This window comes from Saccopteryx leptura, chromosome 5 (genome assembly GCF_036850995.1).
Source record: "Saccopteryx leptura isolate mSacLep1 chromosome 5, mSacLep1_pri_phased_curated, whole genome shotgun sequence".
NCBI lineage: Eukaryota > Metazoa > Chordata > Mammalia > Chiroptera > Emballonuridae > Saccopteryx > Saccopteryx leptura.
The window spans coordinates 164,829,194-164,886,589 of NC_089507.1; the positions used below are offsets into that span (position 1 = coordinate 164,829,194).

General features: G+C 51.5%; 1 protein-coding gene across 4 annotated transcripts; it reads right to left on the reverse strand.

The window, feature by feature from the left end:
* Positions 1-11,072: 11,072 nt before the first annotated feature.
* CACNG5 (calcium voltage-gated channel auxiliary subunit gamma 5) lies at positions 11,073-57,113 on the reverse strand. Of its 4 annotated transcripts, XM_066386518.1 has the most exons (8): positions 56,969-57,113; positions 30,065-30,319; positions 28,626-28,712; positions 27,544-27,684; positions 21,705-21,850; positions 19,261-21,430; positions 16,200-17,137; positions 11,073-13,605 (listed from the first exon to the last, which is right to left on the reverse strand). In XM_066386518.1, the coding sequence occupies exons 2-6, from the start codon at positions 30,258-30,260 to the stop codon at positions 21,173-21,175; spliced, it is 828 nt and encodes a 275-aa protein (XP_066242615.1). In that variant the 5' UTR covers positions 30,261-30,319; positions 56,969-57,113; the 3' UTR covers positions 11,073-13,605; positions 16,200-17,137; positions 19,261-21,172. The 4 variants fall into 4 exon arrangements, with proteins under 4 accessions (XP_066242615.1, XP_066242616.1, XP_066242614.1 ...); XM_066386519.1 differs by lacking the exon at positions 16,200-17,137 and having other exon boundaries at positions 11,073-12,426; XM_066386517.1 differs by lacking the exon at positions 16,200-17,137.
* Positions 57,114-57,396: the final 283 nt, after the last annotated feature.

Sequence of the window (57,396 nt, forward strand, 5' to 3'; positions counted from 1 at the left end):
TTAACAATGAGAAATATCTTCCAACTGGCTATGTGGATCTATTGGGACATAGAGCTGTCCATCAAGGAGATAAGAAGAATATGACCAGCCTCTGCCCTGATGTGCATGTAATGCAGCCAATTAAATATTTTTAGGCAAAATAGCAATCATAGTATTTTTGATCGAATAAAAGGACAAAGAGAATTCACTTCAACACTTGAGTTGGAATATGTACAAGACAAAGTTCTTACCTGTCCTGGCAAAGTCACTATTCTCTGTCCCCAGCCTTGGGTCAACCAAGCCCACGTTCTCTGGGGCATGTGGCATGTACTCCTCACCCACAGCAGTGAGCAGGACCCACTCACTGGGGCCAGACGGGGTGAAGGGGAGATGGGCACTGGACCCCAAGTCACTGGACCCCAGGTCACTGGAGGGAAGCTCTTTAGTCCCATGAACCCAAGGGACTAAAATTTACTTGACCTAAAATTCTGGAGCCACAAACCCTGAGGTTACAAAGAGATGATTGAAACTTAAAAAGAAGATGGAGTGGTGAGCTCCTGGAATGTAGGTATTATTTTCACAAATGACCTGAAGCAGAGGCTCCCAATGGCTGGAACACAGACCTTGAAGGGACAGTGACTGATGCTAGGGTCTCAAAGTCCACATGGAAGACAGCTCTGCCCACAGAGTCAATACCGTGACTCATGCGTATACAGTCTTGCTGTTTTTCAAAATAGTGTCAATGCTGTTATGATAAACTAACTACACATTTATTCCAAAGCGCTGCAGAATTCCTAGTCACTTCGGGTGGGTTTTGCATGTTTTCAGTCAGCAGGTGCTACCCACACACCGTGAGGGCAATGGGCTCAGTGAAAATGCGGCCGCACCTTCCGTGTCTAGGAAGTCCCGGTCCAAAAGCTGTAGGAACTGAGCTCCTCCCGGACTGCTCTTGCTCTCTCCCCCACTGAGACCTCAAGGCCACTGTCCTTTTAGATCCTGTGTTTCCAGGACAGAGTTGGGCAGACAGAGGCGCAGATAGCATTGGGGAGACGTGGAGATCTCGTTGTCCAGGCTGCCAGCACGCGGAGTTCTGCTGTCTCCCGTGGAGGGCCCAGGGAAGCTAGGAAAGGGTTCCTCCTGGTCCCGTGGTGTCCCCATGCTCAGAAAGGAGCCCTGAGGTGGACACACTGCCTGGCCTGGCTTCCTTCAGCCTTCGGAGTGTCAGCTTCAGCCCCACAAGCCTGGAGCCAGGTCTGCTCTTCACGTTCTTGCTCCCAATCAGGCCTGGTGTCGGCTTCTGGAAATGTAGGGCCTTGGCCAGGAACGGGAACTGGCAAGTGCTTGATTGGGAACAGCTGACTCCGTCCCCATCCAGTGAATTACAGCCACCTGCTCTTACTTCCCATCCTGCGCTCGGACACTGCCTCGCCTGCCATCCTGTCTCAAGTGCCTGAGTGGATCAGAAAAATGCCTGTTTCTGCAGACCAATCAGGAATGAGTCCATAGGCCCTGGCTGGTTGGCTCAGTGTTAGAGCATCAGTCTGGCGTGTGGGAATCCCAGGTTCGATTCCCAGTCAGGGCACACAGGAGAAGCACCCATCTGCTTCTCCACTCCTCCCCCTCTTGCAACTCTCTCTCTCTTCCCCTCCTGCAGCCATGGCTTGAATGGAGCAAGTTGGCCCTGGGTGCTGAGGATAGACCTCTGCCTCAGATGCTAAGAATAGCTTGGTTGCGGAGCAATGGAGCAATGCCCTAGATCAGTGGTTCTCAACCTGTGGGTCGTGACCCCCACCGGGGTTGCAACCCACAGGTTGAGAACCGCTGCCCTAGATGGGCAGAGTATTGCCCCCTAGTGGGCTTTCCCAGTGTATCCTGGTTGGGGTGTATTTGGGAATCTGTCTCTCTGCCTCCCCTCCTTTCACTGAATAAAAAACCCCCAAAAAACAAAGGAGAGCATGAAGTAAAATTTAAAAGACAACTGCATTGAAAATATTCAAAATTTACATTTGCCTGACCAGGCAGTGGCACAGTGGATAGAGCGTCGAACTGGGATGCAGAGGACCCAGGTTTGAGACCCCAAGGTTGCCAGCTTGAGCGTGGGCTCATCTGGCTGGAGCAAAAAGCTCACCAGCTTAGACCCAAGGTTGCTGGCTTGAGCAAGGGGTTACTCAGTCTGCTGAAGGCCCACGTTCAAGGTACATATGTGAAAGCAATCAATGAACAACTAAGGTGTCGCAATGCGCAACGAAAAACTAATGATTGATGCTTCTCATCTCTCCGTTCCTGTCTGTCTGTTCCTGTCTATCCTTCTCTCTGACTGTCTCTCTGTTTCTGTTAAAAAAAAAAAATAAATAAATAAAAATAAATTTACATTTGTTTGAAAACCTAAAACTGGTCTAAAAAAATAAAGTTTATTAATTAAAAAATAAAACATTTTAAAATGCAAAAGATTATATTAGTATGATAGTTTTTCCTTTATTTCCCCCTTCACTGCTAAATCATAATGCAGGAGCCTTACTTAAGAGTACTCAAAGAATCCTACATATCATTCAAATATGTTTTAAAGCAGCTTTTAATAAGTGAAACAGATTCATGTTAAAGGAGAATGTCACACTTGATGAATGACACTAGCCTCCTCAGGTACAGTGAAATAGCAAGTCAGGAGACCTAGTTTCTGGTACAGGTCCACATCTTTTTTTAAAAATTGATTTGAGAGAGAGAAAGAGAAACATCGATTTGTTGTTCCACTTATTTATGCATTCATTGGTTGACTCTTTTTTTTTTTTTTTTTTGTATTTTTCTGAAGCTAGAAACGGGGAGAGACAGTCAGACTCCTGCATGCGCCCGACCGGGATCCACCTGGCACGCCCACCAGGGGGGCAACGCTCTGCCCACCAGGGGGCGATGCTCTGTCCCTCCGGGGCGTCGCTCTGTCGTGACCAGAGCCACTCTAGCGCCTGGGGCAGAGGCCAAGGAGCCGTCCCCAGCGCCCGGGCCATCTTTGCTCCAATGGAGCCTTAGCTGCGGGAGGGGAAGAGAGAGACAGAGAGGAAGGAGAGGGGGAGGGGTGGAGAAGCCAATGGGTGCTTCTCCTGTGTGCCCTGGCCGGGAATCGAACCCGGGACTTCTGCACGCCAGGCCGACGCTCTACCACTGAGCCAACCGGCCAGGGCCTTGGTTGACTCTTATATGTGCCCTGACCAGGGATTGAATTTGCAACCTTAGTGTATGGGGATGATGCTCTAACCCACTGAATTACTCGGCCAAGGATACATTTTGTGTGATCTTGCTCATGTCAGTTAACCTCTCAGGCCTGTGTCTGGTGGCAGGAGTTTGGTTTATGGTCACCAGGACCACGTCCAGTGTTTGTTATCAAGATTCCGTGCCCAGACAAGCAATACACATCATCATGTGTAGGCCCCAGGGCAGTGCACCCTAGAACTTCCGGAGGAGCCAGGAAGCTTCAAATAACATCCGATCTCCTGTGAGAAAATTGTCCTGTGTCATTCCTTCCTTTTGACCAGAGGAAGTCTTATCTCTACTCCTCTGTCTCTGATGTCTGCGTCACATGTGCTAATCGCCCCTTTAACAGAGTTTGGCCTGTGCTCCAGAACTCTCAGGAGACAGCACTAACTACCTGGAAGTCCAGGATGCGATTTGATGCTCCACAGATTCATCTTGATGATAATTTTCTGCTTCTTTTGTGCATGACATTGGATTCCCATTTACTCTACGGGATTGGAAAAGATTTTTGTTTTAAGTGGAATGTATTTAAGCGAACAAGTAAGTTGGTATACAGAAGAAAAGTTAATGTTACAAGTGGTACCTAGATGTGGAAAAAACCATGGCATGCATGCACACACGGATGAGGATGAAGTTTGGAAATTTTTATTTATTAATATATTTTTCCCTGGTACAGGTGGATGTTGAAGGTGCTGTCTCCTGGCTTCAGGCTCTATTTATGCAGTTTCTGGATCTGGCCACTAGATGGGGCTTCTCCCTTTGTGTCTGAGCAGGCAGCCTTGACAATGGCTCTGCACCACGTTTTTGGCTCAGAGAGTTATGCCACCATTTTCTGAACTTAATCCAAATCTTTAATATTAATAGATTCTACAAATGTTCTCCACCATTCAGTTCTCAATTCAAAAGTCACCTCCTCAGAGAGGTTCCCCCATCCCCTTCCCGCTGATCCTATTTTATCTTTGTCATTACACCTGAACCTACCTGTCTTAGGTGAGTGCTAAGCTGGTTATTGGGTTCTGTCCTGAGCCCCGCCTGGTAGATGGTAAATTCCTCAAGGACAGGGCCTCTAGTTAGAACAGTCTCTGGCACGTAGTAGGTACTCAATAAATATCATTCAATGACTAAGTGACCCTTCGGTAAAAAAAAAACTTAGTTCATAGGGCCAGGCAATCATGGGAGGATGACAGGTGTGAGAGTCAGACAAACAGGACTTCAAATGCCAGCTTCCATCTGCGGCCAGGTGGTCTGGGCAAGTACCATGGCTTCTCCAAGTCTCCGCCGTCTCATGTATGCAACGGAGACGTGTGCAGTGTTGGTCAGGTCATTCTGAAGGTGAAGTGGGAGACAACTTACGTCAGGTGATGGACCCAGAGCAGTCACATGAGTGGTTCCTGCCCTTTCCCAGGAGAGTAATTCAGAATAAACACACAAAGTACACTAAGTTCTTAACATTTTCTCTGCTAAGTTCTCTGCAGTATGTTCAGAAATAATGAACTTAGAACACCTGGTAGAAACAGACGCAGGCCCTTGGGAACCGGTCTATCTGGCTTGGGTGGAAATTTTGACTTGAGTATTTTTACGGAAAATGGTTCTATAAAAACGCTTTTCTGTTTCTCTCAAAAAATAACAAGCAATGTGCATAATCCTTATAACCTGGACTTCCAACCCCAACCTCCACCTCTTCCATCCCTCTTCCCTCCTGCCTGCTGTCCTGGGCTCCTCTCAGGCTCTCAAACCCCCCGCAGAGCCTTTGCAGATGCTAGTTCCAGCCTGAAAACAATGGCTTGAGGCCTTGCCCAGGGGAACTCTAATTCATCTGTGCTGGGCTGAAATGCCACTTCCTCTGGGAATCCTTCCCTGATCACAGACCCTACTGGATCAGCTGTGTCCTTTAGGCTTCAGTGTTCAAACTTGTATTTACTTCCTCAATGTCTAGCTTTCCCATTCTTTGTTGACTGAGAACTTGTTAGTGGACAATATCTGAGAGTTAAAGAGGGTTAGTTTTTACTACAGTCAGAGTGACGGCACCAAGATGGTTGCATCAGAACAGTGGTATGACTATGCTCTGCCAGAACCTTCCAGAACCCGCCAGAACCTGCATCTGTGTGCTAGGCATTTCCATGCCAACTAGCTGGGGCCTGGTGAGGAGCACTCGCTCCCTCAATGAACACCCTCCGAGTTAATTACAGATGTGCCTCTCTTAACGGCAGAAAGCTTGTTTCAAAGTTATAGTTTGCAGATTCATAGAGCTGGATCCTGGCTGTTGAGAAATTCATTCTCAAAGACAGAAAGCCCACAGGAAGTGGACCGTGCATGCTCAGATCCAAGGTAGGGATGCAAAATGTGGGAAAGCCTGAGGCACTTACCCTACTCCCAGCCTCCTGTCCAACAGCAGGCTCAACCCCTGGAGCTGGGCTGGGCCCTCCAGGCCTCTCCCTCCCTCACGGCCTCCTTCTCTCTGCAGGTCGGAGTCTGTCAGGGCCCGTGAGAACTTCTGCAGGTAATGGCTGGATTCTCCACATTGTTTTTCTTCCCGGCTGGAGATGGCGGCATTTCAGAGCACTCTGCAATGTTCTGCGGCCAAAGAAGTGTCTTGGAAATGTTTGCAGCTTAATTACCTGCCTCCTGACGGCAGCGTCCTCCCCGCGGGACAAACCAGCTCTGCCTCCTGAAGCTGGCATTCGTGTGTGTGTGTGTGTGTGTGTGTGTGTGTGTGTGTGTGTGTTGCAGCTATCTTTTCTATTTTTTTGCTAAAATTTTTCTGTCTTTTCCAGCAAATGTGTTTGAACAGTGGTAAGATTTTGTCTCTTTCTTTTAAAGAAACTAATTTTAATCACCTTTGGGCTGCTATTCCAACCAAGCTCCAGAGTGGTGGCCCCGGAGTCTGAGCCCCAGGCCAGGAGTCCTTCCCATTACCTTCCACTGTCCTTTGGAGGACACCGGAAACCGATGGCAGGAGGCTTCTGTGCTCAGAGTGAATGGAGGCACATGACCTTTGGCCTGCTATGGGTACCACATAAATATTACTGAGACCCCAAGAGTGCCACTTACCAGAAAAGTTTAGGAATCTCTAGTTTAGAAAAAGATTCTTTGTCTTGGATTTGCAACTTTTCTGTAAGTTTCAGATTGCTTCAAAATAAAACATGAAGCCCTGCGATCGACTCATAGATCTCACAGAGGCTCGGGGTGGACAGAAGTCTCCCTGGCGTCCTAGGGCAGTGACAAGCTAAAACCAGAACGGCGGCATGAAGGTGGAGGGCTGGGGGTTGACGAGCCAGGCTCTTAGCCTGCTGTCACCAGCTACATCACAGGAGGCTCCTCTGCATCTCCACAAGCAGGCCTGTGTTGTTCAGAAGACAATGCAGGTGAGGCAATGTTCAAACAACAGGAATTGGCTTGTTTCATTCTATCCCAAGGCAAAGTATGGAGAGAAAAACAAGAAACTGGCCATAAGAGGGCAGTGTTGTTAGCTATTTTTTCTTTAAAAATTGAGGAAGCATTTGGAATTTGAAGGAAACAGAGCTGCTTTGAGGATGCATGTTCTAGGTAAAACAAACAAGTGCATCATTTGAAAGAGGGAGGAAAAGTACGACTTTCAACTCCAAAGCCCTATTTCTAGGTCCCGGCTGGTACAGAGTGGCTTGAGGACTGCTGGCCTGGAAAGCACCTTAGCTAACACGTCTGTGGCATGTTCTTAACAAATTGGACAGACACGTGCGCAGTGTCCACATTAGGGCTGGCCTCCAGCATTTGGTGCTAGAGTTTCGAATCAATTCTGCAAATCTCACTGAAAATAGATGTTTCAATCTAGACAGTCTACAGAGGATGCTGGCCAGGATGGTGAAATGGCCCAGAAACACAGCATCCACTCATCCACAGGTTGGGAATGAGGAGGGGACACAGTTCCCTAGAAGAGGTGACTCATCAGTGGGGACCCAGAACTACTCTCAGATGTGACTCCACAAAGCAGGGTTTATGTGGCGTGGTTCCTGAGGGCCAAGCAAGAGCAGTAGACTGAAGCGACTTGAGGCACAGGTAGAACTGTGTACAGCAAGGAGCACCGGCTACTTGAGCTGTCTGACTGCAGAGCCACCTCTGGGGGCGGGGAGTCCACATGACATTGGGGACATCAAACGCAGATGTCTGTGCTGTGAGGCATCTGTTTGGCACGTGAAATCGGTACAGGGTGAGCTGCCCTCACTGAAGTGGAGGGGGCAGGAGCGCTCCCCACCTTAGGCCCATCCGTGTGCAGGGCACAATCATCCCAGCTTGAGTCCCTTGCCCACTCCTTGGACGGAAGGGAAGCCAGGAACTGGGCAGAGGAAAAAGAAAGATGTCTTTTATGGCATGTTCCTGAGGCTGCCTGCGAATCCTGTGGGTTAGGATCACTCACAAACACCCCTGGAAGAGGGGATCAGCAATTATATAATTATAGTGATGCCCTGTTGCAGGCTGAATTCCTCAGTAATAACAATGAGCTTGCGTGCCCGCAGCAGTTGGGGGGTGTGCCCTTGAGACAGCCCGGATTGGGCAGAGGAGGCGCCCAGCTGCAATACAGGCTTGACCCCTAGGGGGCGTTGGAGGCCAACTGGCCCTCCAGAGACCTTGAATTGACGGGTTGTAGCCAGGCCCTTCTATTCCTCAGTGGAGCAGTCATTGAACGTGGGCTGCCCTGGAAAGGGCGTGGCTGTGGGTGAGGTGGCTCTCTGCAGCTGAGACAAATCCCCAAAGACATGGGTTGATGGCTGAAGGTCTGTGCACCGCGCTCCCAGCAACAAGGACCACAAGTCCTTCGTTAAGGGGGACCCTGGAGGTGCTTACAGTGTCCACCACTTGATAATAATAGTTTTCACCACAACCATCCTCCTCCTCTTCGTCATCAGCACAGCTGCTCTGCTCACCTGTGAGCTTCTTGAGAACAAAGGGACAGGATCTGGGATTGACCACTGCTGTCTTCCTCACCCAGCTCCAACCCAAGGCTTGATTCTTGGGCAGGTCCTCAAAGGCCATGCGCCCACTGGACTAATGGTCAGCTTTTATAGACATCGTTTGTACAATGTGTTATGTTTCTAACATATAACATCATTCATGCAGATGCTATTATTTACACCTGATGGGTGAGGCCATCTATCGAGTCAGAGTGAGGGCCAGGCTGTGCCTAGTGACCAGATCTGTGCTTGGGCCACCCCTGCCTGAGCCTCTGGCCTCCCTGCCACAACCTGGTGACCTCACACCACCTGCCAGGAAGGCAGCCTCTGCGTGAGCCTCATCCTTCTCCCATCCCACCTGTTCTGTTCTCCTGTGAGAGATCATGGCTCACGCTTGGCCTTGGGGCGGAACTGAAGCCGTGGGCCGGCCATGAGCAGGGAGACACGGAGCTCACTCAGGACAGAGCCAACTTGAAAAGCCATGGTGTCGTGGGCAGGTACTTTGACATGAGTTGTGTGTAGAGAGGTGGAGGAAGAGGATGGGGAGACACCGATCAGAGGAAACTTGGAGCGGCAAGGCAAAGAGCAAAGGGCAAAGGGCAAAGGGCAAAGGGCATAAGTTTTAGAGTTGGTCCAACCCAGGCTTTCATATCTACAAGCCCAGTGACTCTTAGGCAAGCTACACGGCCTCTCTGGGACTCTGTTTGCTAACCTGCCCAATGGGAATAATAGTACTTCCTTCATTAAATTGTTCTGAGGATTACCTAGAGCTCCATAAGTAAAGGGCCTGGCACTTGGTAGTTGTGAAGAAGTCTCAGTTGCCATCCCTGTCTTCTTTCCCAAAGAAACAAAGGGGTTCTGGGAGCTTGCTTGAGCCTCTTTCCTCAGCAACATCTGGAGAGAGGGAAGGAGGAAAAACCAAAGGAGCAGCAGCAGCAACAGCCCCATGCTCAGGGGTGCACAAGACTCACTGAAAGCTCAGATGGAGCTACTGTATAGGAATAATTACGGCTGCTATTTTTGCACACTAGTTTAATAATGTTAATTTGGCGACAGCCTGGTATTATAACATCCTCTCCCACACAGGGGTGGATTCTCTTCACGAGAATCCATTTGCATTTCTCTCGTGGAGTTTGGGATTGGGGAGCTGATGACTCACAGCTGGGGGGCCCTCCAGGACAGGCCCCTCTCTCCATATGAGGGCGTGAGCTCCTGGCAATGCTGCCTGGTGAGGAGCAGACCTGAAACTCGCCCTGCCTCCCCGGGAATGTCCTTCTAGCCTTGCTCTGGGCCTCTCCGAAAGCTGGCCAAGAACTGGCCCTTCCTGAGCCTTTCACCAGAGCAGGCTTCCTAGCGGAAAGACTTGGGATGTGATTAATGGCCTTGGAGTCGGGGGAAAGCATAAGGGTCGGAAAGAGTAACCCCACCAAGACTCACGACTTGGAGATTGCTGTTGGAAATAAAATAAAAAACAAAGAGTGGGTTCTGAGCGAGGGCAGGCAAAATGTTACTAGGGGTGTTTTGCTGAGTCAGCATAGAAGGTCATCCACTGGCGACTGGGCACATCCTGGCAACAGGGCATCTGCCACTGCGAACAGTGGTGACCGAGGTATGAAAACCAGACAGCGGGCGAGGGCGAGTTTCTCTGAACAGCAGTGTTCCAGCTCATCCGAGAGCAAAGAGCGATATTAAAACATCAGCGTTTTGTGGCCACCAGTGAACCTAGGCCATGACTGCCAATGGCCACTAACCTCACAGTGGAAGGACAGCCAGAGGTTGCATGCCTCTTCATTTCAGATGATGAGGTTAAAGAAGGGTTGTTAATATTGTAAGTGTGTTACTATCAGCGTTGTGTTAAGGAATCCTCGTTTTTGCAGATACGCAGTGAAACACTGACAAAAGAAATGATGTAATGTCTGGGGTTTGCTTTCAAATAATCGGGGATTGGACATGTGTTAATCCTAGTTGAAACTGAGGGATGGGTGCAGGGGAGACCACTGTCCCGTCTTCTTGAGGAATTCTGGACCGTTTCAGTGGGGTGGGGCCCCCGGAGGTAAGTGTGTCATGCTTGTGGGAGTAAAAACTGCGGTCTGCATTCTGAAAAGCACCGAGGCAGTGCTTGAGCAGAATGAAAGCACACATCCCATGATGCATGCACTCCGCTCCCTGGTCGGTCCCATAGGCACGGTCACACGGGTCTGCAAGGAGAGACAGATGGCTGCACTCCAGCGCCGCTGTTTGTGAGCGGTGGGGATCGGGAGCCACCGCACCTGAGAGCTGTGCTGGCGGGATCGCGGTCAGACCCGGAGATGAGCTCTGGCCTCTCGATCCCAGTGTCTTGGTGTCTGTTGCTATCACTTCCCCTGAGACTTAGGCCAGAGGCAGTCGATGTCAACTGCGGTGTCCTAGGCAGTGATCGGAAGCAATGGGTTCCGTGTTTATGGAGCCGTGCTGAGTAAAAAAGTGCGGAAGAGGCCCTGGCCGGTTGGCTCAGCGGTAGAGCGTCGGCCTAGCGTGCGGAGGACCCGGGTTCGATTCCCGGCCAGGGCACACAGGAGAAGCGCCCATTTGCTTCTCCACCCCTCCGCCGCGCTTTCCTCTCTGTCTCTCTCTTCCCCTCCCGCAGCCAAGGCTCCATTGGAGCAAAGATGGCCTGGGCGCTGGGGATGGCTCTGTGGCCTCTGCCTCAGGCGCTAGAGTGGCTCTGGTCGCAACATGGCGATGCCCAGGATGGGCAGAACATCGCCCCCTGGTGGGCAGAGCATCGCCCCATGGTGGGCGTGCCGGGTGGATCCCGGTCGGGCGCATGCGGGAGTCTGACTGTCTCTCTGTTTTCAGCTTCAGAAAAAAAAAAAAAAAGCGCGGAAGAGAAAGACCTCATAACGCGGCATTCTTCATTCAAATGAAAATAGATACCAAAGTCCAACAACAGACCTTGTAAGGAGCACATCTAAACAAAAAGGTACTTTATTAAACACATCTGATGGTGGCTCATGCAGTGGGAGGGGAAAGGGAAACAATGTGAATGAACGAGAGATCAAGAGCCCAGGCTGGCGTGGAACAATGAGGCTGCGCGCCCTGAGCTGGAGAGCGCAGTGCCCTCAGACTCCGCTCCGGGATACAGAGGAAATAAATAAAATAAAAGCATGTAGGATGAACTGCCTAGGCTAGCAGCTGGCATACTAATAACCGCTAACAGCCATGAAGCACTAATTTAATTATGACTGCTCACAAAAGTTAGGGGATATTTCAAAATAAATATGAAGCAATAAAATATCCCCTAGATTTTGTAAGCAGAATATTATCAATAGGCAAGCAGGATAAATTATTAAGAACACTTTGACCATCTTTTCCCCCACCTTTTTCTTCTTCCCCAATCCAGGAAAAGAGTCCAACACCGTATGTCTAGGGAGTCACTGAGGAATAACATGGACTGTCTTCCTAAAGTGATAGGTTGGTGGGACGTCCTTAGTAGAGATCAGGGAAAGCAGTAAACCTTGGGGACAGTCCCGATGCCTCTTGGGAAGGCAGTGAGCCAGGAAATGCAATTGGTGGAGACGAGAGTCCCTTACAGGGACTTCTTAGGACAGTGGCCACCAGGAGTTGGGGTCGTGCCTCTGCAAGGACCCCTAGCACGTACACTGTGCTGGGCTGTGCAGCCACCTGGTGGCCTCTAGCATCCACTCGCCATGGCACTGCTGGGCAGCCTTTGGGGACACTGAATTTCTCACCAACCAGTGGAGTGCAGCCCAAAGTTAGATTTAATTTGATTTACAAAAACAAGGTGACACTTGTCACATTTAAGTGTGGTGAAGTAAAACTCATTCACACTTCACTTTTTTCTTTGCACCCCCTGCAGCAATCAGTAGGGGAGCTCACACATACGGTGGGTGTTTCAGGGGACATTCTGCTGAACAGAGAGATTACTTCCTCCTCTGCAGCTGACGGGCTCCAGGGGTGCCGTCTCACCTTCCATGTCACTCCCACAGGCCAATTGCTTAACCATGTCCCAGGAGTCAGCCTGGAAGAGGGGACCCAGAAGCCATAGTCCACCGTGAGCTCCCCCCCAGCATTAGAGCCTGACTCCTCAGCACTTGGTTCAGATCAGGTTGTTGGGATGTGACCATGACCGCTGGTCACACACTCAGGGGTCAGTCCCAGCAGGTGCCGCGAGTCTTCCTCCAGTAACTAGCAGGCGAGGAGAGTCTGGGGAGGCTCCAGCCCTGACTGATCTCTCACAGGAAGACCTGGAGCTGTTCTGCAGCCGTTTCCAACGCTGGTCGTGCAAAAGAATAGAAAATATGTATGTTGGTCTTGGCCCCAGTTCTTGGTGCAGAACTCCTAAAACTGTAGTAAGTGTTAACGGCACTAGGAACATCTTTTGTTCTACGATTTGGTCTTTGACCCTGGCTCCTGCCACAGAATTCCTTGGGTGACAGGAGTGTCTTGGTCTAATGAGGTGGCTCTGGGTGGGATCCTGGATGGCTGTAGGGCGGGGGCTGGTCACGAGAGAGAACACGCCGTGGTTAGAAGCCCGGAACTTCCAACCCCATCCCCATCTTCCAGGAAGGGGTGAGGGGCTAGAAACTGAGTCAATGACTGGTTGTGCCTATATGATGAAGGCTCCATAAAAATCCTCAACGTAGAAGATTTGGAGAGCAGCTTGGTTTGACAGGAACAGCATGGCCTGTACTCAGTACCCTTCCAGACCTCATCCTATATATCTCTTCATCTGTAGCCTTTATTGTTCCTTTTATTATATGATAAAGTGGTAATATTAGTCAGTGTTTCCCTGAGTTCTGTGAATGGTTCTAGCAAATGATTGGATCTGAAGAAACGAGTTATGGGAACCTCCGTTTTGTAGCCACATTAGACAGAAGTTGTAACTTGGGGACCTTCTTCTTATGATTGGCATCTGAAGTGGGGAGCTGTACTGTGGGACTAAGCACATAACCAGTGGCATGTGCTCTAATGCTGGTTAGTATCAGAATAGAATTGAATTGTAGGGGTGTCACCAAGAATTAAACATTGAGAGTAGAGATGTGACAAAAAAGTCAGGATAGCAAGTAGAGAGCTTTCAGGGGAATGACACCTGACCTTTCTTTCCCATTACTGACACCTTTCCTTCCTCATCTGTCTTTGAAAGAACACCTGGACCATTTCTCTGATTATGAAGCGGGTGCTTTGGCCATGCTGGGCATTGGAACTGAAGATAGTAGCCACTGAAAACTTGCAGAACACTGCATATATTACTACCTGCATGATCATGACAAAGTCTCTAGCCCTCTTTAGACCTCAGTGTCTTCTCTGTACAGGATGAAGAAGGCTAAATGAGACAACGCTCACAAGGAAGCCACTGTGTGCCTACCACTTTGATAGGGCTTTACAAGCATGTTGACATTGACCATGATGACATCTGGTGACTCTGCTGGAGTTGACCCTGAAGTCACAGCGTCTAAAATGACATTCACAAGAAATGTTGTCTTGACTCAAAATGGCAAATTCACATTCCCCAGACCCACGACTGACCTTGTAAGATAGTCCACCCAGCCTTGATAAGTTAGGGCACCAAGAATTGTTTTGGATTTAATATTTGGTACTCACCTGGAGCCTATGTGGGCTTAATTTAGTTTCTTTACTGTTTTGTTAATCAAGGGAACTGAATTAGAAAAGAAAGTTACACTTTACATACATACTCCCCTCACCCCCACAATTCCATAGTGTTTCCATGCAGATTTTTTTAAATCTGAAATGGGATAGGATGTGGATGTGTGAATGTGGGTGGATTTCATGTTAGAATTGACCCAAAATCAGTCTGCTGAGAAGACTGTGATACATGGTCTCTCTATTGCCTGATGAGAAACCCCCAAAGCCCTTCAGCCTTGTTCGTTTTATTATTGCTGAGTGTAAAATGAATTATTCAAAGACCAGTGATGAAGATTGGTTTAAGCTCTGCAATCGGAGCCCTGAGACTGCAAGGTCATTTCTGAACATCCATCATGCCTCCTCAGAGCCAGAAGTCCATCCCTTGGCCCTGACAGAGGGGTGGAGAGCACATTAACTCCGGAGTGCTAAGCACTGTTGCCCTCTTCCTCAAGGGCAGGCTCCTGCTGCATCCTAATGAGGACCAGCTCCCCAGGGAAAGGGCCCAAGAGCAGAGAGGCTGGGCATGAGCCCGTGAACTTGATAACTTGCCCACGGCACAGCCTTTCCTATGGAGGGCAGTCTATGAGGGCTGGCAGGTAGCAAGGAGGATGCCTGGCCTTGAGCATCCTTAGTTGCCCACCCAGCACTATTTTACCTTCTTTTCTTGCTTTTTTTTATGGGGGGGGGGAGGAAGCCACTAGACTTCCAACTAAACTCATGAGAAGGGGCTTCATTTCCAGTGATAAATCCTAGTAGATCCAAGCCAGTGGTTCTCACCCTGGTATCACATTAGGACCACATTGGAAGCTCTAAACAATTCCTGTGCCTGGAACCCAGGGCCTAGGGCCTGCAGCATGGCACACCTTGATATTACCTGGAAGTTGGACAGAGAAACAGACTCTTAGGTCCCATCTGAGAACAAAACTAGAATCTCTGGGCTAGGAGTACACTGATCAGAGCCAATTGTACAGCAGCTGTATTTTCCAACGATGGTTGCCATGACAGGTTCTGTTTCTCACGCTCTCCTCACAAAGGGACTTGGACACTTCTCACATCTTGCATCAACAGGACCTATGTTCCTTTCCCTGAAATCTGGATTGTCTGGTCATTCTGATGAAAATGACACTAGATAACATCCAAAGCTACTTCAAAGGAAGGGAAGACTGCTGTCTTCTGGAATGTTCACTCTTAAAATCCAGCTGTCATGCTCTGAGGAAGACCAGGCCTTAAGAGGAGACTGCATAGGTGTTCCAGCCGACAACCCTCGCTGGGGTTCCAGTGGATATCAGTTGCCAGACAAGTGAGCAAGGAAGCATTGGAGATATCACTGTCTGACTCCAGCTGTCTGAGGGATCCTGCATGAGAGCCGCCCTGCTGAGCCCAGTCAGCCCCTAGCACTGTATAATGATAGGACTGAAATTGTCGTATGTGACTGAGTTTGGGGGTAATTCTTTATGTATCAGTGGATAACTGGAGCACATAGTCACCCTTCCCCTTGCCAGATGGTGGTTCTACAATGGGTGTGTGACCCAGTCTGGGCCAATAAGACATGAGGTAGAGTCTTCTGGGGAAGCTGTCTTTGTTCCTAAGAAAGCCACAGAAGAAGAGACAGTCCTTTTCTTCCTTCTGATGCATTCATTGCATCTTGATATGACATTTGAAATGGCTGCTGCCCCTTTGCTACCAACCTGCAGATAAAGTCAACGCCAAGATTAGCACAACCAAGAGATGGAAAGAACTTGGGGCCTTGAGGGCATCACTGAGCTGCTGAATTACCCAGTCCTCAAACCCACATGACTCCTGGCCTCCCTGGTGTGAAGACAATACATATGGTCTAAAATGGTTTGAGTCAAACTGTTATTTACTATTGGAAGTGTCCTATCTGTTGCAGTGCATAAGCCAGAAGCCCATCTCCATCAGCTTTGAAAAGGAGGTATCTCAAGGCCAAGGTTAATGGGCAATGGCGTGTCAGCTGCTCCCCAAAGCTGCTCCTCCTGCTGGTGAGAAGGAGGCTGACAGGAAGTCCTTCCTAAGCCATGAGCAGGTTGAGGGTTTGGGAGGGTAGAACTGTATGACAGGACAAGTCAGCTAAGCTGGGGTTATAGAAAGGGTGACTCTGAGCCAGCACTCAGTCCTGAGTCAGCGTGTCTTCTCCACCAGCACCACCAGAATCCCCAGGTAAGTTCTCATGTAGGCTCACTCCTTCCCAGGAAAGAAGGCCTGAGGAGCCTGCCCATTTTGTGGATGGAGAAACTGAGGCTTAAAGGGTGCCATGGGCTTTTCCAGAGGGAGTGGCTCTGAAGTCCTCCCTTCACCTACAGAAAGGCTGGGTTGGGACTTGAAAGGAAGTTGCAGATCATATCCCTGAACCCTCATCCTCCCTGCGTGGCCGGCGGGCCTTACCTGCTGATCCGGGGGTGCGCCTATGCCCTTCACATCAATTCGAGGGTGAGCTTTTCTGGGGAAACCATCGCTTCTCTCTGCTAAGTCGACCTCCCCCTTCTGGAAACTTTCATCTCCCAACAGACACAGTTACATCTTGGGTACCTTTCAGTTGGGAAACATTTTTTCTGCCCAACGTTGAGCTTGAAAGTGGTGCCTTTTGACCTTGAACCTGCTCTTGAACCTCTGGATTTGGCAGAACTGGGGCCTCACTTTTCTTTTTTTTCTTCCTTTCTTTCTTTTTTTTTTTTTTTACAGGGACAGAGAGAAAGTCAGAAAGAGGGATAGATAGGGACAGATAGACAGGAACGGAGAGAGATGAGAAGCATCAATCATCAGTTTTTTGTTGCAACACCTTAGTTGTTCATTGATTGCTTTCTCATATGTGCCTTGACTGCAGGCCTTCAGCAGACGGAGTAACCCCTTGCTTGAGCCAGTGACCTTGGGTCCAAGTTGGTGAGCTTTTTTTTTTTTTTTTTTTTAACTCAAGCCAGATGAGCCTGCGCTCAAGCTGGCGACCTCAGGGTCTCAAACCTGAGTCCTTCCGCATGCCAGTCTGACGCTCTAACCACTGCACCACTGCCTGGTCAGGCGGGGCCTCCCTTTTCATAATGCTGTCAGGGGAACAGACATTGGCTGGAGCGGCTCCCTGCTCCCATCCAGCTCAGAGGAAGATAAAGGACGCCTCCCTTCTCTCTCCTTCCTGCTACTCTGGGGGTCTGCCATTGCACTCAGTCTTGTTCTTTCTTGGGGTCCCCCAAGCATCTGATCTCTTATCTAAGTTCCATATTGTTCAGGCTGTTCTCCAGGTGCTCCTGGCAGGAGACCGAGAGTCCATCACTTGAGCTTTGGTTGGGTTTTGCTTGTAAAGTCAACAGCCTTCATATTGGAGACAGAGCCTGAGGACAAAGCCGGGAGATGACTTATATCTAATCCCTTCATTATATGAATGAAAAAGTTAGGTCCCCATGTCCTGGAGGGTCTACGACTTGGCTATGGTGCCCCACCCTCCACCCCACGGGGAGCGTCAGGCCTGCTGGTGCTGGCTGAGCCCACACTCACACTCGCCTGGCCCATCGGGGCCTGTGCGCACATGGACGTGCTGACTCCCCACACCCCCACACCACACCTACCCTGCATTTGGCAGAATCCACTTGTTCATCCACTTCTGCACCCACTCAGGATGAGGAGTGTTTGTGTTCCAGGGGCTAATTAAATTCCTAATTAAATTCCTGTATTAGCATATGAGAGTGTGTTCGCTGAGTGTGGGATAAAAGTCCAGACTGGGAGAATTGCAATGGGCTTTGTGCACTCGAGAGCCTGGCCTTACCGGAAGGGTGGTCTGTGAATGCACACAGCCCCGGGTGTGCATGGCTATCCATGCTGACTCCCTGCACCCCAAGCCCTACACTAACCCTGCAGTTCTTAAGGTGGAATGCCATTTCCCCCACCTTCCTCTGCTCTTTATTCACTTGCGATGGTTAATTTTATGGGTCAACTTGGCTGGGCCATGGTGCTCAGGTATTTGGTGAAATATACTGCTCACAAAAATTAGGGGATATTCCCAAAATAATATGAAGTGATAAAAAAAGCATTTGATTTTTTTAAATAATAAACAAGAAGATCAAAAAAGCAAATGACAAGTCAAAGAAAGTTGTTCAATTATGCAGATGAGATGCAAACCCAACTTTTATTTCATTGGTGAAAATGCACTGTACAAAAGGCTGAAAGTACTAGAGTATCTGCACGTTCCCTGATCCCCTTATTTTTGTGAGCAGTGTATTAGTCTGGCTGTTTCTGTGAAGTTGTTTTCTTGTGGGAGAGAGATTAACATTGAAATCAGTGGAGTGTAAGTAAAGCAGATTGCCCTCTATAATGTGGGTGGGTTCCACCCAATCAGTTGAAGGCCTGAACAGAACAAAGACTGACCTCCCTAGAGCAAAAAGGAAGCCTGCTAGCAAAGGCCTTCAGACTTGAACTGGAACTTTCCTGAGTCTCCAGTCTGTTGGCTCCCCCACCAGATTTGGACTTGCCAAGCCTTTACTGCCAGGTGAGCCAAGTCCTTAAAATAAATCTCTCTATATATACACATCCTGTTGGTTCTGCTTCTCTGGACAGCCCTAACATACCACTTTTATTTAGGGAGAAATGAGAGTTACCTAAGCATTAAGAAGGAGGCTCTCCCCAGGGAACATCTCCAATAAGCTAGTGACCCGTGTGGATTTGCCCGTAACTCCTGCCCTCAACTCCTTGCACAGCCCTGCAACAGACCAGTCCTTTGAAGACCACCTCATGGTGCTGGGGGCTGGGGCACCCTGACTCTCCCCCGAGACAAGGAGGAGGGAGGTGAGTTCCAGGTGGGAGAGCACCCACGTCCCTTTGGCTAATAACCCCGAGTGGTTTTATTCCAAAATTCATCAGACTTTAGTGTATGAGCTCCCTCTCCCATTTTTGAGGGTGAAAAAGAGCCCATCAATGTATTTTTAAAGTGCTTGTAAAGGATCATAAAGTGTATTGGGGAAGGGGCCCTAATCCCTAATTCATGATTTCTGAGTTGAATTTATATACTTTAATGTTTGAATAAAATTTTTTGATTGTGGAGAGGCAGCAAATAGGATCAAGTTCTGAGATCAATTTCTAGATGGAAAGGAAACTGGCTTTCCATTCAGTTATTGACATGTTCACCCATCGCCCATGAGGGAGGCCAATGACCCAGACCTGTTCCTATGGGAAGTGTGAATTGCACGTTCTCAGGTTTAGAGCTGCTTCATTTAGCAGCTCAGCATCCAAGCCAATAAAGGCTCATTCTAATGATGTCACAGTCAACACTCTGCTTGTGTTGAGGCTTCTATTTTTTTCCATGTGCATAAAAGCAAGCCTGGGACAGTGACACAGAAAGAGTGCTTTAGGGAGAGAAAAGTGCACCCTGCAAGCCAATCACATCGACAGAAATTGGAGTAGAGCAAATCTACACACCCGCCCAGTTTGGAAAAGCTACCTCATGGCCTCCAAGTACACTCACCGATTCCTTTGCTGCGAGGCGCGTTTTCCGTCTTATTCTGTAAGTAGTGACCAAAGACTACAACAGTCATCGCCAAGTGCCAGCGGAGCGGGAATTGGGGCTTCACAGTTGCTACAGGTTTGTAGGCAAGGGTTGAAAGGTCACACATGAAGGCAACTATCTGGAGTTTTCTCCATGAAGGTAAATCATGAGAGCTGGGGGTGGTACCCTTATAAAGAGGGGATTTGGACACAGGGGCATGCACAGGTGCACGGAAAAGACCATGTGAGGACACGGTTGGGAAGATGGCCAGCAGCAAGCCAAAGAGGGACCTCAGAAGAAACCCACTCTGCCGACACCTCGATCTTGGACTCTTGGTGTCCAGAAAATAAATGTCTGTTGTTTAAACCATCCAGTCTATGGCATTTTGTTATGGCAACCAAGTGAAAAAGAAAAAAATGCCGCTGCCCTTTGGAAGGCTGTACGGGTCCCCCGTGCGCTTCTCCGCACAACCTTCCGGAGCCCGTAAGTTCCCCGCCAGGGGGCTGGCTGTGTGCACCCAGAGCCGAATGCTATTTTACAGAGAGCAAGAGGAAGAGAGAAAATCCGGTATGGAAAAAGGACAGCAGAGAGCCTGTCACCTTGCTAGTCAAAGCCTCAAATCCAAAATGGCGCGAGCTGAGAGCCCTGGCGAACTGAGGGGTCACGTCCTGCCAAGGTCCTCTACCCTTTCCTGCCCCGTGGACTTCATGGAAAGTGCTTCACACATCCCACACAGCTTGGGTTTCTTACTGGGAATGGGCATCACGCGGCCTCATCTCCTGGGGGCATCTATTTGCCCCTCTATGTCCCATACCCAGGAAGAAGATGTGGCCCTATATTCAAGTGGCAACTCCCCACGGGTCACGGGCATCCTCAGGAGAGCAGCCGATCACTCCCAGACTGGCCGTGTAGACTCAGAATGCACCGGGGTCAGCAAATCCAGCTCCAAACTCCATGCAGTGTTTTTGAAAGCTGCCTTCTGCTTAGGTGGTTTAGACATCTATCTACACGATTAGATTTTAGAGCATGGGACCGGAACGATGGCCCGTGTGAGCAAGGACAGTATCCCCAGGGCCTGGAAATATTCAGTCAGACCAGCAGATTTCAGAAATTCTCATCAGAGTCACTTCTTTGGGTTAAGGCAGTAAAGACCCCTGTTAAATATGGTATAGAGGGGCCATACATATTAAGACATCATCAGCCATTAACACCTTTGTGACTTCATTAGAGTGGCCTCAGAGGCCCCTTAGTTCCTTAGGGACCACAGTGGGGCAGCTGAGAGAAGTGGAGAGATTCCCAGCCTGTGGGGCAGAGGCAGAGGGGGAGGGCACTGACGGGTGCGTAGAGGAACAGGGTGACAAAGACTAATAAAACTTTCCACGAGGAACACCGCTTGACAATTCTGAACCAGCCAGAACTCCATATCAGAGTCACCTTTGGGTCCGATGGTCTGGATTATGAATGTGAGGGCCAGGCCAGTTGGCAAGTGCACAAGTCCGGCTCAACTAGGTCTGCGGAAAGAAGTTGGCATCTCAGAGCTGCCCCCCCGGGGGGGGCATGAAGCTGGGTGTGCAGGGATAAATCCACCGCTGGGATACCCACCTGTCCCAGGAGAGAGCTGCTGGAGTGACTGGCACTCAGGAGGTGGGGCTACACCCCTGCTCTCAGCCAATCTGCTTGCTGGCTGGCTCCAGACTCCTGATACCACTGTGGGGCGGGCAGTTAGAGATATTCTGGGGGGAAGCACAGGACAAATGGGTTAAGTGACAACAGCTAAGCACAGAGGCAGTTCCGGCCTGACAACCACGAGCCCGAGGCTCACAGGCCAGCAGGGGAGCATGGGAGAGGCTGCTGTCCAGCTGTCCACAGTCTGGTAAGGAGGTGGCAGAGCTCAGCAGGGGGAAGATGATGTCTGGTCATAGTCGGGACACTTGAGCAAGGCTGGGTAGCTGCTGTTCATCTGCAGGGAGGCGTCGCTGGAGATGTCGGAGGGGCTGCGGCCGCGGACCCAGGCGTCCGGGTGTAGGAACTGGCCAGAGTAATCCGAGCAGTTGCTCAGCCGCGGGCGGTAGAAGCCAGGGTGGGGCCTGTACATGTCCTCAGCGGTGTACCTCTTCATGAACAGATAGACGGACATCACGCCCGCACTCTACAGAGGAGAGAGCAGGAGCTCACTGCCAGTGGCCTGGCCTTGCTCCTGGTGGGGTCTGCATGGGACACAGCCGCTGGGGCAGGAGGGAAGTGGGTGCAGGGCCCTGGGGCATCCTGGGTGGAGTGGCATGAGAAAGTAACCCAGTGATGCATTCTGGGGACAAAGGGCTCTAGAGCAGTGGGTCTAGGATGTGTGTAGAGTGTCCAAACACCGCCCCCCGCCCCAGCCTGGGCAGTGCCCTGCCCCCCACCTAGCCTGTTGGAAGGGTTACCTCGGTTAAAAGGAAGGAGATGGCAGCGAAGGCAAACGACCAGCCGTACTTGTAGCTGAAATAGGTCTCCGCGTCCTTGGTCTGGTTGAGCATCTCGTCGTTGATGCTGGAGATGTAGAGCACCAGGCCCACCACGAGAGAGAGGCCTGGGGGGGCGGGGCAGCAGTGCTCAGAGAGAGAGGCCTGGGGGCAGCAGTTCTCAGAGAGAGAGACCTGGGGACAGCAGTGCTCAGAGAGAGAGGACTGGGGACAGCAGTGCTCAGAGAGAGGCCTGGGGGGGACAGCAGTGCTAAGAGAGAGAGAGAGGCCTGGGGGGGACAGCAGTGCTCAGAGAGAGAGAGAGGCCTGGGGACAGCAGTGCTCAGAGAGAGAGAGAGGCCTGGGGGGGACAGCAGTGCTCAGAGAGAGAGAGGCCCGGGGACGGCAGTGCTCATAGAGAGAGAGGCCCGGGGGCGGCAGTGCTCATAGAGAGAGAGAGGCCCGGGGGCGGCAGTGCTCATAGAGAGAGAGAGGCCCGGGGGCGGCAGTGCTCAGAGAGAGAGGCCTGGGGACAGCAGTGCTCAGAGAGAGAGGCCTGGGGACAGCAGTGCTCAGAGAGAGAGGCCTGGGGACAGCAGTGCTCAGAGAGAGAGGCCCGGGGACGGCAGTGCTCAGAGAGAGAGAGGCCTGGGGACGGCAGTGCTCAGAGAGAGAGGCCTGGGGACAGCAGTGCTCAGAGAGAGAGAGAGGCCTGGGGACGGCAGTGCTCAGAGAGAGAGAGGCCCGGGGACAGCAGTGCTCAGAGAGAGAGGCCTGGGGACAGCAGTGCTCAGAGAGAGAGGCCCGGGGACGGCAGTGCTCATAGAGAGAGAGGCCCGGGGGCGGCAGTGCTCATAGAGAGAGAGAGGCCCGGGGGCGGCAGTGCTCAGAGAGAGAGGCCCGGGGACGGCAGTGCTCAGAGAGAGAGGCCCGGGGACGGCAGTGCTCAGAGAGAGAGAGGCCCGGGGACGGCAGTGCTCAGAGAGAGAGGCCTGGGGACAGCAGTGCTCAGAGAGAGAGAGAGGCCTGGGGACGGCAGTGCTCAGAGAGAGAGAGGCTAGGGACGGCAGTGCTCAGAGAGAGGGGCCCGGGGACAGCAGTGCTCAGAGAGAGAGAGGCCCGGGGACAGCAGTGCTCAGAGAGAGAGGCCTGGGGACAGCAGTGCTCAGAGAGAGAGGCCCGGGGACGGCAGTGCTCAGAGAGAGAGAGGCCTGGGGACGGCAGTGCTCAGAGAGAGAGAGGCCTGGGGGCAGCAGTGCTCAGAGAGAGAGAGGCCTGGGGACAGCAGTGCTCAGAGAGAGAGAGGCCTGGGGGCAGCAGTGCTCAGAGAGAGAGAGGCCTGGGGACAGCAGTGCTCAGAGAGAGAGAGAGAGGCCTGGGGACAGCAGTGCTCAGAGAGAGAGAGAGAGAGGCCTGGGGACAGCAGTGCTCAGAGAGAGAGGCCTGGGGACAGAAGTGCTCAGAGAGAGAGAGACCTGGGGACAGCAGTGCTCAGAGAGAGAGAGGCCCGGGGACAGCAGTGCTCAGAGAGAGAGGCGGGGGACAGCAGTGCTCAGAGAGAGAGAGAGGCCCGGGGACAGCAGTGCTCAGAGAGAGAGGCCTGGGGACAGCAGTGCTCAGAGAGAGAGAGAGGCCTGGGGACGGCAATGCTCAGAGAGAGAGAGAGGCCTGGTGACAGCAGTGCTCAGAGAGAGAGAGAGACCTGGGGACAGCAGTGCTCAGAGAGAGAGAGAGACCTGGTGACAGCAGTGCTCAGAGAGAGAGGCCTGGGGACAGCAGTGCTCAGAGAGAGAGAGAGACCTGGGGACAGCAGTGCTCAGAGAGAGAGAGAGGTCTGGGGACAGCAGTGCTCAGAGAGAGAGGGGCCCGGGGACAGCAGTGCTCAGAGAGAGAGAGGCCTGGGGGGACAGCAGTGCTCAGAGAGAGAGAGAGGTCTGGGGACAGCAGTGCTCAGAGAGAGAGGGGTCCGGGGACAGCAGTGCTCAGAGAGAGAGAGGCCTGGGGGGACAGCAGTGCTCAGAGAGAGAGAGAGGTCTGGGGACAGCAGTGCTCAGAGAGAGAGGGGCCCGGGGACAGCAGTGCTCAGAGAGAGAGAGGCCTGGGGGGACAGCAGTGCTCAGAGAGAGAGAGAGGTCTGGGGATAGCAGTGCTCAGAGAGAGAGGGGCCCGGGGACAGCAGTGCTCAGAGAGAGAGAGGCCTGGGGGGACAGCAGTGCTCAGAGAGAGAGAGAGGTCTGGGGACAGCAGTGCTCAGAGAGAGAGAGGCCTGAGGGGACAGCAGTGCTCAGAGAGAGAGAGAGGTCTGGGGACAACAGTGCTCAGAGAGAGGCCTGAGGACTCTGCTCAGGGACAGCCACCTCCCCGTGGGGACAGGGAGAGAGCCACCAGCCTTGTGGTGACAATGCCCTCATTTCGGAGTTCAAGGAGAGCAGGAGCTCCTGCTGAAGACCCTGTTTAGACCATAACCTTCTAGAAAGCAGACAGTTGAAGGTAAGAAAGTCCTATCCAGCTGCCCCCTGAGCCACGGCAAGCCCAATGGTCCTCAGCCCACCTGCCCTGTAGAATCACCAGTCGGATGTAGATGTCTGGTCCCACCCCTGGACATTCTGAGTCCCCTGTGGGCTGGGGCCCTGGCCCTCTAGTGTCTTCACAGTCTCCAGGGGATGCTAATGTGAACGGTATGTGAGAACCGCTGAGCTGGCCAAGTGGGCTTTGCTAAACTGAGGAATAAAACAGACTCCTGGACAGACAGCCAAGCCTCCAGTCCCTGTCCCCAGCGGTGGATGGTCATGTCATGGTGGAGACCAGTGGCTCATGGGCTGTGGAGCCACCCGACCACTGGGCAGAGCCTATTGAGATGGTTAGGCAGAGAGGTAAGGAGAGTTCATCCAGATTCTGGCAATCCTAAAGTCAGTGGGGCCTGGTGGGGCTCAAGCTCCTACTGTCATTGTGCCAAAGGCTGCCTTAGGCACCAGTCCTGTCAATTAGTGACTGTAATTGAATCAGGACATAATTAATTACTGTTTTGAGCTGTTCAGATTTAATTCCATTCACATGATTAAACTAGGGCATTTTGAAGGGTGAATGTTAAAGGAAAATCAATGTGATTCAAGACTTCTTCAGCACTTCACTCACGTTTGCATCACTGGGGATCCAGAAGACCCTCTCTATTGCTATTATTAAAACAACTTCATGTGGCCCAGTTCAATCTGAGATTTCTGATCTTGTAGCCTACTGCTGAAAAATGCATCTCAGGTGCCTGAAGCTACAGCACAGCCTTGACTATTGTCAGGGTCACAGCAAGATAAAAAGCTTAGTCCTGGGTCCTTACCTCTAGGACTGGGTAGAAAGATCACCATGCAGAGGGTGGGATGAGGACATTGCAGGTTCTCAGTAAATATTTGTTGGATTGATGGATAGAAGCTAGATGGATGGACTAATAGATGGGAGAATGGATGGAAAATGGGCAGGCAGGTGGATGATGGAAGAAAAGAAGGGTGGACGGATGGATGGATGAATGGAGATGGATGGATGGATAGATGGAGAAAGAAAAAAAAGCTCTTGGGCATCAGGCACTCTGGTTGCCACCTAGTTCCCAAAATTGATGAGATGTTGGGAAAAGGAAACTAAAGGGGCTTGGAAATCAGGCGGCAGCAGAATGCCTGGTGCCCAAAAGCTGTTTATTCTCTTCTCTGTCCATCTACCTATCCATCCATCATCATCATCATCATCATTATTATTATTTTTTTTAAGTGAGATAAGGGGAGGTAGTGAAGCAGACTCCCGCATAGGCCTCAACCAAGATCCACCTGACAACCCCATCTGGGACCGATGCTTGAGTACCAAGCTATTTTTGGCACCTGAGGCTGACATGCTTGGACCAATGGAGCTATCCTTAGCGCCCAGGGCCTACACTCAAACCAATTGAGCCAGTAGCTGCAGGAGGGGAAGAGGGAGAGGAGGGAGAGAGGAAGAGAAGAGAGAGAGGGAGGGGGTGATAAGCAGATGGCTGCTTTTCTTGTGTGCCCTGACCAGGAATCAAACCCAGAACGTCTTTACACTGGGCCAACACTCTATCCAGTGAGCCACTGGCCAGGGCCTATCTGAGCATCTACTCCCTAGCCCCTCCTTTATCAACATGTCCAGGGCTCCAGGGCACCTCAAACATATACCCTGAGTCATTCCTTTGGCTTGATGCATTATCTACACATCCCCCCATCCCAAAACAGAATCTCATGAAAATGCACAGGTCACCTTAAAGAGTAGGAAGAGACTTTTTTTTTAAACCACATTTTCTTCCCTTCACACTTTACACACTTCCTGTGAATCATCTCATTCACATGCACGGCTCCCTCTCCTACCCCTGGCCTAGGCTGACAGCGCTCAAATCTGTCTATGGTTCAGGCCGCTTCCATGAGCCCCAGGCCCTAACCTCCAGCAGTCTTCTAGACACTGTTCGGATCTTACTTGGACACACCAAACTTTCCACTCTAAACGTGTGATCTCTGCCCCAAATTGTCTCCTTTTCCTGTGATCCCTAGATCAACAGTGCAAGGTGCCATCTGCCCTGTGCCCACGCAAGAACTTGGCACTTACCCTTTACTCCTCCCTTGAAAGCCTGATTCTGGTCCTGTTGAGTTCACCTCCCAAGTGTCACCTGTACTGTCTTCTTTGTCGCTTCTCTGCTATCTTCCCTCTGTCTGGGCCACTCTCACCTCTCTCCTGTACTATTAAAATAGCCTCTTGCCTGGTCTCCCTGTCTCCTGGCTGGCTTCCTCCCTCTTTCCATTCCCTAGAGGGGTCATACTAAACCCCAAATCTGGTCATGCCATTTCTTGACTCAGAATCCTTTTGAGGATGCTTACAAAGCCTGATATCCTAAGGTGACCTCGGATGGCTTCCCGGCCTCACCTCCCACCACATCCCTTTCGCACTCCTGCTGTGATGAGTAATGCTCCTGCTGAGACCCCCCCAATAAGTCCTCCTCTGACTTTCCTCCAGGCTCCCTTTCCACCCCACCCCCAACTTGCTTCTTCACCTAATTCCCACTTACCACCTTGCCTTCTCCCGGAAATCTCCCCTGACCCAGCCTTGGTCTGAGATCGAATCACTCCTCTTGTCCCTTCCCCCAACAGTCCTTGCTGGGCCACTCTCAGCCCCTTCCGTGCTGTGTACATAGTCCCTGTCTGCCTGTCGGTATCTCCCATTACACTGACTGTTAGTGGGCAGTGATGCCAGCACCCAGAATAAGGCCTGGTAGCTATCATGAATGAATGAATGAATGAATGAATGAATGAGTGAATGAATGAGTGAATGAATGAATGAATGAGTACACCTGGTGTCAGTCCAGGAAGACAGGTCCGTGTTGAAGGGAGCTGGGAGGGCCCAGGATATGGGCTGGGACTGGAAAGTGAAGGGGACAGTAAGAGTCTCCTGAGGATAGCTGAGGGCTGGGAGGTACAGGGACCATTATTCTGAAAGCAGACTACATTTATTTTTCATGCAAAACCATGAAGACAGCTCCTTCAAACCCAGGAATACTCATTGTCCGTGGGAACTAAAAAGTAGGTGGTGGTGGTGGTGGTGGTGATGGTGCAGTGGGTTCTGATGCCACCCGGCCCTCGGGTGAGCCTGTCAGGGCACTGCTCCTCCGGGAGGGACGGATGCACTCAAGGTCATCGGAAGTCTCCTTCTGACTCTGCCTGGTCACGGACACAGCCGGTCTGCTACCAGGGGCGGAGCCATAACCGTGACCAGGACTTCCCAGGGGAGAGCTGTTTAGGAGTCAAAAGTCTAGAGTGCATGAAAACAACAAACTTACCAGAGAGGATGAAAAAGATGCCAGAGACAAAGGCCAGTATTGTTCGGTGGGGACGGATGTGTCCGATGTTGCTCAGGATAAACCCAATGAACATGAAGAACAGGCTGACCAGAGGGAATGGTGTTGCAGAACGAATCATTTCTAATTGAGGGGACACAAGGACGCTGTCATCCTCCAGTGGCCTCACTGCTTAACCTCCTGAGTCGAGTGTTCCCACAGTGTCGGCTAGCTGGGAACCCAAAGCTACACTCTGCATGAGCTCCCTGGGCCCCATCTCCTCCTTCGGTGGCCTGGAACCTCCCAGTACTGCCAGGGCTTCTGTGCCTTCGCCCTTAGACTGTGGAGCCTGTGCTAACTCAGGGTGATTAGTGTCAGAACTGTACTGCAAGTTCATAGTTCATTCTAGGGGTTAGAACCAGCTCTGTGAGGCCAAGGCCATGAACTCAGTCTTGTTGGGGACCAGAGGGCTTGATTCAGTTCCCTGAGTACTATGGTCCGAATGTTTGTGTCCCCTCTCCCCAAAGTCATATGTTGAAACCTAATGCCCAATGTGATGGTATCAGGAGGTGCGGCCTATGGGAGGTGCTTAGGTCATGAGGGTGGGACCCTCATGCATGGGCTAAGTGCCTTTATAAATGAGATGCCCACAGAGCGACCTCACCCCCTTGCACCATACAAGGACCCAGCAAGAGGACACCAGCTATGAATCAGAAGAGGGCCCTCACCAGGACATGACCATGCTCGAGCCTTGATCCTGGACTTCTAGTCTCTAGAACTGAGAGAAATACATTTATTTCTGTTGTTTATAAGCTGCCTGGTCTGTGGCATTCTGTTATAGCAGCCCAACAGGTTAAGATACTGGGCACAAATGCCCTCGCACAAGACTGGGACATTCTGGCAATCTGTCACCACCACTGGATACATCATTGGCAGAGCAAGTTCTGGTGAGCTCACGTCAGCACAACCAGCTGAGTGTAAGGACATGAGCTCTTGAGAAGCCAGCTGGTCATCCCGACCCTTCCCCCTGCCCTGCTCTGCTCTGGGTTGCCCGCGGCCCAGGTTGGAAAGTCTGAGGCACTTACTTAGAACATTGACTGTGGACTCAGATGTCAGCTGGGTGTTCATAGGCATCACATATTCTATGGTGAAGCAGCGGCCACGCTCCTCACCTATGAAGACAAGAATCAATTACTATTCTGGGTCCTTCCGGAAGGTGGATTTGAAGTTATTCAAATGGTATTTCTAAATGCTTCTAAGATCTTCGAACCATGGTGTATTTGTGCCTGGATTAGCTCCAAATCCTAGGGAGTCCTGTCCCTGGCTGGTGACTGGCCCACGGTGGGAATGGAGCACATCCTGACATCACATATCCTTTCTGGAGGAGTGCCACCGTGAAGACACGCCCAGGCACCAAATGTCACGTGAAAAGCGATCAGACTGCAAACCGGTGCTGGGTCAAACGTCTGGTGGGGGCTTTGTGGCTTCGGGACAGAATCGATGTGTGGCAGGCTCAGATCCCGGTGTGGGCGTCAGGGAGTGGAACCCGCAAAGCCTGCCAACCACTTTGGAGGCCAGATCCTGGTGACTTCAAACTCTGCTTCTGATTTAAGTAGAGATGATGCCACATAGTCTAGGGCAGCAAGAAGTGAGATCTGTATTGGACGCCATTCCCAAGGCAGACACAAGTCACCAGCAGGCCAGGCCTTGAGGTGTCCTCCCTGCTAAATCCTGGGGAGTACCAGGTAGGTCCTGGAAATACCAGGGTGGGGGGTCACTTTGTAAAGTATATGATTATTTAACCACTATGCTGTACACCTGAAACTAATACAAAATAATATTGAATGTCAACAGTAATTGAAAAATAAAATTAAAAAAAGTAAAGAAGAAGTAAATGGAGTTTTCGTAACCAAAACCTGAAGTGAGGTTCTTTGGCATGTCTCAAACCGTCAGGGTGGAGCGAGGTGGGGCTGGTAATGCCACCTGTAAGACCAGCACCAGGAAGGGGCAGACAGCAAGAGTGGGGTGGAGGTGGCCGGGGGAGGGGCTGGCCCGGAAAGAGAGGGAGGGGAAACCCTTCCTGACAGCCTGGAGGGGCGGGCCTTTCCCGGGAAGCCCGTCCCACCCGTGAGAGGTAGACACAAGGCAGTGGCTTCCTGAACTAGAAAAATGGTTAGAAAGGAAACATGGTCTGAAATACAAGAGACTAACATGAAGTTTAACTGGTAAAATTTGGGGTCACCACTAGTTTTCATTACATTCTAATTTTTTCCTTGCAGTGACTCCTCATATTAAACACATGTATTAGAGCAACTAATTGTATTACCCACTAGGGTAATAAACAAATAAACAAGTAAATGCAGGGGGACACCAACCACCACGCCCATCTCCCAAAGCCCCACCATGAAGCCGGGAGGACCACATGGTCCCTCTGCACATGCACACAGAGGTGACAGGTTTTCCTGGGGCGGGGGGCCTCCTCAATCTTTGGGGCAGGGCTGTCCACAACCCTCGGTGCCCTCACCTGCGAGGAAGCACACACGCCACAGGCCCGAGTGCAGGGACATCTTGACCTCCGTGCTCTGGTTCTGGGGCAGGATCACGCCCTCCTCCAGGTACAGCCAGTAGTCGGTGCTGACTGCGATGCCCAGGAGGCCCAGGCCGCAGACGGCGAAGACGCTGCTCAGCAGGGTCAGGGCCTTCCTCCCGCAGGCGCTCATCTTCCCTGGAGGGCAAGGGGGCGGCCTGCCACCGTGGTCCCACCAGCGGGGAAGGGGCTCTGCGGACAGGACAGAGAGTCAGCAGGCAAGGGCAGCATGTCTCCGAGGAGGCCATGATGAGGGGCCTTGGGGATGGAACTAAATGAACTCCACCTGGCTAACCTGATGAGTAAAAGACCAATGAGCCAGCTCCCTGGACACCAGGCCACTGGGACGGAAGTGCCAGCCTCTTCCTCTCCCTGCCAGGAATTCACAGCTTTCCTGGCAGGCTATGGCAAGGGCTTCCTTGTCCTATATGGGATTCCCCATTGCTGGATAATGTTATTCAATCATCCATCCGTTCATCCATCTGTCCATCCATCCACCCATCCATTCATCCATCCACTCATCCATCCACTCATCCATCCATCCATCCATCCATCCATCCATCCATCCATCCATCCATCCATCCATCCAGTAGTCCATTATGCCCAACATGAGAAATAAAAAGATGAACACTGAACATGACACTATCCTTGCCCTTGAAAACTTCCTGTCTAGAGCAAACACACCCACAAAGCAGTTACAATGCCGCTTGCTGGGGACTGTGGTAGAGATCTGCTCAAATGCTCAGAGCAGGGAGGAGGGATGGAGAAGCAGCTTTGCTGAGTGGGCTTTTCAGTGTTGAGAAAGATTCTGAAGGCCAAGTGCACCCCGGCAGAGAGTTGCAGCATCCAGAAGGGGAAACGGCAGGGGGCAAAGAAGCCTTTTTGGGGTGGTGTCTTCCTCATAGGCTGCAAGCAGTTGTAGTTTTAGGTCAACAGAAGTAGAGAAGCCACACCACAGTCCAAGTCCCATGGGCCTCCTGAACCCACCTAATTAGAAGCCGTCTGACTCTGCCTGCTTAGCACACAGCATTGGTGGGGGCCAGGTCTGAATGAGCCAGAGAGAAGCTAGGAGTCTTTTCCAGGGGAGCCACAAGCACGTCTGTTCATTCCTGCCAGGCCAGGCTCTGGGCTCCGAGCTTGGAACACCTGAAGAATAAGTCAGATGGGTGCTAGGCCCCCACGGAGCCCACAGCCCAGCGCAGGGCCCTAAACACTGGCTGCAACCTAGACCCACCCAGGAAGTGCTTCGTAACCCCCAACGCCTGGGTGCCACTCCTCCAAGGGATTCTGGTCTGCCTGGGCTCAAACAAGGGTGACAGGAATTTTTAAAGTGCTCCCGGCGACTCTAAAATGCAGCCCAGGATGAGAATGATTGGTCTTTGCTACTCAGTCTGTGAACCATGGTCCAGCGGCATCATCTGGGAGCTTGTCAGAAACCCGGGCTGATTACAGAATTGGGCGGTTCCAATTCTGTAAATCACACTGTAACAAGATCCAGATGAGCTGTATACCTGCTGCAGTCTGAGACCTGTACCAAGCAAACAGGTGACAGGGAAGCCCAAGATATGATGACAGCCCAGAAGAGGGTCACCCAAGGGGCTCGAGGGGGCAGGCAGAGCCATCTCTAGAAGAGGGTGAGGCCTGGGCCACTCAGTGTGCCTTGTCCGAGCAAAACTTTCAGTGTTGCCAGAGTGTCAACCCCTTGCAAAGCCAGACATTTTGAAACAGGATGTTAGCGTTCAAGACACTGCCAGGTGTCACAGCACCTGCGGTGGGGAGGTGGAGCCACCCAGTGGTGACCTACGGGCCCTATTCAGGGCAAGGCATCATATCTCAGCCATGGCACAGGTGGATCCTGGCTGAGCCCGCGGGAAAGGGACAGAAGCCACACTCAAGTCTGGAAGCCCGATTCATCTGTGGAGTCTGAGCTCACTGAAGGAGGGAGAAAGAAGAAGGGGGAAAAATGGGTGCTCTTTTCAAGGGGGGGCATCCTGGCACTGATGCCATAGCACCAGCCACGCCCCATCAGCTGACCCAGGACAGCTGACTGATCTATAGAATGACCCCATGCTGCTTCCTGGAGGCATGTAGGAGCCCTTGGAAGCAGAGTCATCCTGCCTGCAAGGCCCAGGGCACTGGGTTAATCCAAGCCACTCCCTCCGGAACCAGCTTTGACAAAGAAGAGAAAAATGAGATGCAAAACAGCCAGCCCTCCCCACCAAGCCAAGTCATTCTCCCCACAGAGGGGTGGGATGCAGAGCAGGATGGCCTGGCTCCCAATAGGGCTACAAATATAGAGAGAGCACCTACTATGTGTGGAGCCCCGTGCTGACGGCCATGTAAGAGGCCAGGGAGTCAGAGGCACTGCTTGCAGAGTTCACAAGCTGGAAAAGTATGAAACGGCAGCCTCAGGATGGTGACACTGGGGCAGGGCAGCATCTTAGTAGGTGGAACCTGGGTGGGGGGGAGCAGGAGGGGTGGGGCAGGTTGTCTGGAGCAGCCCCGGGAAATGGCTGCATGGATTGGTGGGAGGGGTGTGACATGGGGATTGATAATTAAGATTTTTATAGCAGTTTGCTAGGTATTTTCCCTTACCTTTAAGGCTCCCAGAACCCCAATATCTGTCAGAAAGGGAATTAGAGCCCCAGGGATGGTTGCTGGGGGTAAGGGAAGGCACGGAGGACACAAGGGTAGAACCTGGATGAGAATAACAGCCCCAGGTGCTGCGAAGAGCCTTGAGAAGCAGGACGCCTGGACGGCACCCTCAGCCCAGCCACTTCTCAGCTCTGGAAGGCTGGGAAACGAACCTCTCCTGAGTAACACGGAGGGAGAGAAGAGGAAAGTATCTTGCAGGTTTATCAGCATCACTAGGAGTCTGCTAAGCACTTGACTCCGTTTTAATTCTTACAGCTCTCACAGACCCCCTCTCCCACCCTCCACAGAGGAGCAAGCTGAGGGTCAGCGAAGTTCAGAAACTCGCTCAAGGTCACCCAGTGAGCAAGGGGCGGTGCCTGCATGTGAACTTCACCGGCTTCATTTCTCAAGGCCCTTCCTGAGCCACCCCATTGTTTTCCAGAGGGGGTTCCCCAGAGCAAAGCTTCCTCGGACTATTCTAGCACAAAGGACTCTGGTGGGAAAGAAGCCGCGAAGTGCTGTGTGGAAGGCTTGAAGAGTCCCTCTGAACGGCCACACAGTCACGCCTCGGAAAGGGCAGTTTCACTCAGGCCAGTGTTTCCCAAACTTCTCTGTCCACGTGATGGCATCTCGTTCTGTGAAACCACTTTGGGAACAAGGCTGTGCCCCATAATGAAGAACACGGCCAGTCCTGCCCACCCCACAAAACTGCGGGGAGAGTCAACGTCACATCAGCTATGACAGGACTTAGTAAAATCTAAAGCACGATCTCGGTGTAAGGAATTATTCTTAAGCATGGATGGGCAAATAAGCCCGTTATAAGGTAAATGGAACCGGGCTTCGGAGATATAACAGCTAGTGCCTGGCTGGAGCTGAACGGCCAATTCTAATAAGCTTGGCAGCAAGACAAAAAAAGGATTTGGGTCTTGGAGGCTGGGAAAGATGAAAGTAGAGAGGAGATTGGATCCAAATCTATAAATACAAGAAATAAAAGAAGAAGCCGAAGTTGACCTGAGCTGCCAAACTCTATAGCAGCAGAGCACGGAGCCTGGAGTGAGCTTGAGAGAAGGAGTGAGCTTGAGAAAGGGAGTGAGCTTGAGGAAAGGAGTGAGCTTGAGAAAGGGAGTGAGCTTGAGAAAGGGAGTGAGCTTGAGAAAGGGAGTGAGCTTGAGGAAAGGAGTGAGCTTGAGAGAAGGAGTGAGCTTGAGAAAGGGAGTGAGCTTGAGGAAAGGAGTGAGCTTGAGGAAAGGAGTGAGCTTGAGAGAAGGAGTGAGCTTGAGAAAGGGAGTGAGCTTGAGGAAAGGAGTGAGCTTGAGGAAAGGAGTGAGCTTGAGAAAGGGAGTGAGCTTGAGAAAAGGAGTGAGCTTGAGGAAAGGAGTGAGCTTGAGAAAGGGAGTGAGCTTGAGAGAAGGAGTGAGCTTGAGGAAAGGAGTGAGCTTGAGAAAGGGAGTGAGCTTGAGAAAAGGGAGAAGTCCCCTCCAGAGCATGAGACAGATTTATGGAACTCTGCACAGAGAAAAAAAAATCATATTCATTACACAAATGTAGTTATGGTTCTATTATGAAACCATTTTTATTTACAAATAAATAATACCATGAAGACCTCACAATAACCTGTAGGTAGATAGTATTAGCCCCATTTTGTGGGTCGGAAAACTGAGGCTTGGGAGATAGATGGTAAGCAGCCTACAGGATGTCACAGGTAGGTAACGGACTGTGGATTTCAACCTAGGTCTAATCCCAAAGTCTGTGCTCTGGCTACCCCATCTTCCTACTGAAGTGTAGAGGTGAAGAAACACATCCCAAGTGGGTCACTAAGGAATCTAGAAATGTATGTAATAGAATATTTGAAAGACTTGTCTTTATACATGGGCAAGTGTTACCTATGGGATATTTCTTGATGCTACTTGGCTTCCTCTTGGCCATCACCTGGGCATACCTTCTCATGCAGTCTCATGAGGGACTATTGGACTCAGCATTTCTGATTCCAAAGCCCTCCTTGTAGGGTGGGAAGACTAATAGTTCTCTCAAAGCACACACAAGAAAATCAAGGTCCAGAGGGGAGACGTACCTGAGATCACCCCGCCGTGCCTATGGAGGGACTAATGTGTGAACTTGTATTTACTTCTTTATTCATTTATTTTTTAAGTGAGAAGAAGGGAGACAATGAGACATTCCTGCATGTGCCCTGACTGGGATCCACCTGGCAAACCCATCTGGGATCAATGCTCAAAACAACTGAGTTATTTTTAGTGCCTGAGGCTGACAGACTCAGACGAACCCAACCATCCCCAGCACCTGAGGCTGATGCTCAGATCAACTGAGCCACTGGCAGCAGGAAGGGAAGAAGGAGAGAAGGGAGAGAGAGGGGAAGAGAAGCAGATGGTCACTTCTGTGTGCTGAACCTGGAATGTCCATACACCAGGCCGACACTTTATCCACTGAGCCAACCAGCCAGGACCTTGTAATTTTTTGAATGCTGATCCAATGCTTTTTTCCCCTGTGCTGCATGGGAAATTGTAAGGCAGCAGATGCAAATGACCTGTACTGCTCCATCCTGAAAACACCATGACTGGCACCTCAGTTCATTGCCTTCCTGTCTTCTTTCTGATGTAATTGCCCATGTGTGTACCCAATGTCTTCCGCTGGTGGAAGCAAAGATGGGGGTCCCTTTAAAGACACTGGTCTGGGATGAATTCCTACTTCCCACATAATCAGGCTTCCGTTCAAGTCTTTGCTTTTACATGACTGTGTCCCTTCCCATAAATCCCACTCTTTATTTACAAGGTTCATTAGATTTTTCTGATGGGGAAGGCAGGCACTTTTAATAAAAGTTGTTACCAGAGAAGATATTTATGCTGTCATATTCAATGAATAAAGCTGGATGTGAAGCCACAGGTCTAGCAAGAATTCGACTGTGAAAAAAACTCATAGGCTGGATAGAAATGAACATAAATGTGGACGAAGGATGCTTCTGGGTAATAAGGTTATGGATATTTGATTTTCTATATTACTTTCCTGTGTTCAGCAAAGTTTCTAAAAAAAACAAACAAAGACATGTATTATTTCTATAGCCAGAGAAGAGAACCTAAGTAAAGACTAGAAGTGTCAGTTCTTCAATTGCTGCCCGCGTCTGTGGAGTCCCAGCTAAGTCCTGGGCTAAAGGAGCTGAAATGCAGTGTTATCCTTTGGGGCTTGGTGCCAGAAGCAGAAGCCGCTTTGAGCCTTTTAAGATGATACCCAGGTGCCACTATCTCTAAGTATTACCATGTTAATTATCAGAAATTAACAGTTGCTAATTATCATCCGTGACTAGCAATTAGGGAGAAACGTCTTGTGGAGACTTGGTGGCACATTTCTCTGCCCCAGCCAATAATAAAAGGACTTGCAAAGACGTGCTTAGGTGCTCAGAGATAGGTGAGGGTACAGGTGTGAGTGGGAGACCACTAACTGGAGAGAAAGTGGGAGAGTCCAATGCAGAACCCTGATCTCAGTCTCCTATCAGCCCAGAGAAACCCCAGTAGTGCTTGAAGGGTTCAGTGCTTGAAGGGTTCCTGGCTGTTACAGCAGCAGCTCCTGTGAGCAGGTCTAGGGACTCAGTATCAGCTTGGCCAGCTCCCAGGAGAAGGAGCTGGCTGGTGACCGTCAACCCCCAGTGGTCCTATAGCACTGCTTGCTTTCCACGATGCTGAATGCCATTGTGTTCTAGGGCGGTTCGAAAGGGACCACACATTCCTTGAGACTCTTCCTATTGGGAGGTGGGGCCCCTACATGTTTCCTTCCCCTGAGTCTAAGCAGGTTTGTGACTGCTTCGACCAGTAGCATACACCAAAATGGGTCAACTCAGCTGAGCGACCAGCCAACAGCCAGAGGTAGCTGCCAGCCATGGAAAAAGCCAACCTGGACATCCGGCCCAGGTGACCCTTTGGATGACTGCGTGTTGGGTGGTCCCGGCTCACCATGAGCTAGACCCTCGAGGAACAAATAGGACAAAATAACCAATGCCCCCGACGCAACACCCAGAAAGGTGCCAACCTGTGAGAGACAGTGGGGCTGCCCCGGGGTGCCCGAGGGACCCATGGCGGGCTGGCCTGTCCACATGCCCTGTTGCCTACGAGCCTCTGCCACCAGGTCCCTCACAGGCCAGTTCAGAGATGCCAGCCACATCCCTTCTAGATGGCACAACCCTGGAGACTGGCACGGCAAACGTAGCACCAGCCAATGTCTGACTCCACCCGCATGAGAAATCCCAGCAAGAACTACCCAGCTGAGCACTGACCAAACTCCTGACCCACCAGATCATAAGCAAAATATATTAGTTGTATTATACTGTTAAGTTTTGAGGTAATTTGTTGTGCAGCAGAAGTTAGCAAACTAACTTTTACTCATTTATCAGCATCATCTTCTAACTGCCTAAGTATGATATAAGTCCCAGGTGTGACTGTTGAAAGTGTAACTTAGTGATGGAGAGTCTGAGGGCCATAGTTGAATCTCTGGAATTGACAGCTATGTGAGAAAGTGAATGGCGTATGTGCTTTGGGAACAGGCAAATATGAAGTAGAACGCCAGTTCTTTTGTTTCACATCTTTAGAAAATCACAAGACCACTCTGAACCTCAGTCTCTTCCTCTGAAAAACAGGGATACTTCATAAGGGTTACCGTGAGGATTTATGAAAGTGTCATTGAATAAGGCTTGGCCACCAGGGCCAGCTCAGTAACTGCTGCGATCAGAAAACTGACACACAAAGACCAGTGGACAATAGAGCAGGTGTAACAAGGTAATTTTATCTTTGAAAAAAAAATGCAAAATGGCCCAGACTTTTTCTCATCACTATCCAGCTCTCCAACTGCCCGCCTTGTCATGGCAGTGGGTCCCTGCAGAATTTTCATTTCATACCCCCTGCCCAATTTCAGCCTTCCTGTCTCTTCTCTCACCTCCAAATCAACAAAGACTTTGGACTGACGAGATTTTAGTTTTTTCTCATTTGAGAAGCTAAATTGCTTTATCTGATGATGTAAAGGGTGCTCACTCACCAATGTAGCTAACTTAGGAGCTCTGCGGGTAATGGACACTGTGATTTTATTTCATGTGACTGCATGTGAATGCATACTGAGCACAAACATGCACTGAAGGATACGAGTGTCAGAATGGGACACACAGTGACAACGACGAGGAGGGTGATGATAGCTGCCATGCCCTGGACCTGATTATCTAGAGCAGCGGTTCTCAACCCCGGCGGGGTCGCGACCCACAGGTTGAGAACTGCTGATCTAGAGAGCATCCATACCTAGTCTCATTCTGATAACAACCTGGCCAAGTCACATGATGACTATATTTTTTTTTTACATAGAGGATCCTGAGGATGAAGACAGGGTGGTCACTCAACTTATATTGACAGAGATGAGATTCAAACGTAGGGGCAACTGGCCCCAAGTCCAGGCTCTGCGCATCCCCCCAATCCCGCATGCTGCTATGGAGGCCAGCCCTCTCTTTCATTTAATCCAAAAATTTAAAAAATTCTGCCTCCTCTCTTCAACACAGGGGTGGGGTTTCTTTTTTCCTTTTTTTACAGGGACAGAGAGAGAGTCAGAGAGAGGGATAGATAGGGACAGACAGACAGGAACGGAGAGAGATGAGAAGCATCAATCACCAGTTTTTCGTTGTGACACCTTAGTTGTTCATTGATTACTTTTTCTTATGTGCCTTGACCATGGGGCTTCAGCAGACCGAGTAACCCCTTGCTCAAGCCAGTGACCTTGGGTCCAAGCTGGTGAGCTTTGCTCAAACCAGATGAGCCCGCGCTCAAGCTGGCGACCTCGGGGTCTCAAACCTGGGTCCTCCACATCCCAGTCCGACACTCTATCCACTGCGCTACCGCCTGGTCAGGCCACAGGGGTGGGTTGTTAATGTCAAAAATTATTCTTAACAAAGAGGATATAGGATGTAAAATATAAATGAATACTATGCCATAAGACCATTCCATAAATCGATGAGTGTGAGCAAACACATCTGTGTCTCGGGGCTCTGTCCATCTGCCCTGTGACGTCCAGCATTGCCAGCCCTGCCATCAGCCATGAGCAATACAGGCTCACCTTCCCCTCTGCCCCCTAAGTCACACCCCAGCTGTGGGCCACAAATCAGGGACAGCGGCAACAGAAGAGATATAATAGCAGATGTCCTGGCCAGTCCTAACGTCAGGCCCACCATGACAGCAGCCAGCCCTGAAGTTCCATCCCAACAGAAGTGGATTTGTATTCTGTAGCATTTGCGGAAACCAAAAAATCCCCTTTAGGAAAGGCAGAGCTGTTTACTTCCTTCTTCTGTTCAATCCCACATGAACACGACCATATCCAGGGTGGCAAGCCGCATCGTTCAGTGACCTGCAGGCTTAACTGCTGGCTGTTAGGACCCCACACTGCAGCTGTGTCCTCCTGCTCACTCCTCCAGCAGCGCCCGCCGAGCCTGTAACATCACTGCCCCCACGGCTGCTGGGCGCAGGCAAGGCCAGCGAGGCGAGGAAAACAACTTGCTACCCTGTGTCTTAATCTGTGTAGACAGGAAAAAGGTTCAGACTTGATCTAATTTTGGTGGCACTGGCCATCTATCAGATCCTGGCCTCAAAAGCCTGCAGGGAAAGTAGGGACCAGGGGTTTCTCCTTTCCTTGGGTCCTGGTTTGGGGGTCTCTGCTGCTTCTCTGTGTACTTCTGTTACCCCAGTTCCTGCTGGCTGACGTTTATTGGATCAGGATCTCGTGCCAGAAACTGTTCTAAGCAATTCACACAATTAATTCCCTTAATCCTCGAAACAACCCTTTGTGGCAGGCACAATTATTTAAATGAGGATAATACTAGTACCTTCTTCAAATGGGGGATGAAGATTAAATGAACCAACACATGTAACCAGCTTAAAGTCGGTGCTCCAGCCAGGCACGCAGTAAGTGCACATAGTAATCTTAGCTATAGTCATCCTCTCCACTTTATGGGGGGGAGGGGTTCTGCCACCTGGCCAAGGTCACCAGATAAAAAGTGGAGGAGCTGGGGCTTGAACCCAACCACCTGTCCCCATTCCCTGCTAAGCAGAACTGCCTCTCGTTCAGCTCATCCTGTGAAGCGGCGGAAGCCGTTTCGATAGAGCGCTCAGCTCTCACCACCTTGGAAATTCTCACTTCTGAAAAAGTGGAGATTTCTGTCAAAGGGAAACTCCGACCTAATGGTGCTCCATATTACCAGCTTCTTGCTTAAAATAAGAGGGCTGAGGGCTTCATACCCTTTCCTGCTTGGCCTTTGGGCCGCTCAGGTGCTGGACAAACCAGGTCTTTTTCATATAAAATGTGGGAGTACGGAGGAGGGAGGAGGAGGAAGGAGCCGAGTGTACCCCCAGGCGGACTCGGAGTTATTCTTGGGTACGTCCAGTCCCCTCCACCACTCTTGGAGTTAGTATTTATGCTTCAAGAGAGACATTACTTTTTCTGCTGATTCTCCATTCTGGGGGAAGAGAGGAAGGAGGGTGGGGGGAACCTGGGGAGGAAGATGAGTGTGGCTCTGGGGAAGCTATCTGGACAGCACCCGGAGGCGCTGGCAGGCCTGCAGAGCCACTGCTACAGAGGGGCTCTCGGGAGACGATGTGGCTGGCCAGGTCACGGGGCAGTGGTGTGCTTCTATAAATGCCTCCTGCCAGCCCGTTTTCCTGTCTCCAACATATTCTTCCAGAACTCAGGATTCTAATGGTCCGTAGCCCAGGCCTCCCCTCTCTCTAGTGCCCAGACCCCTGCCCTTTGGAGTCCCGAGCCCTGGGTCACACAGAGAGCTGGACAGGTGCCTGTGGGCCCAGGAGCAACCCCCACAAACCCAGAGTTCCAGCCCTCCCAACGTTAGTGCAAGAAGAAAGACGAAGTGCCCGCCACCTCAGGGTGAGAGCCTTGGACAGGAGGGACAGGAGAGAAAAGCATAAAAGGGCTCTGTGGGGTCAGCCAGGTCTCAACACGAGGCCTCCTCCTGCTCCTCCATCTGCCCCCGTGACTTCAGAGGAAATGTGTCTGGGCAACCGGAGTCCCCGGTGGCCTGGTTCTGAGCATGCCCTCTTGAGCTCCCTGGGAGCGGGGAGGTCCAAGGCCATATGGTACAGTGAAAGTCCATGCGCTCTCTCGGGCCTGGAAAGTGGCCCAGTGGCCCCTAGGGGGTCCTAACTGCTGACTCCCAAGTCCCTGTCCCCAAAGATGCCTCACAACTCTTGAAAGATAAAGTCAAGTTGCTTTCGATGTTTTCAGTGAGACTTGAGTATCTCCTGACCGGATGACAGAATAAAGCTGTGGGCAGGGAACCGAGGGCGAAGGAGGAGGGGTTCACTGTTCAGCAGGCCCCGCAGGAGATGGTTGGTGACAAGGCTGAGGAGGCACACGGGTAGTGCTGTCTCTGCTTCTCAGCCAGCGACACCACCTCGCAGCCCCGAGCGCCGGGCATGGCAGCTCACTGGTCTGGAAACAGCAGCAGGAGGCAGGACGAGCGTGCCCCTCAGCCCGGCTGCCGCTGCCACTGCTGCTCGCTGCCCAGGCCACACACCCCCACTGAGGCTGTGCGCCCAGGGTCCGGGGTTCCAGCTTCCAGGCCCGCCTCTGCGGGGAGGAGGCAGGGCCTCGGGTGACTGGCTCCGCCTCTCTGGGTCTCATCAATAACCTCGGAATGACTGGTTCTTTACAGGGCAGCTGTGAGGCACTCCACAAGTGTCCATCATCATCCCTTGGTCCAGAAAGGAAGCCGGCTGGCCACCAAGGAGGCTGACCCCAGTGCGGAAAATCCTCAGGGAAATGGGGTGGCACTGGCGGGGTGGGGACAATGGTGGAGGTACTGTAACACCAGCCTCAATGACTGTCTCCCAGCTGAGCAGGGCAGGTAGGACTGTCCAGGTCTGAGAAGACAGAAGCCGTCAGAACTGCTAGGGAGGAAAGTGTGTGCTCTCAAGGGCTCAGGTCAGGAATTGAGCAGAAAAGAGACTTCTCCCAGAATCCCATGGCGTTTATGACAGGATTGAGCAGGACACAACCCCAAGCCTTTAAACCAGGGTGCCTCAATCCCTGCTGTCCATGAGCACCACCTTGAAGAGGGATGTGTGTGTGTGTGTGTGTGTGTGTGTGTGTGACAGAGACAGAGAGAGGGACAGAGAGACAGGAAGGGAGAGAGATGAGAAGCATCAATTCTTCCTTGTGACTCCTTAGTCTCCTTAGTTGTTCATTGAGTGCTTTCTCCTATGTGCCTTGACAGGGGGGCGGGGGGCTCCAGCAGAGCGAGTGACCCCTTGCTCAAGCCAGTGACCTTGGGCTTCAAGCCAGTGACGATGGGGTTGTGTCTATGATCCCACGCTCAAGCCAGTGAGCCTGAACTCAAACTGGTGAGCCCATGCTCAAGCCGGCGACCTCAGGGCTTCAAACCTGGGTCCTCTGCATCCCAGTCCAATGCTCTATCCACTGAGCCACCACCTGGTCAGGCACCTTGAAGGGTTTTAAAGGAATCCCAGAGTTGACTGCTTCCAAAACCAATTACTGGGAGGGGGGGTGAGGCATCAGTATTTTTAAAAATTCCAGGTGATTCCAATGGTAGCCGAAGTTGAAAACCATGACCCAACATGGAGACCTTCACAAACCTGGAGATGTACAGACCCCACACTCATGGTTTGGACCAGAGCTGAGCTATCCGATATAGCAGCAACTAGCCACACAGCATTCTTGAGACTTGACAAGTGGCTGATCCAAGCTGAGAAGTACCATCAGTACAAAATACACACCAGAGTTCTAAGACTTAATACAAAGAGAGAATGTAAAATAGCTCATGGATGATGTTTTAAAATACTGACTATAGGTTGAAATGGTGTATTGGGCTAAGTAAAATATGTTAATTTTAATTTTACCTATGTCTTTATATTTTATTTTACCTATTTTTAAATGTGGCTATAGAACATTTTAAATTATACCACGTGGCTCTCATTATATTCTTTTGGACAGTGCTGGTCTAGAGACTAGCCAATTCAAAAATGTGTTTCCTATAGTTCCTCTATTTGTAAGTTTGTCTCTTCTGTATTTTGACAATAATTTTCCTAAAAAATGTCACCTCATGATTTCATTGATACACCACTCTTGAAATGACAAAAGTAAAGAAATGAAGACTAGATTAGTGGTTGCTGGGATTCGGAAGGAGGGGAGGAGGCCAGTGTGGCAGCACGAGAGATCCTTATGTTGTGGCAATGTTTTGCATCTTGACTGTAGCTACATCAACATCCTGGTTGTGATGCACTGTGCTATAATTTTGCAAGATGTTATCATTGGGGGACATTGGATAAAGGGGTCATGGGATTTCTCTATATGATTTCTTTCAACTGCATGTGAAAAAACAATTATCCCAAAATAAGAAATTAAATTAGAAAAACAATGTTACCTCTGAAACAGTTACTTTTATACTCTGCTGGCCAGAGTGTAAAGTGGTGCAACCCTTTCCGAAAGCAGTTTGGCAACAATGCATTGAGCCGTAAGCATTTTCAGTTCTCCTGGTCCCCCAAATTCCACTCTGGGAATTGCTGCTAAGGAAAGAGATATAAGTACAACAGTACACAGATTTATTCACTGTTGTTGGTATTTGCACAATGCTCAAAGCCACAACATTCTAAAACATTTTCTCACAGCCTGCCACTTTCCTTTTCACTCAATGGTATCTTTTGAGTTCTTAAATACATTTGAATGCATTGCACTATTATTGATTTCTGTATGTTCATCTTGTATATAGCATTGCCAAACAGGAGTCTCTCAGATTTTCTACGTAGAAGATCTGTAGTTTGTGAATGCTGACACTTTTGTAGCTTTCTATTCCAATTCTTATGCCTCCTATTTCTTTTTAAATTTTTCTTTATTCATTTCATCAAGAACAACGTGGGAGGAGGGAGAGAGAGAGACAGAGAGAGACAGGGACACTGAGCTGCTCTTGTATGTGCCCTGTCTGGGGATTGAACTGGCAACCTTTGTGTTTCAGGATGATGCTCTAACCAATTGAGCTATCTAGCCAGGGCTACCTCTTATTGCTTTTTCTTATGTTAGTGCACTATCAATTAACTCTAGTACACAGAAGGGATGATAGAGACATATTTGGTCTGATTTTAAAAAGAATAATTCTAACATTTACCATCAAGCAGGATATTTATTGAAAATATAGCTTATCAGGGGAAGGAAGTTGTCTTCTCTTGGTAGTTTGTGTCAAGTTTTTCTTTATTTTTTTAGTCATATTGATTATTTTTATCATCTTTTCTACATTGAAATTTCATGTTTATTTTTCTCCTTTAATTTGTTAATAAGGTAAACCATTCTTGCATTACTGAGATAAATTTTGCTTTTGTTGTGATATATAATATTGTATGTAAATTGTAGGTCAATTTCACTCATGAATATGAACAGAAATGTCATAAATATAATGTTAAACGGACATGAGTGAAGTTGATCTATAATTTTCCCCACTGTCCTGTTTCGTTTCATCATCAAGGTTATATTAGAACTGCAGTGAGATACCATTATACACATACTAGAATGGCTAAAGTTAAAAAGACTGACAATAGTAAGTGTTGACAAGGATTTGGAGCAAGTGGAGTTTGAATACATTGCTGGTAAGAATGCAAATGGTACAATTGCTTTAGAAGACAGTTTGCAGTTTCTTATAAAGTTAAACATGCCCTTGCCATACAATCCAGCAATCTCACTACCAGGTAGGCATGTTTCTAGCCTCCTATTCACAGAGGAATCTCAGTGGCCACTTCTAGCATTGCCCAAGGCCATATCTTCCTGTCTCTGGGTGGACATTAAAATTTCAGACTTGAGCTACCATGCCACATCTGGGCCCAATACCTCCTGGGCCTCCTTGGTGTCAGTTCACATGCTCACAGCTCTGGGTTGGAGTTCTATGGGGACTTCAGTATTTCTGAAAAGTCAGCTGTGTATTTCAAAACCTTCTTAAGTGCTGGGTGTTGGATGGGTGTGCATTAGCTGAGCTTAGTCTGTTGCTGAAACTGGAAGTGTCTAATTCACTACCTACTTTTCACTTGCTCTCTTTCCTCAAGGTGGTACCAGAAATCTCTAATGCCCCTGCCTGGCATTCTAGGGAGGGCGTGGGAAGGAGGAAACTGCCTCTTTCTACTTTTCTGAATTTCCCAGTGTGCTCTTAAGGACAAATCATTTCTCCAATTTGGGGGGTGTGTGCATATGCCTATGCGTGTGTGTGTTTATTTATACACATATATGAACTTTAGAAGAGAGTTTGCAGTTTTGTGAAAAATGAACAAAAGATGACCTATATATAAAGAAAAAAATATTTTTAAACCAGAGCAGCTTCACGGCAGAGGGAGGCTGACAGTGAAGGCCTCCCCTCCCCTGGGATGGCCTTCTCGGCTCCTCCTGAGGCAGAAGCCAGCCTGCCCCAGGCTTTCGCAATGTTCTATTTTTATTTTTATAACTTAACTGTGTCCAACACACGCCGCTGCAGCGTGGCATGCTCAGCTCCATCGCTTTTTGGACAACTGGCCTTGGCCTGCAAAGGCGCCAGTCACATGTGACCTCCTCGGGTCCCCTCCCCCTGTTGATTTCAGTCCCAGGCAGAGCAAGCAGGGATGGCTGTCACCGGGTGGGGGTGGGGAACACAGGAGTGAGTGAAGGAGGCTGTGGCCACTTGCAGCCTGCTTTCAGCTGAGCAGCTCTGGGGCTGGAGGCGGGCTCACTATCTCTCTGTTTTCTCACCTCTGCTGGCTTGTTTACCATTCACTGAACTCAGCCCTGGCCAGACGGGCTGGGACCCACCTCCTGGAGGACTGAGGGGCTTTAACTCTTCTACCTTATCTTCTTTCTTAGTCAAAGAAAGAAACTGTCCCTTCTGACCACCTGATCCCATGAAGGTTACACATCCAGCAGCTTGGAAAACCATGGGGCGAGTCATCAGGCAAATAGACGCGGGAGTCTTCCTTCACCGACCTCATTGAGCTGGAGCCTTGGCATTCACGATGTTTCACCAAATGTTTTCATCAAATCCTTTCATCAAGCCTAGGAAGGTGGTGTTATGGATAGCACGATCTGTTCTGCAAGTGAGGAAACTGAGGCTGAGAGAGGCAGCCTGCTCAGGGAGGCGGGACAGGACCTGAACTTGTGTCTTTGGGGACACAGTCCTTAGCCTGCATTCACCCCATTCTCCCTACAGAGAGGTGCGCACTTTCTCAGGCCGACCCATGGGAACAGAACCCCAGGGGCCACTCAGCCAAGAATCCCCAGGGCTTGGGCTCAGGGGGCACCCCGGGCTGATCCATGCTGGACCTGCCCCTCCCTGGGGTAGGAAGGCGAGGCCGGGGGCTGTTGCTTCCCCTCTGCCGCCCTGGTGCCCGCAGGACCATTCCTGTCTCCTTCCCTGGCTGGCTTCCCCTCTGCCGCCCTGGTGCCCGGCAGGACCATTTCTGTCTCCCTCCCTGGCTGGCCTCCCCTCAGCCGCCCTGGTGCCCGCAGGACCATTCCTGCCTCCCTCCCTGGCTGGCTTCCCCTCTGCCGCCCTGGTGCCCGGCAGGACCATTCCTGCCTCCCTCCCTGGCTGGCTTCCCCTCTGCCGCCCTGGTGCCCGCAGGACCATTCCTGCCTCCCTCCCTGGCTGGCTTCCCCTCGGCCGCCCTGGTGCCCGGCAGGACCATTCCTGCCTCCCTCCCTGGCTGGCCTCCCCTCTGCCGCCCTGGAGCCCGCAGGACCATTCCTGCCTCCCTCCCTGGCTGGCTTCCCCTCTGCCGCCCTGGAGCCCGCAGGACCATTCCTGCCTCCCTCCCTGGCTGGCTTCCCCTCTGCCGCCCTGGTGCCCGCAGGACCATTCCTGCCTCCCTCCCTGGCTGGCTTCCCCTCTGCCGCCCTGCCCTCCCAGGGCACTGTCTGTAGGCCCATCAGATGACGAGTGTTCCTCATTCTCTCACAACAACACATTCATCAGGAGGGAGACAGGCGTTCCCGACCGGAGGGAAGGGAGAGTGGAGGAAATCAATAAAGGAGAATGATGTCTTCATACACTGCCTCCCGCGCACCGGTTCCCTCTGCAGAGGCAGCACAGGAAAAAGCGTTGGCTGCGTTTCTGATTCTAATTGATCTGGAAGCTGGGTGAGCCCAGCGGTGCCCCCTTAATGGCCAGCCATCGTCTGCGGGCACTTAGGTTGACAACGAGTCCTCAATCACTGCTCACAGGGCCACCATTTATCTGATTGGGATGTCCCAGTTCCTCTCTGCTCCCAGCACTGGGGCCTGCTCGGCCAGGGCTGAACACCAAACGGGCAGGGGGCGACATGGGAGAAGGTCAAAAGAGGAAACAGGGTCACAACCACAGCCCCAAACTCATCTCTCCGCACATACAGACATCCCTACTTGCCTTCAAAGCTGAGCTGAAATCCCAGAGGTACAAACAACACTGTCAGCCAGTAACACTTTAATCTGAATTTATAGAGCCTTGTCCTCAATGGGGACAGTCACAGCACCTGTCTTGGGGAAATGGGGCAGAATGCACGAGACGACTCATGCACAGGGCCCAGCTCACACCTGGCACTGTCATCAGCTACTGTTACAGCCACGCTCTGGTAACGCACATGGGGCTTGGCACAGTCCCTGGCACGTGGCAACTGCCCCCCTCAAGTTTCTGGAAGTGTGCTGTGGGAGTGGGCTGAGGGGCTGAGGGGAGGGTGTAGGTGTGCCTGGAAACCTGGAGCAATGGCCCGTCCATAGGGAGGTTTCAGAGAGGGGCAGGACGAGGTGCAGAGGGCCGAGCGGGGTCCAAACACCACCCTGTGCCTGGCACTGCACTTAGAGCTGGACTCAGTCCCTAACCTCGGAAAACCAGTTCAGAGTGGCAAAGCCCCGCCTGGGCTTTTCTCTGTGAACTCAGGGGTCAGGTGACGCCTTGTATCCTAGAACGGTGATGCTGGTCTTGGTGCCACGCGCCTGCCAGCCCCGGAGCACCTGGCATGCTCCTGCAGAGCAAGGCGACGCTGGCTGGGGCACCGCGGGCCTCTGGGACAAAATGGTTGAAGTTAAGATCACCCACCAGGGAGCAGTCACCTATTCTGAGGCCAAGAGAGATTCACACAGGAAGTCGCCTGCCTCCTGGGGCAATGGTAGAGGTATCTGGCTGTGTCACCACACGGGGAAGGCACTGCTTTCTGGCACGCTAACACGTACTGCTCATGAGTGCCAGGATGCTGCTCCCAGCAGCACACTCAGAGGGGCTCTGTTTGGAGGAAAAGCCACGGTGGGTAGGGGACTACCAGGGCAGCCAGGAGCTGGGACAGAGTGGAGCCCCTGGCTTCACATGAGCGCTGGGAGAGGAGGCCAGCAGTCAGCAGGGCAGAGGCCCCGAGCTCACGTCTGGCTCTGCTGCCAACCAGCTGTGTGGTCTTGGACAAGCTGCTTAACTGCTCTGGGCTTCCATGTGCTCGTAAAATATGCGTAACCATAGATCAAAAGGTTCTTAGGAAAAATAACAAGTTCTGGGAAGGATGTGGGGAAATCAGTGATGGGAATATAAAATGGTGCTGCGGAAAAGTCTGGTGGTGTCTCAGTCAGTTACACACGTAATTACCATATGACCCAGCCATTCTCCTCCCAGGGATCTACCTAAATAACCTGGCAACAGGCGTTATAGCAAATACTTGTACCTGGATATTCAGAACAGTATTATTTGTAATAGCCAAAAGGTAGAAAAAACACGATGCCCAGTGAGCTATGAACAGACCCACTCCAATAGTATACCCACACAACGAAACATCGCTCAGCCATAAGGAAGGAATGACATACCCTTACCGGCTACAGCATGGATGAATCCGGAGGATGCAATGCCAAGTGACAAAGGACCACCTGTTGTGACTCCATTTACATGAAATTTCCAGAATGGGCAAATGGAAAAAGAGAAAGCACAGAGCGGCTGCCAGGGCCATGGGGAGGGGGAAGTGGGGGCTGACTGCTCTGCTCTTGGGCCAATGCAGACATTCTGTAACTATAGCAGGATGGGCGCACGACATCTGACCGTACTAATGCTACTGATGGTATCAGGGGTCTCAAACTCGCGGCCCGCGGGCCACATGCAGCCCGGATTGTGCTTGTTGTACTGATTTTTTTTTTTGTTTTCAACTGCAGTGAGAAAAGTGTTGCATAACAGTTGCCTTTTGTAGACCTAGTGCGGCCTGCCGAACAGCTGTGATCTTGCTCTGCGGCCCACATGCTGAGTTGAGTTTGAGACCCCTGATACGTTAAGGGTTAAAATAGCTGATTTTATGTGTGTGTGCATTTTGCCACAATAAAACCCTCTACACACCGCATTTATTTATAGCAAAGACTGTGACTCACCATAATTTAAGGAGTGCGTACGGAAAATGTATGCATACAAGCAATTATGGAAGAGTTGGAGAAGGTTGCCGGGGATTAGAGGAGGCTACATATGAAGTGCTTGGGCAGAAAGTAACTGCTCAGAAAACTCCAGCTTCCCTCACATTTCCTCCTCCTGTTACAGAACTCAGCCCTGTTGACCACGCCCTTTCATCCATCACATCCTCCTGCACCCCGAGGGGCTGGTGGGACAGGTTAAGGTCTATCAGCTGTCTACTGTGGATCAAGTGATTCCCTACCTCCCTCTACAGCCCGAGACCCCAGGGACAGAACTCCAGAGCTTGCCTTTAACGCCTGCTACCTGACTTCTCTGAAATGCCATGATTAGCCCTGGTGAACACAAGCTTCGTGGGTCAGGGGAGATCCACAAAGGGCAAAGGAACCACTGGGTATTGGTTTCAGTGACTACTGGAGTGAATGTCACTCAACAAGCAGATTGTGAGCATCCCCTTGGCAAGCAGATGCTGGCCGTGCAGGAGGCCGGTGGCTGATGGAGGTGATTCCACTGAAGCACAAACAAGGGTCCCTAACCGGGGAACACCTGAGAAGGTTTCCTGGAGGAGGTGACACCTGGAGGAGGTGACATCTGAGTGAGTCTATTACATCACCTGGTTCCTATATGGAGGAAGTTTTCATGTTAAATGAAGGGAAAAAGAAGAGAATTTGGGGAGAGTCAGGCCTTGTGCCTGGTGACTTGGTTACATTTTCCTTTTCCAAATTCCCATGGTCTCAGAAAGCATGTTGGGCTCAGGTTCAAGTACTGGGTCTTCTACTTATAAGTAGGGTGAGTGGGCAAGTTACCTGGCCTTCCTGTGCCTCAGTTTTTTCATCTACAGAATATGATTAATGACAATGACTCAAAAAGTTGCTTGACAGTTAGATGAGGTCAGTAGAGCCCTCAGCATGGGAGACCTAGGGGAGGGGTCATGTATAGGAGCTATTCTCATTGTATCCACTCCCTTTATACTTGGCTGTGGCTTTGGGGCTGCTTAACTGACAAGGTGGCCTGTAGGAACCCATTGGCTGCATTCTTCCCCAGCCGAGTTCAGCAGAAGCTCTTTCAGACGTCACGTAGTGGTGAAACGGGCTCTTTGTCCAGAGGGCTGGGCAGACCAAGCTAGCGGCCCCCATGTATGCAGCTCCTCTTGTCATTGCTTCATGTTACATGGTGTCTGTTGTCTCCCTTTAATCTTATCTTCACCCCAACCCTACGTGGTAGTTGCTCCCCCTTTCACTTTAGAATTCAGGAAACTGGGGTTCAAAGTGGTAAAACAATTTGCTCAAAGTCATACAAGGCAGTCAAACTCCAGGTCCACACCCCACCCACCCCCTGCCCAGCATGGGGGACAGGGGACGAGAGAGAAGAACTTGGGTTGCATCCCTACACCAATGCTTCCCAGCTGAGCCTGAGTCCTGGGCTGCAGAACGAACCTGACAATAGGGCATATCTCACAAGGATTAGACGCAGGAGGCTTACGCGTGATAAGCTTCATACATGATAAGCACCCATTAAACGTTCACTTTTATTATTAGTGCAAAAATGCCAGGTCCAAAGCGGATGCCACAGAAGGGAGGGAGCTATCATTAGCCACCATCTTCTGCAAATGTCCCAGCATCAGTCTCTTTCCATTTGCCTGACACATGGGACTCAAGATAGTACTTTAGAAAGGGACTCTGCTCTCTGTTGAGTCCTCTGTCCCACTCATCCTGTGGCTTGTCAGCCCACCCACGGCCCCTGCCTTTTCTCTAAGCTCTGCCCTCTCTGCCTCAGGAGCGGTCCCTCTAGTCACACGCAGATGCTTGGTCCAGAGGTGGATGCCTGACCTGATCGGGTTCAATCACCCTCCTCCCCCTGGGGAGTGCTCAACCCAACTGCTGGGGCTCCCGTGGCTCACGATCTGCCGAGGACAGGATGTAACCAGGGCCCTGTGGTTGGAGACACTGTGAGACCTGGGTTTCCTGTCTCCTCTCCCACTCCTGATCCTAGGTTCCGTGAAATTGGACTTCAAGGCCCATGTGTGGGCTCTGGGACATGCCTGGGGCCTCTCTAATCAACCTCCCCCTTCTAATGGAGCAATGCTGAGCAGAGGGAGCTCACAGGGTTTGGACCCAGAGAGACCTGGGTTCAAATGCTGTCTCTGTCACTTACTAACTGGGTGACTGTGACTAGTGGCTCAGCCTCTCTGAGCCTCAGCCTTCTCATTTGCAAAGTTTCTTTTATTTGCAACCAATAAAACCACACTCTCTAAAACAGGGGTCCCCAAACTACGGCCCGCAGGCCACATGCGGCCCCCTGAGGTCATTTATCCGGCCCCCACCACACTTCTGGAAGGGGCACCTCTTTCATTGGTGGTCAGCATCCATATCCTGTGCTCCTGGAGTACTGTATGTAGCAGCGTCGCTCACGTACAGTACTACTTCCGGTGACGCGGGATGAACGCGTCACGGCTCCGGAAGCTCATGATATCACTTGTTACGGCTAGCAGTGACAAATATGGAACCGGACATTGACCATCTCATTAGCCAAAAGCAGGCCCATAGTTTCCATTGAAATACTGGTCAGTTTGTTGATTTAAATTTACTTGTTCTTTATTTTAAATATTGTATTTGTCCCCGTTTTGTTTTTTACTTTAAAATAAGATATATGCAGTGTGCATAGGGATTTGTTCATAGTTTTTTTTTTATAGTCTGGCCCTCCAACAGTCTTGAGGGACAGTGAACTGGCCCCTGTGTAAAAAGTTTGGGGACCCCTGCTCTAAAACAACCCCTCTGAACAATGCTATTATTATTTCCAGTTCACCAATAAGGAAAGCTGAGAGAGAGAAAGAGAAAGAGGAAAGAGAGAGAGTGTGTGTGTGTAAGTGACCTGGTCAAGGTCAATGGCAGTGAGTAGGGGCTAGAGGGAAACCCTCAAGGCCAGCCCACGGCCATCTCACTATCTGGCTTTGCTCTGGTGCTAGGACACTCACTCCCCTGTACCTCTCATCATTTTTATATTTCACAGATGTCCCCTGAGGACCACCAGCTTAACCCCTCTGGCGGTGCAGAAGAGGAGGCCCAGGAGGTGGGTGGGGAGAGAGGAGCTGGGGAGAGGAGGGTCTGAGGCTCCCCCAAAGTACACCAGGGAAGCAGTGCCCTCTTCTGGCCTTTGCGTTCTCTGCACCCCACAGCTCCTTTCGCTCACTGGTGGCTAGGGTCCAGATTTCTTCTCCGGGTCACCGCCCCAGTAGGCTCTAGAACTGGGAGGACTTCGGAGGCAGTGGCTGGGAGCTCCTGAAGGGAAGGGCTGTGCTATTCCCTGAAGCTCTAGGAATAGGCTCTAGAACTGGGAGGACTTCGGAGGCAGTGGCTGGGAGCTCCTGAAGGGAAGGGCTGTGCTATTCCCTGAAGCAGCCCTGACCCGACATACAGTAGGTGTCCAGAACATGTAATGAATACTCTCTCCCATTCCATCCTTTCGCAGATGAGAAAGAGTGACCCAGAGAGGAGTGGGGACTTGCCTGAGGGTCTCTGGATGCCTATTCCTAGGCCAGGGCACTTGCTGCAGTCCCCCAAGAAGATTTGTGGGTAGGACACTTCCCTGGGTAGGCGCAGAAGGAGCCAACTACCCGTTGGGCATCATCTGTAGGTGATGCAAAGATTCTAGCAGGGGGGACTTGGCCATGTCCTCCTGGCCAGGCCTGCCTGGCAAAGTTAGAGGGCTGTGGCATCCCATCATCCCATCAGATGGGCAAACATACACAGACACACAAATGGGGCAGATACACACACCTCCTGAGAGGCGCCTCACACACCGACACACCCACGGGCCCGACAGTCCCGGGAATTTCTGGGGCCTGCCATCACTGCAGTTCATCCCCAGGGAAGACGTCCCCCTGACCTGGAGCAATAAGGGGGTTCAACAGCGGCCACTATCAAGGAGGTCATCTGCAGGTGCCATCAACTCTCTGGGGTAACGTTTAAACGCACACTTCCAGGTAGGAACCTATTTCTGACATGGATCGCTGGAAAAGTGAGAACCTGTCCATGGTCAGGGGACACTCTCTGACAGTCTTAGGAACTCCGGGGTCACAGTTGTAGTCGGCTGCTCTGGTGCCTGCTCAGCCACACAGCGGTCTGTAGCTTCAGCAGCTGGTCCCCAGGAGAAGCCAGGCCAGCCTCCCTGGACGAACGGGCAGGGCCTGGCCCCGAAGGCACAGGGCGATGGTGGCTCAGGACGGGTGGTTCTTCCACCTTGGCTCTCAGAGATGGAGCAGGAAAGGGAGCATTTAACTTCCCTTGATGTCCTGAGATACTGGCTTTGAACTTACCAGGTGGCATTGCTGCCGCTCAGCAAACAGACCGCACAAATCCAGAACCAGAACCGGTGGCTGGGAGAAGCGGAGGGTGCTGCCTGCCCTCTGGCGCCCTGCTGGCGCGAGTGTATGGGGAGGGAAGGTTGCGGGAGGTGGCACAGGCGGTACACGAGATGGCACAGGCAGGCAATGCACTACTCCCTACAAACTCCCGAAAACCAAGACTCAGAGAGGCTCTGTGACTAGTCGGAGGCCACACTCCACTAGGAGGCGACTGAGCTGGGATACTAGCGAGTGCAGACGATAGTGGAGTGCTGATTGGTCAAGTTCACGTCCCAGTGGTATCCCCCCCCAAGTTGTTTGACCCTGTGGGCCTTGAAACACGAGGTAGAAAAATAACACTTGCTTTATAGGACTACCATGAGGGTGTGTGGTGTTTGCACCTGGCGGGTCCTGAGTACCATGAGTACCGGCCTTTGTACTCAGAGAGGAAGCTGCTGTCCTGACTGTGGCCTTGTGGTCCTAAGGCAGCCTGACAGCTACCCTCCCCCCGCCTGTTCCTTAACTTTCTCCCCCTGCTGCCAGGCGGCCCTCCCCCAGATCTGTGCGTGTCTCCCTCCCCTCATTCCCTCCCTCCCTCCTTCCAGCCTCTGCTCAAATGTCACCTCACACACACACACACACACACACACACACACACACACACACACCACACACACACATTCTCTCTCTCTCTCTCTCTCTCTCTCTCTCTCAAACCTCCAACCTGGCCTTGTCTTTCTCTGCAGCTGCACCAGGAGGCCTCCTGCACTGGTTCCTTCTTCAGCGTATTTATTGTTCCTCTCCCTCTACTGAGTGCTTACTCCAAAGGGAAGAGCATTGAATTTGGTCTGTTTTGTTCACAGCTCTATTCCCAGTGGGTCTCCACAGGGGGTGACTTTACCCCCCAGGCGACATTTGACAAGGTCTAGAGACATTTTTGGTTGTCGCAGCGGGAGAAGGGATGCTGCTGACATCCTACAATGTATAGGGCAGACCCCCTCAAAAGAATAACCCATCCCCAGATGCCAATAGTGCCAGAGCTGTGTGCCCTGCACTCACAACGGTAGCTAGCATGTATACAGTAGGTGCTCACAGGTGATTGTGAGGGAAGAATGAAGAACAGCTGTCATGTCATCAGCCTTGTTATTATTTGAGAACGAATATAGTCCAGAATAATCTTTAAGAATGGTCTATATTTGGGAGTTGATGGCCAATAGGTCATACCGGTGACCCATAACTTCTTCCCCCTGGTCTGAGCTCTGCCCTCGGCAGCACCCAGACCAGGCTGCAGGCTGATGACCACTGCTGGGCCATCATGAGCCAGGACCAGTCCATGTTTCAGGTCCCCTGAGAACCTGAGTGATGCCAGCCTGCCCCTCCCCACATAAAGCCTGCCTGTGGGCTCCCTGGGCAGCGACTGTCAGTTCTTACCCCCTGAACCTCCAACACTCCCCCCCCCCCCCGCCACTGGAAAACACAGGACCATGTGCCCTACTGAGTAAGGAACCACCTGCACAGCCTTTTAGGGGCATCCCAGCTGCCTCTCAGAGCCTGGGGGACTCACGGGTCAGAATGAATTCTGGTGTGTTTGCTCTTTCGAGAAAGGGTAACAGAGGGCTATAGGATATCCAGGAAGGCACAGGTACTGACCTTCCCGTGGTGTAGCTCAGCCCAGGCCTTTTGCTGACCTCACAAATGACCACTGACAGTTTTAACTAGTCAGTTGACCAGCGCAGGCTCTTGAGATGCAGAGAACACCACCTATAGAATACATTTAACACCATGAGGCCATGCTGTCAAGGGGCAGCGTGCAAAGGAAGGATGCTTTCCCTTTGGGCCTGTATCATCTCCAGAAACAGGCTGCTGAGGCCCCGCCCAGCCACAGGACTGGAAGCTTCTGGAAGCTCCTAACACCTGTACCTTCAGCAGGCTGCCCAGGTCACATTCCCACCAGGAATTCCCACTTGAGGTTCACAGCTTTCCCTGCCCCCCCACATGCAGTTCCTTCTCCCAGGGGCCTCCTGGGGCTCCCCGCTGGGCCTTTCTCTGCAAACTCAGGAGGCTGGGACAGTGGCACCTTCTTTCTCCTCCTCTCCCCTCCTGGTCTCTCCTCCCCTCCCTTCTGCCCTCTCCCTCTCCCCTCACAGGTCCTGAAAGCTTTTAAACAAGTCATCAGCTCTAGGGTTTAGTAGCTGACATAAATGGGTACAAGGCCAGGAGTCAAATGAATGAGTGTCTAATGGAGGACTAGTAGGCAACAGACAGCTAGATTTAGGGGAACAGAACAGTATTTGGTGGCAGGGGTTTTCCTGGCACTCTTGAAGTCACAGGTAGCTGGCCCCAGCTCTGCCAGGGAAACAGGCTCACCCCAAAGCCAGGGTGGAATAAAGGAGCTGCCTGGTGCCCAATGACCACCCGGGAATGTGTCGGGGGCCTGGGCGAATGGTCCTAGGGGGACAAGAAGGCTAGAAGCCTGAGGCAGAAGCTCCAACTCCCCCCAAGGCAGGGCTTGGCAGAGGCTGGGTCCCAAGGTTTCCACCTTTTGTCTGGGAATCCAAACTCGATCTGTGAGCTACCCTGACCCAAAAACTTACACCACTCCTCTAGATGAGGGTGGCATGAGGGGTCCTTGCCACATTGTCACCTCCCTCAAGTTCAGTGTCTGAGAATCTGGCTGGGGGACAACCAGCCCTGGACACCTCCAGTGAGCTCACAGGACCATCTGAAGGCAGAGAACCAGATCAAGTAATTAACCTAAGGGGCATGGGAGTAGCTGGAGAAATTTTTTGGTGAATCTACCTGTGGACCCCCATGTCCAACACCACCTTCTCCCCACTGTCCATCTCCACTTGGTGGCATCTTCCTCCTACCCAGCCAGACCCAGGCATCCTCCCTGTCCCTGCAGCCAGGCAGGGGGAGCCCCAGGGCAGGGGGACCCTCTGGGGAAGTGAGGCCACCCTGCAGACAGGCTGTGGTGAGTGGGGAATTCCACACACAGCCCAGTTCCACAGGTGGTGGTGGGCTTGCCCTGGCATTACCGGATCCCTCTGACCCGCCGCATTCAAGTCCCACCTGGGAGTCTGCCTTCAGCTTTGGAGTGGACAACAAGAACTGCTCATCAGCGCGGGCAGAGGGGTATCAGCACCTCGCTGCACATCCCGTAGACACGCACGGACACACACACACACACACACACACACAGGAGCGCGCACACACACTCACACACACCACACACACACACACCACACACTCACACACACCACACCACCCCCTTTCACCACGCTATCTCTACCTTCACCGCGCCGGCCAGGATGGGCGCAGGGGCAGCTTGGCCCCGCCCCGGCTGCGCGGTAACTGGGGGCGAGGGCGCAGTGGAAGGGGCTCCGGCGGGAGGTCGTCCTCCACCGCCCCCAGGATGGGAGAGCCGAGGTCTCCCGGTCTTCCCGGCTCTTACCTCGTGGGAGTGGCCGCCACCCCAATTCTGGTGCAATGCCCCTCGCCGGCTCCGCGTGTCGGGCGGTAGGGACCGTGCGAGGTTCCCCGGGCGCCCGTCCCGTCGCGTCCCGCCGAACAGCTCCGCGCTCGTGACTGTGGCTGCAGCCGCCGCCGCCGCCGCGGGAGCCGCGAACTCGGAGAGGGAGGGTGGGCTGGGGGCGGGGCCGTGGGCGGGGCCTCCCTGCCTTCACGCTGAGAGCGCCCGCGGGCTTTGGGACCCTGCGGACGCGGTGTCCTCCCAGGGAGCAGAACACTTCTAGGGGAAGCACCTTCGTGGAATTTGCAGATGGAGAGGTGGAGACTGGGATAGAGAGTAGAGGCTTACGAACGCCGCGTAGGGCTTGGCCAAGAACCCCCAGTATTTGGTCAGACCTTCAAATTGCTGCT

Coding starts and splice junctions, on each gene's coding strand:
- CACNG5 (XM_066386519.1), bottom strand. CDS start 30,260: ATGAGCGCCTGCGGGAGGAAGGCCCTGACCCTGCTGAGCAGCGTCTTC. Junction 28,713..30,064: donor GCGTGTGTGCTTCCTCGCAG/GTGAGGGCACCG, acceptor TTGTCTTCATAG/GTGAGGAGCGTGGCCGCTGC. Junction 27,685..28,625: donor GTCCACAGTCAATGTTCTAA/GTAAGTGCCTCA, acceptor CCCCTCAATTAG/AAATGATTCGTTCTGCAACA.